Genomic DNA, 72089 nt, shown 5'->3' with positions numbered 1-72089 from the left:
TACTTTGTATGATATGTATTTCTGGTTTTAGTTTAAAGCGTTTAAACGTCGGTGACAAGACCACGTGGGTTTTGTTATTCGGCACTTTCAGTTTCTCCTCTCCTCTGAAGACTTGTTCAGACCCTCCTGAGCACTCCCCAGCATGCCCACCCTGCGCTCAGACACAGAACCAACAAAACCTCTTCCCAGGACGGGGGGAGGGGGCTGTGCTCCCTCAGACCGGCTTCCGTCAGCCTCCCGCTGGACCTGGGCTCGCCCAGGATTTAGGGCGAGAGGACCAAATGGTTCCCAGCTGGAAAAACAACCGTGTCTGCTGGGCTGGCCCAGCACGTACGGGAAGGAGCTCAGGGCTCCGGTCCATCCAGCCTTTGTTTTCTTTTGCGTCTTAATTAAAATTCCTTTTGTTTCTGTTACTGAAACGCACATACACACACACATACTGTAAACATGCAAACAGTTCGGATGAGTATGAAATAAGGTAGAAAGTATAAAACAAAGTGAAAAATCCTTTTTTCCTCTTTCCTCTTGTTAAATCCTTCTCCTAAAGGTACTCTCTCCAGAAATGTATTTTCTCCTGAAACTATTCACACCCACCAAAGGATATACACATCAGTACACGCAGCTAGAGTCTGTTTCTGGTTTTCTCATGTTTTATACGTGTACATGTTTAGATGTAAATGCTTTTCATTGTGGAAAGGGGCCATCCTTTCCCACGGCCCCGCACATGGTTCTTCTCCCTGGGATCTCTCCCGAACAGCTTCTTTTCATGTATGGATACATCCCAGTTTTAACAGCGACAAAGAGCTCCATTTGCCACATGCACTGTGATCCGTGAGCCACTCCAACTGGCTCCTGAGGAGTGAGCCGCACCCCAGGGCTCGCCTGTTGGCTCAGCCCAGGTTCCTCCCACTGTAGCTACGCCTGTAGCAAATATAACTAACACATCAAGTACAGGTGATATTTGCACATGCAATAATACATGTTATATAACACCATATACACTATTACATATGCATATATAAAGTCACATTTAATTATCATAATTCTGGGTGATTGTACTCCTTACTTTGTAAATAAGGAACAGAATTTTTAACCTCTGACACGAAGACAGGGCAGCTGAGGTGAAGGGGAGTGGGGAGTTTTATACAAGGTCAAGGGGAGTGGCCGGCGCCCCACCCCCAGTTCTCCTTTCCTTTGACACTTTGGTGCGAGGCACACCCCTCTGCTTTCAGCCCTGGCGCCCTTCCTGGTCTCGTTCCCAGACCAGTCCCTGTTCCCAAAGGCCAGCAGGGAGCAAACGTAAGTAAGTGTCGTGGGGGGGCCACGAGTCAAGCCTGACTGGCTTCTCAATGGACTGTGAACCCCACACCCTCAGGGGCCCCGTGTGTCTGCATGACTTCCGGCGGCGGTGGCGGCCTCTCCTCTGCCCTCACACCCGGAGGGAGGGGAAAAATAAACCTGGCCCGGGGTTTGTCCCCTCGATTCCTGAGTGGTCCTAAGAGCCCTGTGGCACAGTCACTGGTGACTCAGGGCCCCGGTCACAACTTCCTGAGCTCTGAAACAGGCGGAGGAGAAGAGCGCACCGTGAGTCTGCGGCGGGCGGCCTCCGATGCCAACCCATCCGAGCCGCGCGCTGGCCTGCGGTGGCCTCACGGTCACGTGTGGGAGGCTGGCAGCGGTCACTGAGACCACGTGACAGAACCCGGCCGCGGGGCCTGTGTCCCAGACTCCCTGACCGCGGCCGGGGAAAGCCCCTGCTCTCTGAGCCTCAGCTTCTTCAAGGGATGGATGGAACAGACACCAGCGTGTTGTCGCTGGGTCCCTGGCAAGTAGGGGAGGGGTGGGGGCTGGCACAGACCCCGATGCCCAGGCCACACCCCAGGTCACACGCGTCGGCATCGGGGGGTGGGACCCAGAAATCGGCATTTACAAAACAAGCAAACAGCAACCCAGGGACCCCGATGTGGAGCCGAGTCTGAGAACCCGACCTCTCGTGCGGGGCCTGCCCGTACACAGTCACCACTCAGCGACGGCCAGTCACTACCCACTCTTACCTCCGACGCAGAGAAGAGGCAGGTCTCCAAACCCTCCTGGGGAAACTCGAGCACCTTCAATGAGCCCGACAGTCAAGAGGGGCCACGGCTGCAACCTCCGTGATGCCCCCTGAAAACGAGGGCCCCGGGAGGCCAGGGTCTGATTGTTCTAGAAACGGTCACTCTGCAAAGTGAGGCCTGGCATTCCTGAAGTTCCTGCCCTCTCCCCTGGCCTCAGCCCCGATGCAGCGCCGCTCTGAGCCCACCTCTCCGCCTCGGAGAGGGTGCGGGGGGGGGGGGGGGGGGGGGGGAGGAGCCCCTCACAGAGAGCCTGCCGGGCGGAAGCAGGCTGCCCCTGAGGGCCGACTCCACCCCTGCTAGTTGGTCTCACCTCCAAAAGTTAATTTCAGTTGGTCGCTTCAAGTGTATGATCTCACCTATAAGTGGAACCTAATGAACAAAACAAACGAAGGAGCGAAATAGAACCAGAGGCATGGGAACAGGAATGGACTGACAGGGACCTGAGGTGGGGGAGGGGAGAAGGGGTGGAGAAGGGGAAGGGCCGAGTTAAAGAACAAGTATGAATGACCCATGGACGGACATGGGCAACAGGGTGGGGACTGACTGTGGGAGTTGGGGGGGGCGGGTAGGCAGAACAGGGAAGAGCAACAAGGGAAAATCGGGACAACTGTAATAGAACAATGAAAATAAAATTAAAAATAGCCTTCGTATTCAGATACTAAGAATACTCACAAATACAGGGGAGCTTATAAGGACTCGTGACCAACTTTCCCCTTTGGGGAGAGTGATTAAGCCACTATGTCCTTGAGGGCCCTCGTCACACGAGGGCTTCCAACACTGCGACCCTCTGGGGGACAATCACTTCAGACCGACCCAGGAATCTGGACTTGAACATGCTCCCAAGGCAACACCCACACATGTGGAAGCCCCTTTTGTAAGCCTCTCTGAGTCTGATGCATCTGGTTCATCTAAGGGCAGGGAGCAAAGACCAGGGGAGGAAGCGGAGCTGTGTCCTCTGCATTGCTACGGCCCCCTCTCCATCGTGGTCAGGACGCCCCGCATGTCCCTCGGCGGAGCCCGCACGGCCTGCCCGCAGGCACAGCAGCCACGTACCTGCACGGAGCCCAGGAGGACCTGAGCTTGCTGCAGAGGAGCTTGCGAGGGGAGGGGCTGTTGACAGAGAGCCCAGCCTGCAGCGGGGGCCTCGTGTCCTGGGCTGTCCCGAATCACTGGTAATTCCTGCAAGCTGTGTGAAATACATCCTTGCACGAGGGCCCAGGCTCTGGTCCCTCTCCTGTGAAAGTTCTTTTCCCCACTGTGTCGCACAGAACCGGAGTTTCCCGGGGTGTCTGCAAGGGAGGGAAACGTTCCGTTGTCAGGACAGCGTGTTCACTAGAAGATGACATATTTATCGTCTGTGCAGTCAGGTGCACATGAGCCTCTTAAAGACGCTGAGAAGTTCTGCAATGGAAAAATGCTTCCCTGTGTGTATGCCAGGACTTCCCAAAATTATTTGACTAAGGAATAGTCTCTCTTCCTTCTTCTTCTCCTGTCCCCTTTCCAATCTAACTTATCAGCAGGCCCCAGAAACACTGTTCTCCAGAGGAAACCATAGGAAACACTTTCTTGGGAGAAACAGCTCTTCATTCAATTGACAAGTGAGCCAACAAGCTCATAGCGATGCCCCTTTCAATACCGCCCACCCCCCCCCTCCAGGTGTCGGCGTTCTCTGCCTCTGGACGGGCCCCACCCACTCAGACAGCATAGCCTGACCAGGACAGGGTTTCCCCAGGGCTGGTGTCAACTGCCTCCACAGGAGCACCATTAGTCAGGGGAGACGCCCCAGAGTCAGCACGCAGTGTCGGCCCCACCTGCTTCTTCCCACACGGTGGGTGCCGTGAAGGCTAATGGGGTTAATGTGGTGAGTGGGAGCCACGGTGAGAAAGGCCGGTGCTTCCCGCATGCTATTCTGCAGACCTGGAAAACTGAGAGTATTTGATGGAGGGAACCAGCGACCGACGAGATGCCGGTTACCCGTTTATGTCAGCAGTAATTCATTGGTTCGTGTTCAGGCATGAAGGCCAGTTCCGGGTGCCCGGGGGACTCTGTGACTTGAGGAAAACTAGGCAGGGCTGGAATATCTCTGTGGTACCAGGTCTCTCAGAAAGCTTCTTCCCCAACTTACTAATGAGGAGCCCCGGGCCCAGGGAGGAGAGATGACATGTCCAAGGTCACATCACTTATAAGTGATGGACTTGATGCACCTGGCTTCTGGACTGGATCCTGCTGTGATTGGCAGCTGCCGAAACCACACGGGCCAGCCACTGCTCCGACCGCGGCCACTGAAGCCTGGGTGGGGAGTCACGTACGTCGTATAAAAATGAAACAACATAACTCTTTGCGTGTTGTCTGTGTGTCTGTCTGTTTTTGCAGGGACTCAAAAATATTTGCAAATGTTGTTGCAGTGACTGGGACATGAGAGGAACCCAGGCAGGCATCCCTCTTGTCCTAAGGGAGAAGCATCTAGGTATAACGATAAAAAACAAAACTAAATAGACAAATGACAACAAAACACTGCCTTTGAATCCAGAGAGACATGCCTTCCATCGCCAGCCCCGTCTCCCCATTTTGGCTGAGTGGCTTTGATCCGTCATGCCCTGTGCCTTACTTTTCTCAGCTGAAAAATGGACACAAGCTTCAGGGCTGTGGTAAAGATTAGAGATAATGTTATAAGCCAAGTTCTCAAAATGTAGCAGGTGCCCATTCACTGGTCTTTATTAACCATTATTATATCACTTGTCACTTAGTGTTAGCAAGCGTTGGACACTGTGAAGGGCCGGCCTCCCAGAGAGCGAGCCGAGGAATTTCTTTTCAAAATGAGAAAGCACGGGAAAGGAGGACGCACCATCCAGTGTGGGGTGTGCGTGCACGTGCGTTGGGGGACGGGTGCCTGTATTGTGTTTCATTTGCGAAGGAAAGGAGTTGCGAGTAGTACCCACATGTAACTCTGGATCACAATGGGCCCAGTGATGTGTGGGGCTTGGGCGGGAAATCCTTCCGGGTGCTGTTTGTCACATTCTTCCAGGTGATGTTCACCTGAACAGCCTCAAGTGAAAGATTCCACTGGGAGAGGAGAAAAAGAAAAAAAATCTTCGAATAAAAAGACTGAACATAACTTGCAGCTCTTGCCAGATACCAGAAGCAGAGCTTGAACAAAACTGGGTGGCCTTCAGCTGAACGTGGTTTTCACAGGTGCGCACAGCACACACTCGCGCTCGGCACGAAACTCGTCTGAGGCGGTCCCCAAAGTTGTCCGTGAGGCCCGTCTGCTTCAGCCCTCCCAGCAGCTCAACAAGGCGCTATTAACACGCCCGTTCCACAGACCAGGAAAACTGAGGTTTACGGAGGCCCAGTGACCTGCTCGGTCAGGGTTCTAGCCCCCCAGCAGTTTGGTTGTCAAGCTTGGGCTCAGAACTCCTGGTCCCCACGCTGTAGGGGACGCCAGCAAACTTTATAACCCACAAAGGAGGAGGTGGTGACATTGGAGAGAAGGCGGCCCTTGGGTCAGTCCTGGCCACGTTCCACCAGCTGTGTGACTGGCTCCCGGGCGGCCGGCGGCCCCTGGCTGGGGATCAAAGGTGCGGCTGTGTGTGAAAAGCGCGAGGTACGCAGCCAGATCCAGGCTGGGGGATGTGTCCTTGTTGTCCTTTCTCTCTCCCCGGCCGGCCCAAGCGCCCGGTCCTGGAGCACGGCTTTACTTTCTTTGGCTGGAGGGCAGCGTTTGCGAGAAGTCAACAGTCCGGAGACGTGGGAGACGGCCAGGCAGAGGAAGACAAACAAAACGGATACGGGCAGAGATGCAGAGGTATTCAGAGCGAGAGCTCCGATTCTCGCTCCCCGCCCGAGCCTGCCAGACACCGGCTTTGCGAATGAAGAAAAAAAATCTGATTTGTATTGAAAGGGGCCAAAAATAACCTTGCTTTCTCCTGCAAAAGAAAACAGAAAACTCTGCGGTTTCTTCCCATTTGGCCGCTCTTTTTCCCTGGCTGCCACGGGCAGGGTGAACCGGAGAGCTCGGGACTGGAAAGATACAATAGGCCAAAACAGCCAGGCGGGGCCAGGGAGGGCAGGGATGCGGCGGAGAGGGGGCCCCGTCTGACAGGAAGCCCAGGGTCCCACCAGGGACAGGCGTGGCTTGAGAAGGACTCAGGAATCCATCGCTGGGAAAGAGGCATCATTTGCACATGCCAATTTCAAGCTATTTCTGATCAGGAATAGGCCCATTTTTTAGTTTTACAAAGAAAACCTTACATGTCCCTACTTTCCATCCCCACTGCCTCTCCACTCTTTTCCTTCCTTCCTCCTTTCCTTTCCTTTCCTTTTCCTTTCCTTTCCTTTCCTTTCCTTTCCTTTCCTTCCTCCCTCCCTTCCTTCCTCCCTCCCTTCCTTCCTCCCTCCCTCCCTTCCTTCCTCCCTCCCTCCCTTCCTCCCTCCCTCCCTCCCTCCTTCCTTCCTCCCTTCTCTCCTTCCTTCCTCCCTTCTCTCCTTCCTTCCTCCCTTCTCTCCTTCCTTCCTTCCTTCCTTCCGCCCGCCTCCTCCTTGCTTCCAGGTTATTCCTATCATCCCAGCCTCTTCTAAAATACAACTCTGATGTCCCTCCATGTATAAAAGCTTCTGGTAACACACCCTCAACCGCAGCAAACTGTCTGTAACAGAACCCAAGTTTTGTTTTTATCTCTGTCTCCCTCTCACCTCTGCCAGCTCTCTGAGTAGATCCCCTCTCCCCCAGCCCCTTGCTTCCTCTGTGTCAGCAAACCTCACTCACCCCGCCCTTCCGCGTCCCCGCCTCCCGTCCCTCTCGAGCAGCGGAGCTCCCAGTCCTCCTCCTCCGCGAGGGCCTCCTCAGCCCCATGCGGGTCCCTGTCTCTGAAGTAAGGACTCTTTTTACAAATACTCTTTCCGTGAGTTGTCCATGGGCCCCGAAAACCAAGTACAGTTGCCCCCAAACTCACGGATGAGGAACCGGGGGCCCAGAGAGCAGAGATAACCTGCCCAAGGTCACGGTGCTCCCAAGCGATAGCCTTTGTGCAGCCCCGGCTTCTGGACCGGATGCCGCTGTGACTGGCAGCTGCCACAAGCACCCGTGAGGCTCCCTCCCACTGCCCCCAACCTCCAAACGGCGGTGTGCCGTGGCTTCTGAAACCATCAAGCAGCAATTCCAGGTGCTGCTGCCGCCCCGCCGCCGCTGGAGAGGGAGCTGATGTTTTTGCCCTGAACTTTTTTGGCCTCTAAGTTTCTCCACAATGCAGAGGGATCTATTTTTAGCTCAGAAATCAAGCAGAGTGTAATTATTCCTGTCATTTTTTTTCTCCAAATGCACACCCCATTGCCATGCACAGAGGAGAACCCTGATCAGGCCAAAGAGAACCCTGATCGACCTGAGGCAGAGACAGAGGCCCTGCGTGAGCGGGTTCGGGGCTCCCAGGAGCGGGGGCGGACCCCCTGCCGGAATGCTGTGCCCGTGGACTCTGGGTTCAGTGGCTGTGGGAACAAAGACCTGGGGTGGGAGTCCTGCAGCCTGACGTGAGCGTGGCCAGGACTGAGTCTCCCGTGGGTCCCCGTCTGGCCTGAACTCACCGGGGGGAGCCCCTGCTCTAGACTGTCCCCCACCCCCAGCCTCGTTAATGAGGCAGCACTGGCCCCTAGACTGGATGTCCACCCAGAGGCCTGGCAGAGGGTGTCAGCCTCCTTTCAGAGATGGAGGTGGGGGGCCGACTGGGTCCCTCCCAGCAGCCCTGAGGAGGGTCTGTGAATTCCTGAGACGAAGAACTAACTCCTCCAGGAGACGTACTGGGGTGGCCAGCAGCATCAGCGCCACCCAGGAACTGGTCAGAGAGGCACATTCTCAGTGGCTGAATCACACGTGAGTAGGGGATTATAACCTCTGTCTCGGCAAACCTCCCAGGTGATGCGGATGCGTGTCCGCGAACCACGGTGGGCGGGGGCCTGATGCACGCGGCTGCAGTCCCTCCCCACGAGAAGCCCACTGTGCAGGGCTTGCCGGAACAGCGGTCCAAGCAGGCAGGGCCCCCGAAGCCTGCCCAAGCCTGTTTTCACAAGGCTCACCTAACCACTGAAGTCTGCAGGTGTCAGCTTCCTCGGCCCAGGCCGGCTGCCTCTCCCACCGGGGCTGTGACACAGAAGACCCAGCAGGCCATTGTCACCTGGGTACCAAGCGCCTTGTACGGGCCCGGCATCATGGTAACCCCCAGGGAAGTGGAGGAAAATGAGAAAGGCAATCATGCTCACCTTTGTGGAACCGAGAGCCTGGCCAGAATAATAGGTATTATTTAAAAATAATAGATACTAAACGTGTGATATGTGAGTTGTCTCCCTAACGGAGAAGAGGATGCCATGTGAGTGCATAGCGGGAGGACCCAACTCAACTCCATTCACCACAATAAAGCTCACTGTTATACGGAAAAGAGGAAGAACAAGAGAGAGGGAGGGGCGGGGGGGCGGTGAAGGGAAGGGAGGAGGGAGGGAGGGAGAGGGGTAAGGAAGGGAGAGAGGAAAGTAAGAGGGAAGGAAACAAGAGAAAACACTGACTGAACGTTGGTGGCTAGAAGAATCTGCATGCATAGCTCTTACACTTGCCTTCGATGAATGTGTCAGAAAGAGGCTGGAAGCAGAACCAGCTGCACATGCAGCCTTCCCCCTGCCCAGTGGATTCCTCTTTGATGAAAAAGCCATCCTTCTCCTACTGCCCAGGCAGTTTTCCTACAATGCAGCAGGATTTCCTATGATTCACTGAAGTGTTCATAATCACCCCCTTGCTAGCAGAGCCCAGAACCCCGCGGAGTGGTGACAGAAATGGCAGCGTCCCAAAGAACAGGGTGGCTGTCTGGCGTCCCCGTTTCCACCTGACTGGCGTGAGATCCCAGGCCCTCCCCACGCCGCATGTGGGGACTGGGGCTTGCTGACGAACGCCCACGCCCTCCTCCCCAGCTGCCCCAGGCTGGTCAGTGTCTGGCACCTTGTGTCTCCGGGGACTTGACACCTCTCTGAGACCCAGCCAGTGAATCCAAGGAAGTCTTTACCGGTTGGTGTCCATCCGGGCTGCATGTGAGAATCGTCCAGGAGCTTTTAAAATATATCCCCCCTGGGATAATTTGCTCGAGATCTATTTCTGGTCAATGAACTATGAGGCAGATGACTGAAGCCTTTCTTATTCTTATTAAGGGATGCACAGAGGGCGGGAAAAGCCCTTCTTCTGCCCCAAGGCTTTGCTGTCTGCTTGGAGCACAGCCGTTTGGGGACAAGCTGACCCACTGGGAAGTGGGGAGTGGAAAAGGGGCAGAACCTTGGATCACGGAGAAGGGCAGCAAGCCCCTAACGCTGAACCCCCTTCTGTAGGCAGCAGTCCTGCGACTTCGGGCACACCCGCTGGGCCTCGTTTCCTTCGTTGATAAAATGAGGATAAAAACACCCACCACCCAGTGTTGCTGTAAAGATTCGCAAATTATGCATTAATCCATCTGACTTGCTTAGCAGAGTGCTTGAAACTACGAAGATGGCAGATGATTATAACAACTATATTCCTGTTAAAATTAATCGTGTTGCTGAGGGCAGTTGTTTGTCCTGGAGGAAGAGGACACAGGTGCCACCTTCCACATCCACACCTTGGGTAACCTCCTTTACGTCCTCTGAGACGACATTGGGGTTTTGTTTGTTTGTGGGTTTGTCCTTTAAAGTGTTAATAATTATCATTACAAATAGGCTTCTTTTTCTCTGATGGCTCTAATTGATTTGTTTCTGGGGTAACTGGGTCTTAACTCACATACACCCTTGTTGGGCCCGCCTTTCTCTGCCTCCTCCTTTCTCACTGCACGCGCGGACAGCACCAGGACCGAGTGCCACCACCGCCGGCTGTCCAGGCTGAGCGGGATGGCTCTGGGTGCTGGGACTGCTGTCGCCACAGCATATCGGCAGGCTCATCCTCTTCGAGGGCCACTTTAGTTGGACACAACAACGCTCGTTGATAAACAGCCTGACGCTGAGGCGTGGCCTCCCAGGAGGTGATCTCAGGACCGACTTCACATCGTGGGTGGTTTGGGCCCCCTCTGGCCCCCTCTCTGGGGTGGGCCCAGCCGGTGAGGGTTCTGGTGGTCCCTCTCTTCCATGTGCTCTGTAACTTCTCAGGATAAATGGCAGACTCCCCCATGCAGCCTGGAAGTTGAGAGCTCACACACACACAATGTTGGTGTTCGGACAGGAGACTGGAAGGCCAGACCTCCGGGTCTGAACTTGCCCGTGTACGCTCGGTGACCTCACTCGAGGCACGTGCCCTCCCAGATCATCCATTTCTGCGCTTTTGAAATGAGGCCGTTGGACTTTGTAGCTTCGAGATTTGAAACCACCAGAGACATCTCTCTCCCGTGAAGGCACGTATCAATTAATTTATTTTCACACAAAGAGGCTTCTCTCAGGGTGAAGGTTCTTCATGTTGGAAAAAAATAAGTTTTCTTCAAGTGTGTTGCGCATTTTTATTAATACTCCACTGTCTTCACATCTGGATGAAAGGACCCCTAATCTCGCACAGGAAAGTTTGCATCAATCTTTTATTTCTGCCGGAGAGCTCAAGGTTATGATGTTCTCTCGTCTTCGAAGGAAAACAGCCCGGATGAAGGGGCACTTGTGAATCCAGCTCAGCCTGGCTCTCAAGGAGTGGGGGTGGGGTGGCGTAGGGTGGGGGTGGAGGGGGCAGCACTTTTTTTGTTGTTCATAATTCATTATATGAAGGGCCTTTTCATAAGTGCTTCACAAAGCACACTGGCATGGAGACATCTTATAATTTAGTTCAACCTACAAAATTGTTGATCAGGGGGATGCCAGGCTGGGCTTGAGGAAACGGGTACATCCAATAGTGTTTTGTCCCCGGAGATACTATGTATGTGACTGTGGTGAGACCCCATGGGCTCCATCCTGAGCACCAGGAGCTGTGGCTGCAGAGTAGCCAAGTCTCTCTGAACCCGAGATCCTTTTCAATTGCAGCCTGTCTTACGGTTCTTTAAAAAATCAAAACCCTTCATCTCTTGCTTTGGTTCCCCTTGCTGACTTTCTCAGCAGGCCCCCCATCTCTCATTTCATACTCTTTCGATAATGTTCTCTCCATGTTGCACTGCTGCCGGAAATCCTCCCTGGACCTGCTCCTCTTCTGTGTCCCCATGGTAGGCTGAACTTGACCTGCTGGACGCTGTTGGAATCACCTACTGACTTGTCTGCCTCCCTGACTGGCGTGGGTGCTCCAAGCAGAGAAGGGCTCCTCTCCCTGGCTCTTCACTGCATGCCCACCACCTCACGCAAGGCCCAGCATGCTTTGTATGTGCTGAATAAATATCTCTTTAATGAATAAGTGAATTTCTGCACTCACATCTTCACTTTCGCTGGAGTTCCATTGTAAGATGTCTGGCCTTTCTCCTCTTCGTATGGACTTAATTCAAGTCCAAACTTTTTATGAGGCACCCTCGGGCACCTCCCCTGGCCCACCTCCACAGACTTCTAGTCCACCTCCCAGTAACCCACCCCTTCTCTGCAATCCTCACCGTGCACACTGCAGTGTAGGCTTTAAGAGTTTGGATCTGGGAGTGAAATTTTCTGCGTTTAGATTCAGGAATCCTCACACACTGTCTCCGAGATCTTGGGGGAAATGACTGAACTCTGACTTCTTGCTTCCTCGTCTACACAGTGGAAACGTTAGTACCCATTCTTCAGTATCACTGTGGGGACTGAGTGAATATTATGAGAGCCCTTTGCCCACGTGGTGCCTGACCCGATCTAAGTGCTCACTGAAATGAAATAACCCAGGCTTCAAGGGTAATTTGGAGATTCCAGAATGTTCCAGCCCTGCTTCTGTGAGGAGTTTGGGTTCCCTGAACTCTTCCTCGAAAACCTGACGCCCAGACCACCACCCTGGAGGCCTCTGTACGGGGACTCCACACACACGTGACCCTCGAAGCCTGTGCTGGCCCTGCCATGTAACAGTGTGTAAGTGCCTTCCTCACAGCTAAGACAGACTTCTCCCAAACCAGGCATCACGACATTTTTTTCTCTGTGTCCCAGCCCTTTCCACGATGTTTGGGCCAAAGCCAGTGCCTCATAAATGTTTGTTGAATGAATAAATGAGAAGCAATGGGCACACAGCCACCCAGGACTGATACCCACAGCTCCTTGTGTGAACTCTGAGCATCACGTACTCCCCCTATTTAAGATGCTGTCTTTTACTCTAGCACCAGTCCACACAACTGGCTTTTTTTCTGAGGGGTCTGCCTCCGGTCTCCAACCACGTACTAAACCCAATCCCACAAATTTGATGCTCTATTGGTGCCCCAACATGGAGTACACGGCCCCATCACCCATGATTTGGCAGATAGTTCTAGAAAACTAGTGTGCTGAGCTCCGTGCTGGAAGGTGCGGGTATAGGTGTGCACGGAGAAGGTGTGGGCCTGGTCCACCCAGAGCTCACACCTCACTGTGAGCCATCCCTGCCACGTGATCTCGGAGGACTGCACGCTCGCCCTCCCCTCTCCTCCCTGGGGCACGCTTCGAGCCAAGCCGGCAGTAACCACATCTCAAGAGCAGCTGCCCCCTGAAGATGCACTGTTGTGAGACTTCGAGTACTGGCGCTGGCCTGAGGCCGGACTTGAGTCTATCTCTGCCTCCTTAGACACCGACAGCCTCCGTGAGTTAGTTTCCTTCAACCTGACCAGCTCAGTCCCGTCTGTTCGCCCTCCTCTCAGCCGCTGGCCGTCCACACCCTCTCGTCACGCCTGGACCCTGCGTCTCCGGCCGCCTCTCCGACAGTAAATCAGTGTGGCATTCCAGGGGGCCCTCCCAAGCCCCGGACTCACGTGGAACTTGGTCGCATATTAGGCTAAGGGAACTTTCTGGATTTAAACATCCATCAATCCCCCTTTACTACTCTAAAATAATTTCCTCCTAAATTCACGGCAATGTGATGACTATATCCCTCAACTAAAAAAAAATTAATATGGTCCAACTGGTTATAAATTTTGTAATCATTTCCTCCATATTTACAGACATTCATAAAAAATTGAGCTATCTCATGAGCTATATGGATGGGTCACTGTATAATTGCCTACAAAGAGAGAGGAAAAAAAGCATTAAGGATATAGAAGTGAAAGAATAATATTTAATTCATAAAGTGGAGATGAAAGGTGGGTGAATATAAAGTGGTTCTTCCTTCGAAAAATGGCTAATCATTTTTTAATATCAACACACCTTATTATAAAGACAACATGGCTTATTCAAATACAATCAGTAAAGCACCACGGCCTTTAATCAAAAGATTATGAAATTCTCAAATAGTCCCTAGGATAGAGCATTTTATGAATATGGTTTGAATATCCGTTAAATACAGATTTCTTAATAGTTGAGTCGTTATGTAATTAAATAATATTTATATAATGACAATTGCATGCTGCATAAGTGAAAGTTAGATTTAACGAGACATTTATTGGCACAAATGATTAATAATAAAACTCTCCCTGCTGAAGGTAATTTATACATATGCTATATGGCCAAGAAGAAAAGCTCCTTTTAATGCTTACCCTGGGTGCTATGCTGCCTACTTTTACCCGATTCAAATCAATTCCTTGTTAAAAAACATCAGCCCAAGACTTCAGGGCAATAGTTGTCAGCAATGAGACAAAGGACAAAGGCACCTTTTTAAACACGTTGTGGTTACAGCAGATTTGTGCCAAGGTTTAAATTTTATTTTGCTAGTAAATTGCTACTTTTCCCTCAATAACTTATGTAAATGTCTCAGGGACCAAAATAAACACAGTCTTGAATTTTTTTTGCGAGGGGTGCGCATTTGAAAAGTAGGTAATTTGGCGATGGTGGGGTCATCATGTCCGATGTGACAAGTGTGAGAATACACAGTAAACGCTGAGCCCTTGTTCAGTGCCAGTGCTGCGTCGGCACTCTAAAGGGCAATTTCCGCCCTGGCCCGTGTGGCTCAGCGCGTTGGGTGTCGTCCCACAAACCAAAAGTTTGCCGGTTCAATTCCCAGTCAGGGTACATGCCCAGATTGTCGGTTCAGCTCCTGGTTAGGGCGTATACAGAAAGCAAGTGATTGATATTTCCTTCCCTCTCTTTTCACTTTCTAAAAAATAAAATAAAATCAAATAAAATAAAACATGATTTCTGAAAACATGGGTTTTGGGGGACTTAACCAGAAGAACGTCCTGACAGGTGACTGACCATGATCCTCCGGGCAAGTGGTCAGAAAAGCGATTTGGGGTGGGACGGGGCTTGCGGGACGGGGCTTGCAGGACTCCAGGGGACGTGTGTCCAAGAGCCCGTTCATAACCCCTTGCACTGCCCTTGTTTACACTGCACATCACAAACACAGGTGTGAGTCCGGGTTGATTTGTTTTCAACCTGTGCCTCACCCACGGTAAGTCACTAACTCCTTTACGGCCTCAGTTTCCCCCTCAGCAAAATGGTGATGTTGAGGCGTCTCCTCCAAGTCTCACGCTGAAGAGAAACACACGTAACACCGGTGAGCAAGGGCCACTTCCGTCTCTCTTTGGCCAGACCCCAATCAGAGAGCACCCAGCTTTTTCCTTCACACCTGCCACGGCGGTTCGTGCAGAGAATGCGCCAGGTGATGTCGGAGTGAATGGGTCTGCTTATTGAACTCCACTTAAGTTCTCTCCAGTCCTTTCTGCCATTCCACGGTCAGATGGGAAGCCGAGGCATCATAGCACTTGGAGACAGTGCACACATGTTGGAAACAGTGTACCAAGAGCTTCCAGTGCTGTGAGCTTTGTCCCTCCAGAGGATTGCAGTATCCCTAGGGCACTGTCGCCAGCCACCCCAGCTTTTCCGACGTGGATGTACGAGGAGCAGCAGCATCCCTGAGTTTGCAGTTGTCAGAATTGCTGTTGTACATTGGAAAACCGACTTCTCAGTGAAAGCACAGCCTGGCCTGACCCTGAAATTCATTTGGATTCTCCAAGTCCAAGGCTAGAGCAGAAGGTATTAAGGGTGATTCAAGAGGATAAAGAAGGTCTGGCTAGAGCTAATAATGCAGTAAGAAAGACTTCTGTAGGCGTGACGTGGGGTGTAGGGTTGTTACTAGACACTATTTGTTCTCATTTTTCTACAATTTTAACCCATGTTGTAGATGGATAGAGGTCCTATGGATTTTTGTTTATTTTGTTTCATTTTGAATTTTTAGACGGTGGTATACGATGGTTATGCATGTGTTACATGCAGTTTAGAAAGCAGTGTTTTTCCTGCAATGGGCAAATCCATCCAAGAGGCTTGGGAAGGTGTACTATTGAATGTGGGCTCTCACACTGGATTTGGGGGGGTTCTGCCCTACCACCACCGCTTAGTAGTTGCATAACCTTGGGGGGAAATTCTTAATATCTCTTCAGCCTGGGTTTACTCACCTTTAAAATGGAGATGATTATAATAAAAATCTAATATGTTTGCTGACATGAGAGACTCAACTCTGTTATTAATAAAGGGGAAAATATTTTAGCTCTTATGACTCTAATTTAGAGCTTTTTTTGGGACACAAACATTGGGGATACATTCTCATTCTCACTTGGTGTACCCTGAAATCACGTCCCCAAGGTCTTTTGGAGGCGCGCGCACGCGCGCACACACACACACACACACAGTTTGTGTATCCTTCTCCTGAGAACTGAAGTCACTTCTTTGTCCAGGGAAAAGTCAATTCCTTAAACATCACTAATTTTTGGAAGGTATACCTCCTAAAGTGAAAAAACGTGGTTCGTACACATATTCTCCAGTAAGTGCTACCAGCAAAACACGTGCCAGTCAATCTCCAAGTCACTGGGTCCACCAGGGCCAGCTCCTTATTGTCGGTTGAAGAGGAGAAGAGGTGATCTCACCAAGAAGGGTGAGGGCCGACCGTGTGCTGTTAACCAGATAGGGAACGCTGTCTTTGGTTATCTTCTCACGGCTCTATCCTTCCAAACTACGCCCTGAAAAAACTGTGGAAGAGACCTCTAGGTCTTCACAACATCCTGCTACTTGTTCTGCCTGGGAACACAGCGGGACCGAGTTTCTCAGGCTCCCTGCCATTTCGGTGGGAGCTGGAACTGAGTTATGGCCAACGGTATGCGAGCCGACAGGGCAACCTGCCCCAGTAGGACCTCCATGCAACCTGAGAGGCCCTTGCCCAGCCTGCCGGGAGGGTGCAGAGCATGCAGGGGCACTCTGAGTACCTGGGGGCCTGGCAGGACCACCAGACTGAAAAGGTCTGTGTCTCAGAATCACAGGGTTGGAAGACCACCCATCAAATGCCCGATTCTACTTTTTGTGAACAAAAAAATACCCTTTTATGACATTAAACCACTGAGGTCCTAGAGTTGTTGGTTAAAGCATTCAGCCTCACCATCACAGGGAAGACAAACATGGATCTCACTCAATGATGACACTGGATGGACAGCTTGGTGTGTCCCTCCCAGTGTTTCACACTTGCAAATGAAAGGAGAGTGTGCTGACACGTGCAGGTACAGATCATGGGAGAGAGAAGCAGAGTCCAGAGCTCAGGAGCTCTGCTGGGGAGGCACCTGCTCCCTGAACAAGACTCCCGAACCCCTGGAAACTGACAACACCTTGATAGACAGGAACCTTCCCAGGCCAAGCCTCCTGCCGCCCTGATCACTGCCCCCAGAAATGGAGCACCTCCCCAAGAATATTTTTCAGATCAGCCTAATCTCTACAACGAGCTACATCTGAGTGCTCACATTTGCTGTGCATGCTGCTATCGATGCCTTTGCCGTTCAATTTCCATTGTTACTATTTACTGTAATATAATTAGTCTGGTTCTGAGCCTCAGAATTAGGGGGTGTAAGAACTTTCCCACCTGTTGTATCATATTCTGACTCCCTCAACGATGCCACAGACTCTTGGGGTGCGTGCCCTTCTCCGCTTGGATTCTGCACCCTGTGCGGCCAGTCTTCGGGGGCACTTCCCTGGGAAGCCTTCCCTGATGACCTTTTAGCCAGGTTCAGCCCCCTTTCCTATGACCTCACAGCATTCCCTGCTAATGAAGAGCACATTTCAATGCAAGTGGATTATATATGTCTCAATTTGCTTTTCTTAGACTTTGAGCCCCTCGGGGCAGGGATTAAGTCATAATATTTTATTTCTAACACCGGGGACACAACAGAGTGTATCCTTTTACTTGTTTAACAAAGACTCATTGAGCGTCTACTCTGCCAGGATGGAGACCTGTGAGCTGCTCGGGGCCCCAGCTCTCATGGAGGGAGATGGACACGTAGGAAAGACGGGCTATAATGAATGCATAATCCTAGGTGGCTAAAGCAGTCTAGAAGAAGTGAGCTGGTTTCTGTGATGATGTCTTCCCCCAAACAGACCCTTAGACAAGCATTTGGGTGCAAGTTGGTGAGTTGGGAAGTGACTGATGGAGTACAGTAGAGAGCGGGGAGGCAAGGAGTCGAGGAAAGCCACTAAAGGTTGCATTAAGGAGCAGGTGAATGGTGCGGCAACTGTGGCTCAGCCTTCCTGGGGGTTCCTAGAGACTGTGCGTAATGTGCGTGAGAATCGCCCCACTGTGGGGCTAGACAGCAATGCCAGGCAAAGGTCAGATGCTCAGAAATGCAAATGGATAGATGGACGGATGGATGGGTGGATGGGTCGTGCATGCTAAGGTCCAACTGAAAGAGGCAATGAGACAGAAAATAAGAACTGAGCGAACAATGGATGATTGATGGCTGCATAATGAAACCCACTGGCCTCTGCGGGGGGACGCCTGATTGTCACCCACACTGTATTTCTTTCTGCACTGGGAGCGGCGTGAGAATATGAATGTGCTAATTACACATGGAGGGAGAGGCAAACCCAGCCTGAGTTTTCTCAAGCGTGCAGGTGGACCTTTGAAGAAAATCTCAAATTTATTGAGAACCAATTCCCTTCAGTGTAACGAGGCTGTGTCCTGCAGGCTGCTCGTGCTCTGTAAATGGAACCTGTGGTTCTGACTCAACCTTCCCTGGAAGTCCCTCAGCCATCCCAGAAATGTGGACACAGCCCAGCCAGGCCTGTGGATGGAGGCACCCTGGAGGGTGAAGAAGGGAATGAAGGGAACCTCCCAGGGTTGCCTGGGCAGGGCCCAGCAGTGAGATGTTAACACAGATGAGAATGTTTCAATATTTATTTGTTTGACATCTTGGAATTGTCCATAGATACACATTAAACATGCATTCATTTTTATTCATTCACTCAGTAAATATGTATTGAGTATCTACAAAGGCCAGGTGCTGGCGATCCCCACGGGGAACAAGAGACACCATCTCTCCTTCCGAGAGAGTGCCCTAGAGGAGGCTGCAGATATCGGTACACGAATAAAATTAGAATGTATAGCAGGAAACAGCACAGAGCCTCACAGGATGACACACAGGGGCCCTTACGCTAACTGGAAAGAAAGAGAAAACCCCTCCTTGAAAGAAGGGTGGATGAATAGGAAGTAGCAAGTGAAACAGAAAAGTGTCTCGCCCAGGGTGGGGAGTGGGAAGGAGTTCATGCCAAGCCCCCCACGAGGCGGGGATTACAGCTCATTCACGGATGAGGCAAGACGCGGGGAGACACGAGCACAGATGGGCAGCCGGAACTTGGCAGGACGTAAAGCTGGAGAGGTGGGCGGGGACAGATGCGCCGTGTTTCCTGTCCGCGGCGTTTCCAATGTTTCAGAACGTATCCATGGGCGCAGTAGATTAGTTAGACTTTATAGATTAACATACGGAAGTCCAGGAAACACTTGTGTGAAAGAATGGTAAGGCATTTCAGGGAATTCCCTGCCCTCTGCACTCCTTTATTTCAGCGGCACGCGCCTATCATGCGCCCACATCTCGGGGGGACCTGGGTGGGCGCTGGGGCGAGAACAGGGCGGATGGTCAGGTGGAGGCTGGAGTGCGGAGGATGCAGGGCACAGGGCCTCCCGTGCCCCAGTCTGAGCTTTCAGGGGACGCTGAGGATTAGAGAGGCCACCTGTCTTCTTGTGCCCTTCAGTCCCCACGTGAGCCAGTACTAGACGCTGAGCTAGAACCGGTGCGAATCCCACCGCCGTTACCACCAGGGGACTTAGTTGTCCTAATCCACAGAGCCTCGCTAATCTCTGCAAAATGGAAATGCTGATTACCCCTCCCTGATGTAATCTGTGTGCGCGCGTGTGAGGAGAAGAGGCAGGCTGGCCCGATGGCTGGCGCTTAGTAAACGCTAATTACCGTGGATGTTGATGGTGGGTTTCTCCATGAGACCACAGACAGATACGCAGGGCTACAAGCGGTAGGCTCCAGCATGGTCCCATGGTGTGATGCACGAAAGGCTGTTCTCAAAGCCGTATCTGTTTGAGGACGAAAGAGCCTGCTCCAGAAGCCGGGAGACTCCGAGCCTTGCCCTGCAGGTATTCAAACAGCAGGTGCGAGAACACTCCATGGGGCTGGTATGGGCAGGCAGTTGGGCCACATCAGCATCTTCTAAGTGTTACTTTATTCTTCAGCCGGAACAATTTTGTCCTAAGAACTTGTCTTGCTGCAACCTGATATACAGGGTCCGGCACAAATAACACACCTTTTTTTATTACAAAATCTTTTATTCCAAAATCATAAGCATGTAATTCCATAACACAACAATATCACACTCAAGCACACCACATGACATTTTAGGTGCAATGTTCAAATGAAAACTATAAACTATTAGGCCCCTATTATTACCCTACCAACCACACTCAGCAGGCCTCACTTCTGCTGGACCCTGTGTCAAAAGGAAGACATTCTGGTCACAGTGCTCCTCAGCCTCGCCTTTCTGGCCACCGCAGCCTACCCGTTGGTTCACAGTAGCCCTTACAGAGATGCTAGAACACTGTGGGCTCCGCGCCCCCACATCCTGGGATCTTCAGATGCTCCAGTTCTATTCAAGCCTGCATCTGGACCAGAAGTGGCCTGGCAGGCAGTACCAGCTGTTGTGGGTGGGCACTGATTTCCCTGCAGCGGTTGCCCTGCACCCTGGACAGGGCTCCACCCCAGACAGGGCTCCACCCCTGTCAGACAGTCAGACCGACTTCCTCCTGCTGTGCCGCGGGCACAGGCCCCTCTTCCTTTCTTCTGAAACTGTGCACCCGAGACTTTGCTGCTCCGACTGTCCGAGGCAGCCCAGCCCAGCAGCACACCTGAATGTAGGTCTGGGAACATCTGTTGGTGTGCTGGGAATCTCGGGTCTGACTGGCTCTCTGGGTGCTTCTTTCCTGCCATAAACTCTACCAGACTCATCCCACAGTGATCCAGATGATGAAAACGGTCACCTTGTCTCTCTTCCCCCCCTCGTACAAGGGGCGCAATAGGCCCTGGCCGTGCAGGAACCCCAAGGGCCCTCAGAAGCCCGCTTCTGCCCTTGATGTCACCTCGCTAAACTCCAGCTCAGGTTTCCCAGAGGGAGGTGCTTGAGCAGCTTTTACCAGAACGACCGATGAGCAGACGGCACCCCAGGGTGACACCGCTATGGCAACCAGAGCCAGTGAGTTGAGGACGTGTTCTTCGGAAGGAGTTAGCCGTGGGGAGCATGAGGACGCGAAGGCTGCTACCATCATATATATATTTTCATGTCAGTCTAGAAAGGACCTTGAAAAATTTTAAATGTTTGGGGATCTCTTCTCTTCCACCTGAGGTAAAGTTTCAGCTCAGATGATCGACTACCTGTGCTCATTAACCACTTCGTTCTCCTGCTTCTTCATCTGTCAAATAGAAATAATATTTAAGCCCTGGCTGGCGTAGCTCAGTGGATTGAGCGCGGGCTGCGAACCAAAGTGTTGCAGGTTCAATTCCCAGTCAGGGTACATGCCTGGGTTGCAGGCCATGACCCCCAGTAACCGCACATTGATGTTTCTCTATCTCTTTCTCCCTCCCTTCCATCTCTAAAAATAAATAAATAAAAATTTAAAAAAAGAAATAATATTTAAGACCCCAGCACAAAGGACTAGTAGGAGAAATACATTTTTAAAATTCATCAAAGCATTTGATACGTGGTAGGTGCTACACAAACGTAAGTTTCTTTCACACCGTTGTACCTTGTGCTTGAACTTAGAGTGTGTGAAGATCTGTTTTGACTTTCATTCTGCCACGGGTTCATTTGTTCATTTGTTTGCTCATTCGTCAGATGTCATCTCTTCCTCCAATCAGTGTCCGAAGCTCCCAGCCGAGAACCAGGGGTAGAAAGGCAGGGTCCCCGCCCGGGGCCCCTAGTCCACCTTCTACTTGGGCCTCTGGTGATGTTGAAACGTCTCAGGTGTCAGGCGAGGTTCAGAGATTTAATTTCCTCTTGTAGCTTTATGACTTGCAGGCTGTTCCCCCCAAATTGTGCTCAATTTTAACTTCATTAACTTCCTGTTCTGTCACAACAGTTGGACAAGGATTTCTCCACGAGCAGTATTCAAAACAGCTTTTAATGAGCTATTTAATTAAAGGCTAATTGAGGTGAATTCATTAAAGATTTCTAAATTATGCTTATCAGGGTAGCTATCTTTTAAGATAAGTTTTAAATATTTGTTTTATATTGCATTGTTTGATCATAAAAGTATAGATAAAATTACTTTTTAAAATTACTAATTAGAATGTGGCTGCATTTCCCTTCCTTAATACTTGAGTGGGACAGTTAGCAAATCAATTTAATGTACGCCCAGTGTTGGGCTGAGGCAGTGAGAGGTTAGTAGTGATTATGGTTGAGGCTGTGTTTGGTCCATGGCAAATTCCTAAATCTCTTGAGATGCATATTTTTGGGGTGTCTTTGATTTCATTTTCCAGCTGTCGTGCAAATCCTAACGACTGGGATGCAGGGTTTTTACCAAGTCCTGGTGACTCTTGGGTTTTAGGTCGATGCTGTGGGGAACGGGACCGACCCTTCCTCGTGCCCAATGCCACTCGGGAAGTGAGTATGTGAAATGTGATATGGCCTCCCCAAATGTAACAGGGCAGCCCCAAACTCCAGGATCCCATTTGCTGGGGATAACATTTTAGCTCAACAAGTGTGCACTGAGTGTCTCTTCTGTTCCAGGTATAGTTCCAGACAACAAGAGTGCACATGAACTGGCGTCCATGGTTTCATGGGAGAGAGAGCAATGGGAGTCACCAGACCTGCACACTCCACTGTGACATGTTCATCCTTCAAGGCCAGGGAGAGGTCTCACGAGGGAAGGGTGGTGTGCTGGCCTGACTTGTGTAGTTGGGAACAGCCCCAGGAGGGGTGGGGCTCTACACCTTGACAGGCAAGTAGGTGTTGGCCCAGCAAACACGTGGAGAAGGTCATTCTTGGCAGAGCAAGTCCAATGAAGTGGGAGAATACGACGAGGCTGGGGATTCATGGGGGACTGAGAAAGTGCAGTGCGGAGATGGGGACGGGAGATAGGGCTAATGAGGGAATCAGGAGATGGACGGATCATGAAGGACAGGGTAAGAATTTAAAGTCTGAACTTGAACTTTCAAGTGTTGTAGGGCCATTGGAAACCTGTCCCCTCACCACGCATATACGTACACAGTCATTTCAAGAGAGGCAATGACCAACTCGGGCCTTCGAGAAGATGAACATGCAGCCTGGTGAAGACACTGAAATAATCAACTAGAGGAAATGGAGTTACCGAACAAGGAGTCGCGAATCTGTGAACGGAGATTTTCCTGCCGCAGCAAAGGAGGGATACAGCCACGTGAATATGGGGAGACCAACCTCATTTTTCTGCTTTATATCCAAACTAAAAGTCAGGATGATAGGCAGTGGAATGGAAGAGGGTGTTGCAGAGCGATGAGCTCCCTTTTCCAAGGAAGGAGCAAGAAGAGGCCGGGGTGCCTCTCATGACTTTTCTAAAGGGCATTCTTGTCCGTATGGCGTGGGGAATGGCTGGCGAACTTCGATGCCACAGAGGCCTCATCCAGAGCTGCAACTGAATGGCTCTGTGAGTCCCTGATTGCACTAATTAATCAATCACTTGGACCTCTCTCGCAAGGAGTGACTTCCTTGTCCTGTGTGCGTGCATGTGAGGAGAATGAAGAAAACCCACATTATAAATATTGTGGACAATGGTGCTTGGCTAATGTCACAAACCCAACTGAGTAAAACCACTTCCTTTACACAAGCTACTTTGTAGTCACAGTGCCAAGATGTGCTCAAAGGCAGGGGCTTGTCTAAAAAGTGAGTTAGAAATACCAAGTGACCCCAGTAGGAGTCCGCGAGGTGAGCGCAGGCCCTGCTCTTGCATTCTTCTCGCTGAAACAGCGCATGGGAGATGCCTGCAGTGTGGCAGGTGAGGAGGGAGAACGGTGTTTATTCCCTTCCACCCAGAGGAAGGGGGTCCCGCCCAAAAACATGCCCACCCTTTACGCAGGAAAGTTTCTTTCCCGCAGGGCACTGGCAGGGAAAGATGAGGGGCCGCCTTTCGTTGACGTTAGGGCAAAGCCAGGGTTTTCACGATGAGTAGGAAGCTGGGTTCATTCATCCACTGGATCTCATTAGCTCATTCATTCATTTATTCCTTCCTTCCTTCATCCTTTTACTCACTTACAAAGCGGCCATTTCCCAGTTCTATCCCGAAACATGCAGCCTCCTCTCCAACCTCATTTCCAACAGCCTCTCTGGCCATCTGTTTTTGCCACACCGTAATCCCCTTGCAGTGGCTTTGAAAGAAGTGTATCACCTTTCAACAGTTCTTTTAACATTAGACAGAAACATCCATCCCAAAGGGATTGGTCACCAAGTTTCGTGGTCTGAGTTGTGCTCCTCAGATTCGTACGCTGAAGTCTTCACCTCCATGACTCAGAATGTGACTCTCTGGAGATGGGCCTTCAAAGGGGTGAATAAGTTAAAATGAGGTCATTTACTTCAGCGGGCCCCAGTCCAATCCGACCGGTGTCCTCAGCACGAGAGGGGATGTGGACACAGGCAGACACACAGGAAAGACCACGTGAGGCACAGGGAGAAGCCAGCCGTGAGGACAGGCATCAGAGGAGGCCGACCCTGCTGACACCTTGACCTCACACTCCCAGCGTCCAGGATGGTGAAACATTTCTGTGGGGCGAGCCGTCCGGGCTGTGGTGCTTCGTTATGGCAGCCTCAGTGACTAAACCACCACGTTTACCGAACACGTCAAGTTCTGACTCCCCAGGGCCTCCTCCATGCCCGAGCACTTTTGTCTCACCCTTCGAACTCACGGGTCCTCCCACTCCTCCAGCATCAGCCAGAATGACCCCTTTCAGTAATGCCTTTCCTGACCCCGACCGGATGCAGCTCCCTCCTCTCACAGTCTCTCTCACAATGACCTGGGGGCCCCTTTCTGGAGCTCTCCACAGCTGCCTGCTGATTCGAGTCTCTACCAGGTCCTGCAAGCTCTGTGAGTCCCAAAGCCGTGCCTATTGGTTTGGTGTCACAGCCCAAGGATTTAGCACGGCGCCTGACTCATAGCGGGCCCTCCAATGACTTGTGGAATGGATGGATGGATGACAGGAATACTGACTGAGTAGCCCTCCTATGTCAGCCCCTAACCTGGCAAGGGGAAGATGGAGATGAGCAAGCCAGCCTAACATCAGACAGGTAAATATAATATAATACTGTTACCTTGGGGGAAGTGCCCTGGACTTCACAAACTATAACATCCTTGTTTATCCTCATATGCCAAGACTTCTTGCTGCTCATTTGTGAAGAGAACACTCTTAATTGAATAATTGCCAAGAAGCTGAAATTGAATGACTCTCACTAAGCTGCCTTTTCACTAAGAAACAATTCAACTTAAGATTGGCGGGCTTGCATCAGGGTGCCCCACACTCTCCTGGTGGCCACTTTGCAGATTCTGATTCCTGGAAGCATCACAATGGGAGGTGGCCAAAGGTAGGATGTGTATCAGGCTCTCACTGGAGCAGAGCTCAGCTCAGAGAAGGCCAGGGAGAATTTACTACCTCTGCAGGCGGACTGATTTGAAAGAATGGGCAGGCGATTTCCATTTGCATTTTGCTGGGCTAGGACTGGGGAAAGGAGGATGGTTCTAAATGAGAACAGCCCAATCAGCATCGCCGAAAACTTGCTCCAATTTATCCCCCTGCCCCCAGAAGTTACTACATTGCATAATGGGGGGAGCAAGGTAATCAGCACTTTGAGTTACATCGGTTTTGCCTGTTCCCTTGATAAAATGGCAAAATTTGCCTATGCAATCCTGGAGTTCCTTATCATGTCATTTTCTCTCCCCTTAAATCAAAGCCATTTTATCTCCTTCAGTCAAATGAAACTCCAGAAATGTCATCTTTTTTTGTTGCTTTCGATTATTCACATTCCTTTGCTGACAAACACCCAGGTAGTGCAATCCTTGGGTGTGTCAGCTCCGTCTCAGCCAACTGTTCACCAGGGCTGGACTTGAATTACCATCATGCACCACGAAGCGGAAACCAGCCCCCCACCCCCACCCCCACCCCAAGGGAGAGCCAGGGCACCACGAAAACACAACAGTGCTGGGGATACATATGGACACAAAGTCTCGCACAGGCAGGCCTTAATTGAAAAATAAAACAATTAGCTTTGAACACTTTTCAGATAACAGAGGGAGGCACATCTATAGGGTGACTGGGAAGAAACAGTCATCTGCTGTTTCTTTTTTAATAACATCGGGTTGTATTCACTGTTAAGCTTATTAAAGCGTGAAAGCAGGACACAGCAGGACACCGAGATGCCATTCCACTGATCGGTTCCGAATGGTGCGCGTTATCCGTCCTAAGAGTATCGGACCTTGCATGTTGGTTGATCTGCATGTGAGTGGACACTGACATGCACCTTGTGTTTCATGTCAGGAGGAGGTGCCCCCAGGTGCCCCAAGCTAGAGACCTGTGCCTCCAGCCAGCCTACTTCCACAGCGCCTCTCCAGCTTCGGTTTTCCCTCACACCCATGAATAGCAGCTTGAGGAATGGGGACCCTTACAACTCTGTGAACAGAAAGGTCTGTGCTCTGTCTTGGTGCTTATCTACTCCATACATCAGGGATCCCCCAGCCCCCCAGTGTGGCTCACGAAGCCCTCTGAGAAACAACCCCAGGCCTGTCTGTCTCCATTTCCAGCCACCCGCTCCTGTAACACACAACCACACCCATCTGCTTGTGCTGGGTCTGCAACTCCGTGCCTTTGCACACACAGTTCCCCCTACACTCAGCCGTTTGCTTCCTTGACTAGCACACTTTTTAGCATCCTTACAGGCACTACTGATAAAAACTGTAGGAGACCGGTGTCTGCATCAAAAAACCCTCCTTTGTACAGCCCTAATTTAGAGAATGTATCCCCTCCTCCAGTCCCTGCAGTTCTCTGTTAGTTTCTCTCCACTTCTCCATGGCGGGGGGGGGGGGGGGGGAGGTCTTTTCTCTTCACTAGGCTGCGGTAAGAGCAGAGCAGGGCTCTGCTCAGACACCTGGCATGCAGTAGGTGCTCAGCAGTATCTGCTGAGTGAAACCTAGACCAACAAGACAGACAGGTACTCCCTGTCGCCAGGAGGCGATGCTGGGGCAGAAACAAGGGATTTTGTGGGTAGTTTCATCATTATTCTCATCCAATGCATAAAGTCCCATAGAGGATAAAACCAAAGGTCAACATGAAAAAGTCCAGTTTATTACCACTGATTTAAAAAAATATATTGATAAATAGTAATCCACAGAAAGACATATGTCAAAATAAGTAAATACCAAGCCTTACTACCCATAAGCCAATTATTTTCTCTTTCTGATGGCTGTTCTCATGGACATATGTTCTTGTATAACTTGGTCGCGAGCCACATACAATCAGACGTCTTGCTGCTCTCAAAGCTTAAATCATTTACAGAGTTTTCATTTCACCTGGTTCTCCCAAGTGCTCAAGGCAGATGCCTTTTTTCTCTTTTCCACAGTCTGAGTAACGTCCCATTGCTACGTACCGTATTCTCCACACTCGCCTTCCCAAAGAAAGAGATCATATGTACAAAGGGAGGTTTTGAGGTCCAACTACCTGTTAACATCCCAGCTCCATCACTACCCAAATCTGTGATATTAGTAAAGTTACTTGACCTCTTGAAACCTCAGTTTTCTCTTCTGCAAATGGGCCTGATACTAGCATTTAATAAATATTATTGTTATTAAAATTTTCAAATAGAATTTAGAGACAGTCTGGGCATAATGCCCAGAACATACTAGTAGATCAATAAGTGTTAACTATCCTACTGTTACTGTTATTATTAGCAGAAGAAAATGGTAATTTAAAGCACAGCTTCATATCTATCATCTGTGAAATAGGGAAAACCCCTGCAGAATGTGTTCTTATTGGTCATTTTTGTTTGCAGGAGGATAAAAAGAGAAGGCATAGCTAAGGTGCCTATGTTTCTGAAAATAAATGAGCAACTGTTTGCTCTTTAAGTTAGAGGTCAGTGTGTGGAATAAAAAATTTACACTAATTATTAATGCCCTGGCTGGTGTGGCTCAGTGGATTGAGTACTGGTCTTTGAACCAAAGGGTCACCAGTTCCATTCCCAGTCAGGGCACAAGCCTGGGTTGCAGGCCAGGTTCCCAGTAGGGGGCGCATGAGAGGCAACCACACAGTGATGTTTCTCTCTTTCTCCCTTCCTTCCCTCCCTCTAAAAATAAATAAATAAAATCTTTTAAAAAAATTACACTAATTTTTATCCCTGCAGGATGCTGCCTAACTATGTGTCTGATGATGAAGGCAATGAAGTAGCTGTGACATCAAGTCAGACCACTCCTGCTTTCGTAGACTAGAAACGGCTCTGAACAGTTTTCTCTCCAATGGTGTGCCAGTCATGGCCTTTGGTTTTCTTGTCTGTGCATCAGGATGGCAGCCCGGAGGATCTGCACAGCTAGTTGCAGCTCTGAGTGTTCCTTCTTTCTCCCTAAATCTGCCATTGGTACATGGATGGATTTCCAATGGAGAGTCCTTTCTCTTTAGATGTTCTCCTATTTTCTATACCCCAGTGAATATACTCATTACAGGAACCTCTATTATAAAAGCACTTGATGTTCTACAGAGTCACCATGTTGAAGAAATGTGTAGTTATATATAAAAGAGTGAGTCACTTTGGAAAATAATGACTTCGCATCGTCCAATATAACCCACTAGGCAATATGGTACCTTAGAGTTTTCGTAAAGATGCCTAAAGTATCCCATTAGGGTTGGACTCGATAACCCCAGAGGACCCTTTTGTAACCTCAGAGTTCATGGAAATGCTCCTTCCTCCAGAAAGATGTTCACATGAGGAATTGCAACAATTAACTTTTAATTGCCCTGAGTCATCTCCATTTTTAAGCAAAAGGGGACAGAGGCCCTCACTGCTTCTCTCCCAAAGCTGAGAAGAGACGTGGGGACACAGACACTGCTGGCTTGTTTCTCTTGCAGAAACATAGGGTACGCCATGCCCATTGATCAATCCATACATTGGCCCCTCGGCCTGCCACTCTCTGGGATTTATGCACCAGCCACCTGCCGTGTAGACAACAGTGGGCCATTATGGAGGCTAAAGTTCAGCCCCTCTCAAAGCCAAAGTAAAGAAAGGCAACTGTGTTTGTTTTAAATACACAATCAATCATAACCCCGTGAAAAGCCACTTTTCTATGAATGCCTCCATATATCATCTAAAGCCCTCTTGATTCCACATAATTCTCTTTTGTCTGGTTTCTTGTCTTACACGTCACCATTTCGTTCCGGGGCTAATATAGCTGTGCCAAACACATCTTTCCTCTGTAGTCTGTCTTCGGGTCCAAGGTTAGCAAGACAAAACATTTCTGTATAGAATGCAGAGGGGGATGGCTTATAAATGCTCCAGCTACAAGGGGTTTGTGGAGCAGGGGGAAAAATCAAATGACTTTTGGGGAGCAAGCTCCCAGGGTGCTGACTTTGCCATTTAGATCTCTGTGACCATGGAGCAACCATGACCTTCCTGAATCACAGTTTCCTCACCTACAGGAACCTGGCTGTTGCGAGGGCCCGAGGAGTTGAATATATATATAGTGGTCTGAGAGCCCTATGCCCATAGGAAATTCTTTTGATATTTTTTCTCATTCTCTCTGAGTCACATCTATATCAATATTTTCCTTTAAGAGGCTCCATGGCTGACATTCAGAGTTAAGTGAACAACAGGGAGACGAAGGTAAAACTTACATCAATAACTTCAAGCAGGTAAAGTGGGTGATTAGCTTTGAGAGCAGGCTGCGGAGTAGAAAGAACAGTCTTCAAATACAGTAAATGAGGTGGCTCGCTTTTCCTTCTTGTGAGAGAACCCCGAGAACGGGTGAACCGTTATTTGAGGTGTATTTTAAGATCTAATTGCTCAGACTGTCCCTGGACAGAAAGGTGTGCCTTGTAGGTAGGGTAAGTAGGTTCTGAGCACCCCTCTTTTTTTGCTGATGGAATATAAACATGAGCCGTGCAGTGGGGGGACCCCAGCATAGATTAGAGAGACAGCTTGAGGGTATTAAAGAGCATGGCTAGCCCTCAAAATCTAAGTCTTTCCCATGAGAGAGAGCAATTTCTTGGCCAAAATGTTGACTACAATGAAAACCTTTCACTATGATCCATAATATCTAGACCCTTGTAGAGAGAGGAGAGGGCTCTGCCACTTTTTGAATTTATGCTGCGCACTAGCCATTAGATGTTCGCGTGATTTCAAGCTCATCACACCTAGTGCGGGATCAGGCAGTGGTCGGTAGTCAATCAGCAATGATCTGTCAGAAGAATGAAGAAATGAACGAATGACCCTCTCCAACGCATTAGTGTTGTGCGCATTTGAGACAAGGCAGTTTATAAATACGAAGTAGCCGTTTTGAGTGCTCTTAAATGACATGCCTACAAGTTTAGAACAATGTTGAGGAAGAGTTTTTATCAGTGAGATTCAGAAGTCAAATTTCATTTCTACTTAGTGGGGAGTTCGGAACTGCAGATCAGCAGTTCAGGGGATCCTGACGATTACCAAAAGTTAGAGTGTCGGCCAGCAGCGGGCAGGGCCACCGCCCTAATGAAAACGTATGGCTTTTCACTACTAGGCCAATGTGCATCATGCAATTGGAACTGAGTAAGGTATAATAGCTCCAAGATTTATATAAAACACTACAATAATTTTAATATTACTATCACCATAAACCTTCAAATTTTTTTGTTTACAAACAGACCTAAAAAAAAGGAAGCTTCCAGCAGATGTAATGTTAATATTCTTGTATACATGATTTTTTAAGGCACCCAGACTAGACGCTAAACTAAATAAAATCCGTAAGTTCATTTCCATTTCTGATAACCAGGAGGACATTTACTAACCTCCTGCTAGTCTCCATCTTGCAGAAAGACAGGGTCACCCAGATTGACCCTGTAGGCTGTGGCCTTCAAAAAGGCCACTATCCTTAGGCGTCTACGTCACTGATGACTTTGGGAATTATGATCGGACAAACTTCAGATCAGAACTCCTTGGACCTGTAGCCAGACAAGAAACAGATGCAGAGCCTGTGGAGTGCACCGTCCTCCCCGCTGCCCCAAGTTCGGCAAGCACGGATTGCACACGGGCCCCAGTGTCACGGGGGCCGCTGACGCAGAAGCCTACTGACTCACCCGGAACCACTTCCTTTTCTCCGGAGCAATGAATGTTGCATATGCCATGGGGTTAAAAAAAAAATAAAGCAGAAGGCAGCTGATGATGAAAAATAGACTTTCATTGTTTTTCTAGAGAAAGTGTGTACGGCAATGTGGGCACTGGATTAGAAAGTTGATAGTGAATTGGAGGAAGGAGGTATTTTTTGGTCATCTATCAATTTCCTGAGTTGAGCCAATGTGCAGTTTCTAATTGGTATGCTGAGTGCCTTTCAAAGGTCAGTGGTAAAGTCAAGGATAGAACCCCAGTGACTCTATGTCTTATTGAATTCCACCGGGCTGAATAATTCACCACAAAAAAAGAGTTTCAATTTTTCTTGGACGTCCCAAAAAGGCGCTTTGGACATTCCACTGCTGTCCGTAGTCATTGACGCAGGAATTCTTAGCCGGGAGTTAAAAGGATTAAGGTTTTTTGGTTTTTTTTTTCCTATGTGTTTTAAGTGTTGGGGTGGAGAGTTTAGTGCTTGCTTATATTGGCTTTCTCAGTTCTGTTTGTAACAAATATTCATGAGTGCACTTAATATGTCCCATGCTCCTCAATTGAACACTAGGAATATAGGAATAAAGAAGCAAGCCATGTTTCTCTTTCTGGAAAGAGCTTAGTCTACTTGGGAATGGAGACCATACACACTAGTCAACATGAATATACATAAAACGATAATTATGACTAGTTCTATGCGGTTTACCAAATAACTACCCAACGAATTGCCATTTCTCGATATTAAAAAAGAATGCTTCCGCTTGATCTCCACACTGTGTGAAGACACCAAGGGCTTGTGCTACAGTCTTGTGAAGAAGGTCGGAGAAGGAAGATGATGGTGCGCAGAAGAGCCGACGAAGTGGGAGCTAATTGTTGCTGCGGAAACGACGGTGGAGCCGGCACGGAGCTGGGCCCTAAAGCACTGGGCAGGCGCATGCTGTCAGGAAGTGAGTGGCAGCAGACAACCGCAGACAGAGGGGGTGCTGGGGGCAGGGGCGCGGTGTTAGGGCAAGAGCAGAAGCTTTAGGAAAGGGAGAGATTTGGGACGATGGCATTAAGAGGTGTGGGAGAATGACGACGGACAGGAGATGGAATTGGTGAGTCAGAGCCACTTACAGAAAAACTTAGGAGTGTGAACTTTACAGTTCGGGCAGCGAGGAACCCCGGGTTCCATAAGCAGTGAAGCACCCTACTGTCTGGGAAGAGAGGAGACTGGGTGACTCCGGCTTCTAGATTCAGAGCTGGAGTGGACCGTAAAGGAGATTAAAAGCTGCTACCAACCATCCTCACGACTCAGGCCTGGTCATCTCTACAGCTGCATTCCTCATCGTTGTCTCCCTGCAGTCCGAGCAAAAACGGTACCGGCTTCTTTCATTGCACTCTTTTTGGCATCCGGACTCGTGCAAATCCTGGAGCGTGTGGTTATCATACTCCCTGCCCTCTGTATCTGGCTCTTCACGCAGCCTTCCAAGTTCAGTGTAGATACTACTCTTTCTTTCTCCCAAAGGTCTTCTTTTATTCAACACGTTTGAGTTAGGACTCCTGCGCTGGGACGCCCCAGCTCCTCGGCTCCCCCTCCGTGAGGGAATGTGTCCCACTGTCCTTGCTTGCTGATTTATCTGCAGTCTCTCCCCGCCCCTTTCCTCATCATGTCCACATGTACATGGGCTGTGAGCTCATGGGGACAGGGGTTCTGTGAATAAATACATGTAGCACTCCAGTTGGCTTATCTTCCAAGAGTCATGGAGTTTGGTTTAAAAAGACTTAAGTTAATTTTCAAATTTCATGTGCGCATTTACTAAGGTACCAACGCGTTAGGACGCACAGTGAAAACATGTGTAAGGCAGATGCGTTCAGATATGTGGCCTGCCCTTTAAAAACCTCATCGGCTTTCTGATCCCAAAATGGTAACAGCTGTAGGACCGGGTGCAGCCCAGCCCGTGTCCACCCTGGCAGGCTCTCGCATTCCTGCCATTACGTTGGGATTTATGAGGGACCTTTACAAAGGAGGGAGATCAGGAAGAGATTTGACAGAGGTGCAAAAATAGCACTGGAACGGGGTGAATAGAAACCTTGCCCATGAGCTGCTGCTGAAACATAAGACGGAGGAAAGGACGGGGCCGCCAAGGGCACAGGTGCTGGAGGAATGCGGCTGGCACCCCCGTACCTGGGGCGGCCTGGAAAGTCGTTAGTGTGGAGCTGCCCCGGCTTGGTTTCAGCCGCTGTGGGCTTAAAGTCCAAGACAGATTAATTGGAGACTAGGGATACTTTGGGGGCAAAAGTGAATTTTTTTAGTTGAGAAGTCTGTCCAAAAAAAGGTGTCCAGGAGGGGAGGACATGGAAGTGCCCAAACCCGAAGGGGACGAGGCGGGGACTGAGGCTGGGGTGCGGAGCCAAGGCTCTGGAGCCAGGCTGCGGCTGGGTGGTGTCATCTGGGCTGATTTCACGGAAAACCCATTCTCTCTGGCCCCGTCTTTCCTTGGTAGTACGTGCTAGTTGAAACTAAACAGCTCCAATTGTTCTGGTTTCTTGGCCTGCCTTACATCACTACTACCACCACCACTAACACACACACACACACACACACACACACACCCCCCTTCTCTTCTACCCGCACTGCCTGCCTGGGTCACTGTGAGGTCAAGGCTGATCACCAATCAAGGCTGATCGTGACGAAGCAGGAAACTCTTCCAAGCCACATTCTCCTGTAATCACGAGCAGGTCCCCAGCAAGAGCAATCAGTGGTCACAGAGTGATCACCGGAAGGCTGCCAGGGGGTGTGAGGGTGGCCCAGAGCAGCCAGGAGCACAGAAGTCCCACCCACCTGGGTTCCCCTCGGCGCCTGACTGCCCTCGTCTGCTGTGCTTTCCACATGGAATATACCAGAAGCAGACAGAGTCACTGCATAGAACATGACCCCCAAACCGGCAAAACATAGATTCTTCATGGCCCGAGCCCTGAGAATATCCTGAAAATAAGCCTCCTGTCTAAAAGAAACCCTTAGTACCTAAAAAGCCTAGATATAATATAACTGGAAACTGTGACCTGCTCTACCCATCTTTACTTAGCATTCAATTCCATCACATTTTGTGGTGAACACTTGATTACATATAAAGATCTCCTAGGCCATAGCTCAGTATTAGACGAGGCATTCATATTTCTCCGTCCCTCAAATGTGCTGCTGAGTGCTCCTGGGGGCATTCTCCTACTCTTTTCCCTGAGGCCGCTGAAGAAGGGACCTAGGAAGGAGAAGGTGAATCCTCCCACGAGATTTTGGAGCTGTATAACTTTATGAAGATAAAGTCATTTTTGTTCCAAAATTAGCTTAGTGACTCGGATGCCTAGTGTAAGTGCACGCATCGGGCAGTTTTGCCCAGCAGAGACTTGTCCTGATACATACGCCTGGTATATACATTCTCTTGGCCTACGGGCACCAACTCCTTCTTCTAGTCTTAATGGCCTCTCTTTTATTTCCTCTCGTGGGTTTGGCGATGGAGCTCCTGATCCAGGATCAGTCAAGTGTCAGAGTTAGTGACACAGAAGTGGGAGGTGGGGCTGTAGAATGCAATTCCCAAGTGCTCCCCTGAGAAGCGGGAGACCGGAGATGGAGCGCAAAGCCAACATCGTATGGTGGAGCCAAGAGAAGTTCCGGGAGAGCGTCCAGTTTGGCAGCGGGTGCACCTGGAGGCGAGTCCAGGAGGGGGCGAAGAGGGCCGTCCTGGACATCAGCCCCTCGTCTCGTCAGATACATATGGAGCACGTGTCTGAAGCAGGTCCTGTGCTGGGCGGAGAGGTGGCGGTCCAGCTGGCATTCACAGACAGACAGGATGAAGTTGGGGTTTAGCTACGGTCATGCCTTGGTTTTGCCCCACACCGGCCATGTGCCATTAGGTAAATCACTTACTCTCTCTGGATCTGTTTTCTGGTTTGTAAAGCGGGAGAGAAATGTTGCGAGCAGGAACTACGAGAGCTGCGTGCGCAGTGCCGACAGATGCTGTGCTCGCAGTGTGGGGTGGCTCACCGGCATGTCTACTGGCCCCCAGGGAGCGATGTTCAGGGTGGCATTGCCTTAGGTCCGGGCCACACACTTACGGGTGGGCTGATGGTCTGGACTCACCCCTGCTTTGGTGGTGCGTTGGCATCCACTGCGGTCAGTGAAGACCTTCCTGTTCCCCACTCGCTGTAACAAGAGGAGAGTCCACTCCAGCTGACCAAGGTGTACTTGGGGTGCCAAGGCATCCACAAACCTCTTCTCTGCTTCCATCTCAAAACTGGGAACATTTACTGGAAAAGCATATAACTGAGTCATGTTCAGTAGCTGCTGTTAATTTAGTAGCAGTGACAGCTAAGTCTCTCTTCCTCCTGATGGCAAATGTGCCCCCACCCTCGGGAGTGCGAGGAGCGATGGCACCTACAGGGGCTGTGGGCTGGAACCGTATAAAGCCAACCTTCTGGGTCTGTAGACAGCAGATCAGGAAAATGAACCCTCCTTGAGGAATTTCTTAAGAAAACATGAAGATACCCATCTTGACTTGCCTGCTGGTTTCTCCAGGGCCCATTATTCCACTCCCCTTGATGAAAACATGAAGGCAGTTACATGCACTGAGATGCTTACGGGGTTACAGTTGTTTACTGACCTGAGGTTATTTACCTCAGTCATTTTCCGCTGCTTTTACATGGGGAAGAATGAGCGACAGACTAATAATATGCAGAAGAGGATGGGGCAGGACGCTGCGATGCCCTGTGGTTGGATGCTGGCACCGTTCTTCCTCCACAGCTTTCTGTCCCTTTGGCATTTTGTCACCTTAATGATCTGACAACAGGAAGCAGGAAAGCGACATCTGCTTCTGATCCGGGCAGACCTGTTCTGACCTGTCTGCCTTGCTGTTGAACTTCCGCTTGTATTATTTTGTGTTCCCCATGGGTCTTCACCTGTGTGTGGTCTTTATCACAGATGATTGTCTTGAAGCCCCAAGTTGTAGAAGTAATGATTCAACTCAAGGCCATGCCCTATGCCTTAAAAATCTATTCCTGTCAGTTACACTAGCTGCTATTGTTTTGACGACCTACTATGTGTTTAGAAGACATGACAACGTGCACTTTGAAGACGTCACAGAAACACTGCAGAAGCAGATGACACTATGGCTGCTTTCTCATGAAAACGAGGAGGCCTCGACATCGCTCAACACCGAATCTGTAGTGCACAGATCCAAGCCAGGCAAACCTGGAAAGCCTTTTAATCCAACGCAGGTGCATCTCATCTTCATGTTTTTCAGTTTCCATATGCAAATTGTACTCGGGGAGTACAGTGGGGTTTCTCCTCGGCTTCTGACTGCTCTGAGTCAACACCGTGATCGTGCTGATGGTATTAGAAGTCTGAGCGAGCTGGGGCCCCGGCTGGGTGAGTGATGGGGCCAACCTTCCATCTTGCCGTTAATAAACTGAGCTGTTCACGTTTCTCTGTGGCATTGCTTGACATTTAGGCTGAGGGGGTGTATGTAGTTCTAATAAACAGCTCAGGATGTGATGTGTGTGTGTGTTTGGCTGCCACACAATTAAAAGCTAAACCAAAGAAAAGGCTAAGGCTTTCATTAAAAGCCATCCACTCTTATTTATTTAGTGTTTTGGGGACCTGGAGAGAGTACAAATCAGAGCGGCCTCCGGGGGACAGCTTTTTACGCACTCGCTGTGACACCAGCCTGTATGGGACTGCAGACAGCCTGATTGTTAGGTGAAAAAAATGAACCAAACAATGTGGTCATTTAAAGAAATCAGACATATGATTATTTTTTCCCTCACTGCAAAGGTACCTGAGAGATCCACCAGCCCTTCTCTGATTAATATTGCTCGCGGTGGTTGCACACTCCTCAACTTGGCATTGCATTTATCAAAATTTGCTAGAGCAGACAGGCATTGCTATGCAAGAAGAATAAGTGTGATGGGCCCCTGCTCTTTGCAGGGACTCTCAGCGTCCCAGGAAGGCAAGACTGGGCAGCCAGAACAGGCTCATGGCCTAGACTCTGGTTCTTGCTTTCCCAAACCACAATGGTTCCATAAATAGCTCTTCAGATGAAGGCTTCCCCCTTAGTCTTCCTCAGGAGGTGACCTGCCTGGTGCATGGTCTCTAGGGACCCTAGTCTCCTCTCCTTTGCCTCCTGACTGCTGCCAAAGGCCAGAAAGGCTTCCGAACAGCCATCGCCACCATTTGTTCCCTAATGCTGATGGAAGGCTGCTGTTGATTCGTTTGGAGAGGGAAGTAAGGAGAAAAAGACACATTCCTAAGTTCTACCCCCAGATTTAGCATGTAAAAGTTTTTTAAATGGATAAATAAATAAAAAGAAAAATCCGCAAGTGAATTCTTCTAAATGTCACACTGACCTTGCCTCTTGACACTCAACCTTTGTCCAGGTAAGACCCTGAGCTCAGTGGTCATTCCCTGGAAGCGTAAAGGTAATAGAGGTCTTTATAGCACTCTTCCTACGAACCTGAAATACATCATTCCAGTGCTCACACAATTGCCATCGCTGAACTGGACGGCAGCCAACCCCTCTGACTTTAATTGAAAGTTGCGCTAAAAGCTCAAAGAATGAATTCAACTCCTGCATTTGCAGTAAAAACTTGGCAGATAACACTGACCTTCATATTACCCTGTGCCCCTTGCATAATGACCCAGAAAAGAAGTTTCACTCCAAAATCAAGTTTCTCTTTGAGTCAGTTGTAGAACTGGAAGGACTTCTCAAGTCATATGCAATGAACCCTGTTTCCTTCTTTATCTTGGATGCCAGGGAGCTCATAGCCCCACTGTATACTTAACCACAGAAGTATTTTAACCCTTGTGATTGTTATACCTATTTTTATCCTTGATTGCATTATTTTCCTTTGAAAACTCCTACTTCGGCAATATTATTTTAATAAACCCTTTGAAACATTCTTGAGGGGAAAACCACTAAAATCTGAGGATTGAGAGAGTGCAGTATGACGTATGGGAAGAGATGCACAAGTTTTGGAGGTACCCTGCTAGGGGCAGATGAGGGAAATTCGATGGTTCCATCCTTCCTCTCTCTGTTTGCTGCAGTATGTCCCGTGCCTAAAACTCCTTGTGCTCTTCAAAAAAACAGTCCCGCTGTTGGCCAAGTCCTGTGCCAACACACCTGGGCCACATCACAGACCTTCTTAGACTGTGACTATTATTTACCAGCACGAGCCACGTTTCTACCATTTGCAGGTTCACAGACATAAAACTTTAAAATTATAGAGGTCTATCGATTTCACTTATTACTTTTTACATTCAAATCCATTAATATGAAACATTTCCAAGCCATTTTAGATCAGAAGTAATTCGGCCCACTAGGACTGGAGTGTGAAGTCCGATTTCGGTTGGGTTAGAGATGCTGAGAGGGTGCCACAGGCGGCCGCTCCTACTTCGAGAGCCTGGCTAGGCTCAAAAGCACCAAGTTTGCCTTGCAGGAAACTCAAGTGCTTGCTTAGGCCGGGGTTGGGCATGACGGCCAAGCTTTCCTGACCCTTTCCCAAGTAACCTTGCAATACAAAAATAAGTAAGTGAACGAAATAAAACAAGAGGACAAAAATGAAAAGCAAACTCTGGAAGTGAAATCTATGATTTTCAAAAGGGAGCCCTTGGGCAGAATTTGTCACAGGCCTTTTCGTATGCCCCAATATTTGTATCTACTCATTCTGTTTGTAGGAATCAATTCCATTAACTTATCCAAGATATTCCAAAAAAAAAAGGAAAAAAAACTATGCACAAACATTTCATTGCTGGTGATAGTTTTAACATGAGTTTTAGAAAACTCTCCATAGCCAAGTGAAAGAGGAGCCATTGCAAAACCTAACCCATGCCCGCGGGCTGGTGCTCAAGGACAACAGTTTTATTTATTGGCATAGTGGTGTCATGAGTGAACAATTCTCATTCAGCTTGATTGCCATTAATCCTATATTAATATCGTTTGAGCGTGGAAGGAACTTTTAAAGAATTTTTATCCAGAAGCAAAAGTAGAGATGTGTCCACACCTCAGAAATTTAGATTCTCTACTTAATCATATTAAATCTGAGGAAATTATTTCATTGTTTCTCAGTGACTTCAGTTCGGCAGGATATGGAAAGGGGAATGCACATGCCGTATGCACTTATTATACGGAGGCTTCTTACCTTACATCCACGTGGGCATGAAGTCTTCGCAACGCACTTCAGAGTAGGGTTCTCAGTGGTCACTGGCCTGAGGGTGAAAGCAGGGTCACAGTAACTTTCTAAAAATGATACATTTTTTTGTGTGTGTGCACCCACCCCTGGTGTTCCAAGCCCTCCCTAAATCTTTTCTGGGATTCCTAAACCAGGGGTGCCTACCTATGAGGACTCGGCCCAGTGACCCATCCTGCTCGTACAGCGCCCCCCAGCGTCCTGGCTTCTGTGACCTGGGATGCTGGGGCCCCCTGAAACACCCCTCAGGAGGGGCGCTGAGGGTGCTGGTGGGTACCGGGGTGGCACTGCCCATGTCTGCTGCGGCCACATGTTCTGAATCTGCTCAAATGTCTCATGGAAACTCGGGGAGGCAGTGCTGTAGACTGAAGTAAACCTTACTTTTTTGGAAGAATAACCTATATGCAGCAAAGCGCATGAATCATAAATTTAGAGCCCAAAGAAGTTTCACAAAATGAAAACACCTGTGTAACCACCGCTTGGCTCAAGAAACAGAACATTCCAGCACCCTTTCGGACTTCTTCCCAGTCGCTCCCCTCACAAGGTACCAACTATTCTCATATTTAGCCCTGTCAACTAGTTTGGCTTATTTCTGAACGGCGAATACATGAAATCACGTAGCACGTTCGTAGCACATTAATCATTCTGCCGCCGATGGACATTTGGATATTTCCAATGTGGGCCCACTATGAATCAAGTTGATATAAACACTCTTTCACTCGTCCCAGTCTTTGGGTTTTCCTTGCAGTAAAAGCTTTCTCTAGCAGACGCGCCGCTTAGTGAAACGGCTTGCCGCCTTCTCCCAGCCCCGCCCCCGCCGCCCACCAGAAACCTGTAAGTCGCCCCCGGGACTGCAGCCAGCGGCGCCTTCTAGAGCAGTGAGGCTCACAGGGAGGGCGGACCTCCCCCTAGGCACGTCCTTGGAAAGAGTCTCGGGGGACGGCACGCTCCCCCTTGGGGTGAGACATACGCAATGGATCGAAAACCCCAGGGAGTCCTGCTGGCAGTCTCTGTGAACGAAAGGCACGGAGCACATGATACTTGTCTTTCTCCTTCACGGGCCAAATGGTGGGGTCACCCCACGACTTGGGACCTGGGGCGTATCAGGCCTTGGGATGAACTTAGATGCAGATCCCTTGCTGAGAGACCTCAGACAAATCCCCACTCCTTCTTTGCCTCAGTTTCCCCACGTGGGAAATGAGTGGCCGCCCCAGCCGTTAGGACCCTTGAGCTCTGATTCCCTCCCCTCTCCACTGGGGTTACCTTGCAGATGGGGGTGCGTTTACCTTGGAAGGCAGCACGTCCTTGGCACGGGACTCGAACAGGTGCTCCAGCCGGGCGGTGTCCATGGAGACAGGCTCCAGGGAGGCCCACAGGGTGGAGCAGGGCCCGAAGCGGCTCCCGGAGCCTCCGTGGCCCCCAGCCAGCTCTCATCCTGCCAGAAGAGTTTTACCGTCTTCTTCTTGGTGGGGAGGGCCAGGCTGTCGGGCACTGACCAGGGCAGAAGGGCAGCTGGGGGACGAGAGGTCAGGAAGAGGCCTTTGATAGATGAAGGCAGTGGGATGGTGGAGGCGGGGCTCTGGAGGCGGGGCCTGTGGGGCTGGAGGCGGGGTCTGTCAGGAGACAGGGCTACCCCTGGCCCATCCATCCCATCTCCCCAGCTACTGAGGCCGGCTCTTACCCAGGCTCTGTGGTGTGCACAGGGCAGCCCGCGCCTTCTAGAGATCTCGTGGCTCCTCTTGCCTTCCTCAGAAGAGGTCTTTCTCCGCTCCCACGGCTCGCCCAGGGCAGCTTCCTCCATGTCTCCACCCTCCAACCAGTGCTGAAAATGGCTTCTGGTGAGAAAAATGTTGAACACAAAGTAAGTTAGTCATTTATAACTGCTGACATGCGCTCCCCTCATCCTTGGTGAGATCGGCACAGCAATGGGATCTCGTTTCTGCATAAAACGGTTCCGATATCAATTGTGTGATTAAACATTTGCTGTGTACAGGTGCTGGGTTATCGGGCAAGTCCTTCCGGAGCACCCAGGCCACTTCACACATCTTTTTGTCACACGTGTATCGGCACTCCCAGCAGCTTCAGGAAGCCAGCGCCATTGTGTCCATTATCCAGGCAAGGAGCCTGAGGCTTGAAGAGGCTCAGTGACCTTCCCAAGGTCACTCAGCCAGGAAGTGCTGAAGCTGATAGTTCAACTTGGATTTATGTGACTTCAGAGACCCTAGTTTTATCTTCCTTGTTCCTTTGCTTTCTACCGAGGGATGCCTACAGAATGTTTTTTCAGTCATGAGGTGTAATGACGCCCCACCCCAGGATCGTGGCCTGTGAGAAGGGCGTGAATGCTGCCCGCACAAGTCTGTGGGGCTCATTTCCTGTGGTTCTGAACTCTCCTCCTTGCACCTCATCTCCTCCTTGCACCTCCTTGTACCCACCAGGGCCTGAGTGCTTCTTCAAGTGACGGTCGAAGGAGGCAGAGTCCGTATTAACGGGATCAGCGCACCTTCTCCACCAAGTCACAGCAAAACGGGTCTGGCCCCAGCTGACCCCGCAGCGTATAACGTCAGGCTGCTCACCATCAGGCAACGGCGATTTCCAACTCGCTCTCAAGTCGACTGTCCACACCCTCCCTCCCCGCTGGCCCCGTGTCTGAAGGAGCCTCGTTACCATCTCAGAAACAGCACGCCCAGGTTGCAACTCTTTCTCCCTCCCGCGGATACAGGAGGTAGGACGCGAGTCTTCCTTCTGTGGGATTGATGACTGCAATTTGTCTTTCTGGGGCTTCCACAGCTGCTCAGGCCAGCCCTCCCGGTGCTCCCGAGTCAGCAGATTACTTCTGGGCTGGCCACGCTTCAGCGCCTTCCCCTTAAATACTGTATTGATTTCCAGGCCCTTTCCCTTCCACGTGGCCGGGCACCCTCAGTTGGCTGGGGTAGGAAAATGGGGAGGAAGGGTGTAATGAGAGCCACTCAGCGGGTCTGCACACACAGCCTCAAGCTATCTGGTGCTACTGATTGATTCTGTTTATTTAACCGACGTAATAAGACACAGATGCCTCTGGTGCACTAGAGGCCTTGGTAGAGAGACCTATGGACGAATCCGTGGGTATAAGGAGTCGGCTGACAGGAAACAGGGGAGGAGGTTGCATTGAGAAGGATGAAGGTGTCCACTGAGCGGCATTCAGCTCCTGCTCACACAGTTCTGCTGCCTCCCTCGAACCCGAGCCCCCATCCTGTCTCCTGCAGAGCAGGTCAGCTCCGTGAATTCTTCCTCATACCCTCCCACCCCCAGTTAACTCTCCGTGCGACAGTTAGGCACCCTTTTTCCTAAATTACCATTAAATGCAGTACAATATAAAATCTACCATTAATTTAAAGTGTACACTCTTATGGCATTCTGAATATTTAGTTTTGTGCAACCATCACTTCTATCTTAAATGTGGGACTCAGTGTGGACCGTGGGTCCTCGTGAAGCACCAGAAATGTGAGTGTAGAAGCACACCACGTGGGCACTGGCCCTGCGTGGCCACTCGGGCAGGGAAAGGAAGCCGCGCAGGGGCAGGGGAGGGGACTAGGCTTTACCCACCAGGGTCTGAGTGCAGACTTTCACATCACATCTCCTGGTAGTGAACACTTATCGTGTTGTTTTCTAAACCTCTGGCTATGATTTTGAGCTAAGTGGGCTTATCCTTCATTACGGCTGTGCCAGCTGTTCCAGGAAAGTGACCTCTGTCACCCAGCAGCACTCTGGGCAATGACTGTATCAGGGTGGGTATGATATGAAGTACCATTATGAGAAGTCCCCAACACAAACAGGTGTTTGTTTATTTCTGCAGAACATACGTATGCATGTTTGTACATATTTATTAGCAAGTGTGCGGTGACTGCCTGCTGCCACTCAGATCGCCTGAAATAAAATCACTTTGAGAACATAACAGCTTAGGTCACCAACACCACACCTACAACTGTATCAGAACGTCCGGTCTGTGAGGTCACGGGGCCCATGCTCTGTTTCCTCACCAGTCCCTGGTGGTTCCCACGCAGGGCGGAGTCTGAGCATCACAGGCTTCCAGACGCACTATTCCAGGGAAGGCCGAGCAGCCTCTCATCTGTAGCATCACTTCCAGGGCACCTACTGTCCTCACCTGGGGCAGGGGCAGGGGCAGGGGGCAGTTAGGGCTCCTCTCCCTGCCTGCTCTCTGAGCCCCATGCACGGCTCAGCCACGCCCCCTCCACTGTGGGCTGAGACTGCACTTGCCCACGCGCCCTCTTTGCTGTGGAGCAGTTGTATGCTCCCTTGGGGAGTTTCCTGTGACCCGGTCCATGTCCCTGCCCTGCACCCCTCCGTGTGCCCAGCACCCCAGACAGAGCTTGGCATTGCAACACACACTCTAGACATATTTTCAGACTAATGAATGAACCCATCAATCAACACTTGCTCAATAATCAAACAAGGGAATTTGAGTGTAGTGGAAGAAACAAAGGCCACACACGGAGTGGAGAGAAGACAACGCAGCAGAGGTGGTTTAAGAAGGCGGTACGGAGTGTGGGACTGAGCAAGGAAACAGGGAGGGCCAGGATGACAAATTTTGGCCCCTGGAGTTGAACACATTGTCCCATCACTGGAAGGAACAGGGTTTCCCCTGGCAGGAGTAGAAGGCTGCTCTTAGACTCTGCCCCAAGCACACAGTCCATTGTAGTGGCGAGAGCAACGGCTCAGGATGAGCACAGCCTGACTCTGAACCCTGGTGGCCTCGCTAGCTAGCTGTGACGGTCTGAACGCGTTTCAGCATCCGAGCCCATCGTCTGTAAGGTGGAGGCAGTGACGGAACCCCTCTCACGGGGCCGTATGAGAACTGAGTGAGAGGAGGCCCCGCACCAGCCTTGATGGCGCTGCTGCTGCCATCATGGCGAGTCTATTCTGAGCCCTGTGAGAATTCCAACCCCCTGGATGCCTCCCACATTTTCAACTTTTACTTTAGTAGCAAGAGCATCTCGCTCCCCTTTTTTTTCACTGGCTGCCACAAGAGATTTGCTGATAGTCATCCATTTGTATTTATGCCTAAGGCTCACTGCTTTAATTTGGTCTTTACCTCATTTTCAAGTTCGTGTAATTATGTTCTCAGCTCCGGGTTCCACCCCCCAACCCCCTTGTGAACAGCGCACGGGGTGAGGAAATGAGCCGCGTGCTCCTCTTCCTGGAGCGCCAGTCAAACAGCAAGGGAGTATCTGCAGCCCAGCTCCCAACAGCAGCTCTGCTCCCCTGTCTTCCCCCAGCCGTGTGTCTGTCTGGGGAGGGTTTGCTTTCACTCCGAATCTGAAAGAGCCCAGTTGCAATGCTTACCAGATGGTGCCTGGGTGTTCCGTCCCGGTTTGTGTGCAGTAGGAGTGAAGCCAGAGCAGGGATCAAGACGCCGTAGAGACAGACCAGCCCCACAGCCTGCTGGTCACGCAATGACTTAGTAGCCAAACCAGGGTCTCTGGGTTCACGACCCCTGTTGCTGTGAGAAGCCTGGGGATTTCTAGTCTAGTTCACGTGGAAGACCCTGGAAGAGCAAAAAGAGGTCGAAAGAGGTCTATTCAAATTACAGCTCTGCCACTTGACTGTTGTATTTTCTGACCCTTGGTATTTGTGTCTATAAAGAGAAAGCAAGAGTTCCTACTTGGTAAGATTGTGGCGATAATTAAATGACTTACAAGATGTAAATAAAATTATAATCATCATGTACTTATCCTAGTGCTAATAGTTAATAAATACTACTATTACGGTTAATATTACTACTATTGTTAGCACCCATAGAGGCTCCCAAGTCTATAATGCGTTATGAATTGCATGGCACCTGGATTTGAATCCCAGATCTTCTCAGTGAATGAGGGGTCTCAGACTGGTTGTATGGCCTTTCTTTTAGATTCTTCTGCTCCCAGATGAAAACATGACCTCTTGCTTTGTTCTTGGAATTACAACAAGGCTCAAAAAAAATGATAGTCATTGAGAGCAAGTTGTTGAAAGCTCTGTACCTCCTGCCTCTCACTCATTCTTTAAGACCGAGTGCTATTTAGTAAACCTTGATATCCACCCTGCAGCTGTAACTGCCCAGACTTAGCCTGCTCTGACACTGACATTGGACAAGGTCGTTTTACTGTGGCAGCAAAAGAGGAAAAGCTGAGTCTGTTGTGCATGACCAGCCCACAGACTACTATCTGCAGGTGTATTTCCATTATGAAGCAAAGGAGAGGGAGGAAAATATTCACATCACTCCCCTACACACACATGCACACACACACAAGGGCTGTTCCCCAAGGAGAGTTGACAAAGGTGACTAATTATCAATGTTGGTGTCACTGCTTCTGCTGGCAGAGGGCTGGCCCGGCCCTCTGCATCTCTTGCGGGGTGCACTCTGGCTGGACTCCGTCCCGGCTCACGGCTCTCCGTTATTGGTAACGCCGAGAACTGACTGGAGCAGGTGGCCCGCCATCTGATTACCCCATTTTTAAGGAAGTGTCTCCCACAATCACATCAGGCGCCATTTTCTCCCACAGGGCCCCTTCCGTTTGGTTTTTAATGAAATAACTGGGCAGAGAAATTACTTCTGCGAACACTCCTCTCTCTTTCTCCGGCATGGGGAAATGAATGGTTTGGGGTCTGAAGGCATAATTTACTGACTTCATTTAAATTGTACCGGAGGTGATGCTATTCACACAGCCGGCTTTGTGCAGTGCCCACTCGCCCGCTCCTCGCCACATCACAGAAGGGGAACCGAGTCCCAGGTTCCTTGTTAGGGACAGTATGTCTCTTCTAACCTTGTGGGCTTCAGCATGTGTGAATGGAGTGAAAGCAGGAGTGGTCAGTTAGATTGTATTGGAAAAAATCGATGAACCTGGACTCGGAACATTGGAGTTCAAATATTGAATACAACTATAGGGCTGAGGATTAATCACTTAGACCCTCTGAGTTCATTCATTCTCCTTCACTCGCTGAAGCAATATTTATTAGACCAGACACCCTTCCAGGTACTGGGGAGACGGTAGTGAAGAGGAATAGCATGGCCCGTGCTCTCTGGATCCTCCGTTAAAGTGGGGCAAGACCAACAACACACATGTCAACATATATGTAATCACAGCTGAAACACATGCTTCTGAAGAGATAACCCAGATGGTGAGAATGACACAGAGCATGACTTTAGATGAAGTGGCCACAGCTGTGCTCTCAGAAGAGGAGGCATTTGGGCTGTGAGCTAAAGGATGCTCAGAAGCGGACCAAGGGAGAAGCTGCTCAAACCAGCATCCTGGCAGGGGGAGCAGCAGATGCAAAGGCCCGGGAGTGATGAAGCCACCGAGACAGAAAGAGGCCAGGATGCTGAGCTCTGGGGAGAAGAAATGGGATGTGTTCTGGACAGGTATGCAGAAGCCAGAGTATCTAGGTGTTCATGGGTAGACCATGCTAAAGAGACAGAAGTTTCTAGGTCAGTGATTCTCAAGCTGGGCTGCACACTGGAACCATCTGGAGGTGTTTTAAAATCACCACATCCTTCTCTCAGGGATTCTGATTTAACTGGTCTGGGGTAGGGGCTGGGTACCAGGATTTTAAATTCCCCAGGTGTTCTAATGTACAACCACAGTTGAGAACCCCTGCTGTGTAGACTGATGGAAGTTAACTGAAGGGTTTGCAGCAAGAGTGTGATCATGAGCATGATTACATTAGGTACTTATTTTTTCCCTCTAGTAAAACAGAGACGACAAGACCAACTCTGCACCTGTATTATGAGGGCTGAATGAAATGACACGTGAAAAGTAATTGTTACATAGTAGATGCTCATCCAAAGGTGATTCTTACATTGTTTACAGTTTTCAAAACACCTGGTATTTCATCTGTCTGCAGGTTATTATTTTTTTAATTGGGAGCAACATGTATCTCTAACAGATCAATAGTTGGCTTGGACACTCAAGTTATTTTCCTGCTTGAAGTCAAGTTGATTGGTCTGAATGTATCTTCCCATATCTCTCAGGGCCATAGGAGGCATCCACATTGAATATTTGTCCATCGGTTTGTCATGAAGCCTGTGAATGCTCCGACTGAAGGTGGGAAAGCTGTCTTTTTGGTCTCTGGCGGGTTGAGGGGTGTCACAGGGACTCCATGAGAATACGGTGGGCGACATGGCCTACACAAAGAAGGTGGGCTGTCCTACAAAGCCAACCAGCCTGGATTTACATTCAGGACATCATATTCCTTTTTACCCTTAGAGTCCTCAAATGTACAGTGCTGATAAGAAGGGCGTATTCAACACTTCCAACAAGAACACTGAGATAACCAACCCCAGAGGCTTTGCGCACTTGAAATCAGTGGTTCTCAGACTTAGGCATACCTATGAATTGCACGGAGGGCTTGTTAAACCAGATTCCTGGGCGCCACCCAGAGTTTCTGGCTAGATACTCGGAGTGGAGCGCGAGAAGTTGTATTTTTAACAGGCTCTCGGGTGATGCTGCTGGTCCTCTGTCCACACTTTGAGAATCACAGCTTTAAAAATGTGGATAATTATAAAGAACATTTGTTAACTCAAAGGAGGCCACTGGTCATGAGAAAGCTGATGGCTTTTTAATTTTCTATCTCTTCCTCTGTTCCCAGGCATTTGATTATTATGGACTTTTTCTCAAATGAAGTTGTCCCGGCAAGCTCCAACCCCAGTGACCACGATTTCCAAGCAACCTAGACTTTATCTAGTAACTGGGAAGAAGACCCGATGAGAGGACAACACCAGCCATCCTGTGCCTGCTGCTGGCCCTGCTCCGGCCTCAGGAAGCCCCACAAAAACCTTTCGGAGGTATCTCCACTTGACCTCTCTCTCCCAGGAGTCAGTAGGATAAAGAGCAAGGTCCTGCACGTCCTAATGCTGGGTTGACTCCCAGGCTGACATTGGGCAGGCTCTGTGTCCTTAGGGAGCTACTGCCCTTCTGAACCTCGATTCCGTCACTTATACAATGGGAACAATGGAAGCTGTGGACCTAAGGATGTGACCTGGAGGAGCAGGAGCACAAGTGTAGGTCTCACACTTAGAGAATGTTCAAAAAATCTTCATCAGCCCTTTTCCCATGTTTTCTCCCTTCCTCCCTTTCCATCCCTGATTCTTGGTAAAGGTATCTGTAAGATGAAAACTATGAACTGTCTCTCCCAGAAACAAACAAAAATATATGGAGAATTCTATTATGGGACAGAATTAAGGCTGTTTTCCCATTCTCGGTCATTCATCCATAAATTTTGGATTAGCAACTGCTGCCTCCCTGGGGTGCCTGGCCCTCTCACCTTCCGCCCTTTTCCTCCTCCATCCTAACTTCCTCCAGCACTAATCTTCATTTGGGTCTTCTGAGATGGTGCGATGCTCTGCTCCATCCACCCCTGCCCAGCTCACCATTAGGTCTTTGCTCACGCTGCTCTTCTGCCTAAAATACACTCTCCCTGTCTCTCCTTGTAATGAATGAATACCAGACGTCCTTCATAGTTCTCTCTGAGAAGGTATGTCACATCAGAGACACGTGTAGAAGTTTGTTGGGGGGAGCCCAGGGAAGGCTGCAGAAATGGGTTTCCCAGAGGAAGGGACATTTGATGAGGGCCTTGAGGAATAGAATTTTGCTAGGTGGACCTAGAGGGGGAGAGAATCTCTCATTTAGATGAAGAATCGCTTGTAAAGGAACAAAGCTGAGCAAGTGCCTGCCTGCACGGGGGGTGTGAAGACATTAAGTGGTGGCAGGAAATGATCACACCTGAGACAGGCTGGTGGGAGATGAAGCCGGCCATGCATAATGGGGTGAGACTGTCAGGGGCCCTAAATCACCCTGCCCTGGTCTAAAGCCCATAGGTCAAGGGTTAAAAACTCAAATGCCTTCATGGGTAGGGCAGAAAAGGTCAGGAAACATAACAAGACTAAAGTAAAACAGAAGGATGTGGTAAGAACCAAATCGGGCTAATAAATGCAGTTTAAGGATGACAACGTTTTAGATGTAAATCTGGCCCATGGAGAATGGCATGCCATAGGTCAGGTCCACAGAAGTAGATTTTGAGATGGGGATTCGTTTGCACGTGGCTTATTAAGGAGCTGCTTCCAGGAGAAGCCGGTGCAGGATGGAGAAGCAGGTGTGGGATGGAGAAGCAGGGCAGGCGGGGAGGAATGCAAACAGGGTGTGACTGCAGGAAAAGGCCCATGGGGGAAGCATCACACTGCTCCGTCTGGGGAGCTCTGGACCAGACAGGATGCCTCCCAGTTGTCCTGACCTGAGGTCATGGGACTTGTCTCCAAGCTTTCCTACGCCCACACTCATAGTCATTGGTTTGGGCTGTCCCACGTGATGGAAACCCGCAGGCCCTGTGAGCTCCCCATGCCAGTAGTAAATGAAGAGGCTCCAGTCATCATCTTTAGGGGCAGAAGTACATGGAAGCCAAGAGGAGGTCAGGCAGAAACTGCAAAACGATATGCAAAATGTAAGGGGTGTCTCATCAGAACCCCCCACGGCAACTCTGCTTGTAAACTCTCCTTCAGAGAATGGGAACTGCTGAAGATTGTGAACAGGCATGCCAAGCCAAGCTCAACCCCACTGCCGAGCTTTGATTCTGGATGTGGACAGAATGGCCTAGAAACAAACACGAACGGGGGCAGAGAGACCTAGAGGAAAGCCGTTGTAGCACGTCCAGGGTAGAAATGACGGGGGGCAGAGCTAAGGCAGGCCGGAGTCAGTGGTACTTTTTCAGTAAAAGCTAAGGGGGTCTGAAAGAAGGGCATACCGTAGTCCCTCCTCTCTACTAGAACAGCTGTTTTTGAGATGTAGAAAGAGAAGACACAAAAAGGGAATCAATAAAGAAGAGACAGACAAGTAAAAATGCCAAGTTAAAGGGCCTCGTCGAAGGCCTCACTACGGTTGCAGGAGGGAAGAAAGGCACCTCTTTGATGGGTGAAACAGATATTAACTCCTGGCTCCACCCAGGGCCCCTGCCTGGCTCACAGTCCTGAGCTCTGGTTTCAGTCTTGACTGTGAAAAAAATGTGGCCCTAACTCTGCCAGGCAACGAAGAAGTTTCCCTCCAGGTGTCTGGTCATCCTTGCAAATGGGACACCGATCAGCACAGGCGAAGTGCCCAGGTGCCCACTGGCGTAACAGAGCCTCTGTCCTTCTGACATGAGCAGGTCCGGGCACTGTGAGGCCAGATGAGGGTGCCAGGGCCGTACCGAAGCCGTCACGCTTTTGGTTGTGTTGTGACTCTTTAACAACATAATTTCTTATCAGAACTTAGTTCTCTCAGGTCCAGGCCTCTTTTCTTACATTGAAACTAATATTTATTAAACATGGCCTGGATCCTAATCACTCCCCGAGACCACTCCATGAATTTGTTATTCTCTGTTTTTCCCTTGCTTCCTGACAAAGTTCATTAGCTCAGGCCACTCTGTTCTTTCAGACACAGAAAGATTGGGTTCTACCCCCAACCCATGGCTCTAGAACAGTCCGACAGCCTCGTCACAATTTTCATGTGAGCTACGTTCTCATCACTGGCTTTGACTTTGACCACCGATAGTGTACTGTTCTGAGCATTACTGTACACTGTCATCACTTACCTTGATCTTCACAAAACAAAACCTAAATTAAAGGAAAAAATACGTTCCTGTAGAAGATTTTGGTGGGAAGAGTATACAAAATCAACCAAAGCCCGGAGGTGTAAGTGACTAGGAGAGCTCCCTGTCCCTGAAGCCCCTCAGACAGCCACCAGAAGAGACGCTCCCTGGCTGCAGCATCCCAGCAGTGCCAGCCAAGGCTTTCCCCATGTCACCGGCTGCCCTTCCCCAGCCCCTCCTGCACATCGTGCTGTGGTGTCCTTCCTGCGGTTGGACGTGCATTTCTAACCGCTGGCCTTCTGAGCACAAGGAAGCACTATGTTTCCTTCGCCATGCCCCTTGTGCTGGGTGGGCCGTGAGCAAGTTCCTACTGATGTGTTTGAAAAGCAAGTATCCTCTGACACTCCAGACGTGAGCATTTAATTTCCAGCGCAAGTCCCTCCTCACTCTCCTCCTGGACAGCGGCTGTTCCTTCGGCCTGACTACAAACAAAGCTCCCTTGTTCATTCACAATGGGCACATAGAATGAACAAGAAATAAACTCTGGTTTCCAGCCCCTGAGAATCTGAGGTTATTAATTACACACCGTCACCTAGCCTCTCCTGGTAGACTGTCTCATCGGTCCTGCCCTGCCACGCTGCCCCTTGCCCACTTCAGGCAGCACTGGAATCAAACGGTATTTGTTGGGTTTTGTCTAGTTTATTTTGCTCAGCATACAATTTTAAAGATTCATCCACCTTGTTGAGTGTATCAGTAGCTTGCTCTTTCTCATGGCCAAAGACTATTCCACTATTCTCACTGTTGCATCTAGCATGTTTTGTTTCTGTGTGGGAAGGGCAAAGCATTCAACATTTACTATGAAGTATTATGTTGAGTGCAGTGTGTTTAATGTCCTTTATTCGTGTAAGAAAACTTTCCTTTACTCCTAGTTTTCTGAGAGTCTTTTTCTCTTAACAGGAATAGGTATTGCCTGGAACAGAAAGTTGTTCTGAATTTATTAAAATGTTCATATTTTTCTCTTCTTTTATTCCATCAAAGTGGTGAAGTTAATTGACTAAATACAAGACAACTGACCTATGCATCGTAATTGCTTCATTTCCATTCTGAATTATAGAATATTTCAGCATAGAGAAAAGCATAAAAAACAACAATCAGATAGAACTATGCCTGGTGACCACACTTCGATATTCTGCCTTGTTTCCTTTTTTTTTTTTTTTTTAGAGATAAAATAGTAGAGATACAGCTCAAGGCCCACTCACTCTCATGCTGTCCTCCTTCCCCAGCTCCACAGCTGAAGAGAAATCTTCCCATAAATGTTTTTACATTTTAACTTCCTACTTGTCCCTCCAAATGTATTTAAAATTGTGTCTCGTGTTTTAACATGCAGATTCGTGACATCTGTCTTTGACATTTTGTGCTTCTGGAAATTATTTTTGTGTGTCCAGTGTGAGGCAAGTACCCAGATGTATTTGAATTTGTATACGGATGACAGGCTGAATGTCTCCCCTCCCCAACTTAATACCACCAATTAAGCTGCCAACCCATTGCCCACTCATTATCAAGTCAGATGTGAAATGAGCAAGCACCCATTTACATGTGGCCGTGTTCTGGACTCTCTAAACACAGAATGATATTGGTACATGGAAAGGCTAACCTATTTGTCCACTGCTGCACCAATGTTGCTCTCAGTTAATTATTACAGATTCATATTAAATTTTGTTGTTAATCCTCACCTTTTTGTTTCTCTGTCCTTTACCTACCTATATTAAGTTTATGCTAAGCTTATCAGTTCTCAAAAGAAACCTTTAAAATTTTGATAACATTTGATGGCATAATAAAGAATATATTTTAGTACAAGATTCATGTCAGATTAATTTAAGGAAACATGTATATTGAAAACAGCAAACCTTCCCTTTTGTTACCATGGTATGTTTCACCTTTAATTAGGTCTTATTTTATGTCCTTTTGTAAGCTTTACAGATTTCTCATAGTATTATATATGTTTGTTGCTATTATGAATCTTTAAAAAATCCATTTTCTAATTTGTTTCTACTAATTACAGGACACCATTGGTTTTTTAAAAAGTGTTTTGTATATTTGGACATTGATCTAGTACCTAATGATACTAATGAACACTCTCATTAGTTGTAATAATCATCTGTAGATCTATGTTCTTATATTTTCTTTATTGAATTTATCGGAGTGACACTGGTTAATAGAATCACACAGGTTCAGGTGTGCAGTCCCACAGCACGCCGGCTGCCTATTGCGCTGTGGGTTCACCACCCAGTCCCGTCTCCTTCCGTCCCCACTCAGTCTCTTCCACCACCCCACCCCTTTCCTCTGGGGCTCAACATACTCTTGGCTGTGTCTATGAGTTTTGCTTTTTGTTTTTAAATTTTCAAAACAGGCTAAATCATTTGTGAACCTTTTTTCCTTTTCTCTCCCTTCCCTTCCCTTCCCTTCCCTTCCCTTCCCTTCCCTTCCCTTCCCTTCCCTTCCCTTCCCTTCCCTTCCCTTCCCTTCCCTTCCCTTCCCTTCCCTTCCCTTCCCTTCCCTTCCCTTCCCTTCCCTTCCCTTCCCTTCCCTTCCCTTCCCTTCCCTTCCCTTCCCTTCCCTTCCCTTCCCTTCCCTTCCCTTCCCTTCCCTTCCCTTCCCTTCCCTTCCCTTCCCTTCCCTTCCCTTCCCTTCCCTTCCCTTCCCTTCCCTTCCCTTCCCTTCCCTCCCTGGCTAAGATCGGCACAACAGGGTTAAGGAGAAAATGTAACAATGGGAATTTACACCTTGATCCTGAGTGTAATGCAAAAGTTTCCAAATCTTCACCATTTACCTTCTGTCAGGTTAAAAAAGTTCCCTTCCTTTGTTAGTTTCCTAAAAGGTTTTTTTTTTTTAAATCATGAATAGGTGCTAAACTTTAATTTTTCTCTGTTTCTTGAAGGAATTATATGATTTTCTCTTTCAATCATTTAATATAGAGAATTACATTAGACTTTCTAATATTTAACCATTGTTTCATTTTTCAGTAAGTCCAATGTGGTCACAACAATTTTAGATTCCTTTTGCTAACATGTTACATAAGATTTTTACATCTATGTAATTGAGTAAGACTGAGCTATAATTTCCCATTTAATTGAATTGTTGGAAACAGAAATGTTTTCATCTTTAATGTTATTAAAATATGTAATAAAAGGTATGTTCTACAACTAGGTACCCTGAGACTAAACTGCTCCTTTATTTTTAAAAATTTGGCAGCCAACAAATGGAATCAGGTTGGAATTTAAAAACCAACACTGTCACTTTTATCGTTTCCACTCTTGCTCCAGAGGAGCTGGTCTGCCAGGAGGTTTCCGAGGCTTCAGGCAAGGTTAGACACGGATTCTGAGGCACCTTCACCCACTGGGGTCCACCTGGCCCCCACAACATGGCAGCGGGCCAGTGGCCAAGTGGGACGATGGGGACCCCAGCAGGGCCAGAGTCACCATCTAGACTGGAGTTTTACCGCCTTGCTTAGATTGTCTGCCTTAAGCCCTGAGGCCACTGGCTCATCCTCAAACAGCCTCGCTTCAGCTGTGCTCTCGGGGATTAAGGGAGAGTCTAACGCCCACTCCCAGGCTGGGCAGGAGGCGGGGAGCAGTGAGCAACAGGTGCCCCGTGGGACGGGAGCAGCTGTCCAGAGAGGGGGCAGGCAGACGGCAAGACCAGAGGCGGGAACGTGTCAGCGGACCGAGCAGAAAACACTGGCGTGTCCATGAGGCCTCTCTCGGAGAATCTACTTCAAAGAGCCTCCAGCAAAAACAGGGAATTTATTGTCTTATACAGTTGAAAATTCCATGGACAACGGGCAGGGTGAACCGCATGTAATCGTAATATGTAATTTGTAATATGTAATATGGAATTTGCAATATTACATGGAATGTGTAATTTGCAAGACCCAGTGAAAAATTACAAAGTGGGGCCCCAGTGGAGGAGGAGGATCAAGTCCCCCCCTCCCACGGGCCCACTGCCCCACTCCACCGTGCGAGAGTGACGCTCCCCATGCCCCCTCACCAGGGCATTGCAATTCCCTCTGCAGAACACACTGGAGGTCCCTGCCTCCAATGGCTGTTGTGAGGATTAAACAGGATTTTATATACGAAATTCTCAGCACACTGCCTACTCCGTACGAACTGAATTCATACACGGTACTGTGTATAAACTCACTCCCACTCTCCATTTCTAAAACTGTCTTGACCACTACTTTTCTAGATGAACATTGCCTTTTGCTCCCAGCGTTGACTGACCGGAGCGCCTCCCCTGATGGCCGAGGGACGAACTCGCGAGAGGCCGGAGGGAGACCTGCTCAGGCGGGACACCGTGCAGCTAACGAGGCCGTCCTTATTGTCGATGGGGGATGAGTCCAAATGGTTCCGGGACAATTCTGGCTTGTGTGGGAGGAAAGAACTCGGATGACTCTGGCTCATCTGTGTGTGATGCTGTCTTCTTCCCCTTCCAACTCTTCAAAACCACTCAGCTGGCCCCGGGACCATGAGAACAGACGTGGGGCCCACCGTGTGCTAGGAGGCTGCCGCCCAGTGCTGGGGAACACGCAGGGCATTTCTCTCCTCTTTCTATCCAACGTTTATTCATAACACCGCTACCTCCCCCACCCCTCCGAACGTGTGTAACCCTGTGGGTTATGTATACTTAGCGTCCTTTTCTAGGTAAGAAGTTGCTGCTTACGTATCATAGAATTGTATACTCAAAACCTATATAATTTTTTTAAACCAATGTTACCCCAATAAAGTCAATACAAAGTAAAAAAGAAATAAAATTTAAAAAAGGAGAAATTGCTGCTGACAGGGACTCTTGCCCAAGGTTCATGAGTCAGAAAGATCTCAGGAATCTGCGTCCGGGGCTACCGACAGCTGGGTGTCCGTTTTCTGTACCTCCTCTGTGCACGGCGACACTGTCATTGTTACTATTATTATCATCACTGTTATCCCAGGGGCCACTGACCGCGGAGTGTCTGCTTTCTCCACGTCAATTGCACTTGGTGTTGTTGTTACTACTATTATTGTCACCGTTATAATATTTTGTCACCGTTGTTTTCGGAGGTGGTGATGACTCACACTGGTACAATGCACCCGCAGCATTTTTTCTCCATGATGTTGACAGACATTTGTTCTCGAAATTAAATGTTGCCGCACCAACTGGCTCAATTGACAGGGAAAATATGCTGTCTTGTCAAAGTAGATAGTATGAAAAAATCCACACAGCAAACAGGGATGAGAAATGTAGTTTTCAGCTTATCGAGCTCTTATATAAAACGCTTATAATAATGTCCCTTCTTACATATAAAGGCATTAAAAACCAAAGCATATTAGTGTAACGTTAATTCTGCTCATAGGTAGAGGATTGGTCCTAACAGCCTTGCAGTGACATTTCAGTCTTTGATGATTCTTTTTTTTTGTTTTTGGAGAAATGTGCTTATGGTATCCCCGAGCTGGTTCTTACCCATGCCACCACTGGGCTCTGACACCAGAACCACCCACCCGCCCAGATCCCATTTAGCTGCCAGGACAAAGGAACCCTGGCCTCTCCAGGACGTAAGCATTTTCTCTACTGCTTGACCCAAGTATCCCAGCCCCGACTCACTTCCCAGCGACCCCTGCGTCCTTGCTTCATTGCCTTGCTGCACGGCTCACTGGCCCTCCTTAGAACCAACGTCTGTATTTGGGTCCTCCGATGTGACATTTACTGTTGCTCTTGACAGTAAAGATACCAATTATTAGACCTCCCTGGCCATTCTTGGTTTTAAAAAATTAACCCAGTTCTGGATTTTGGAACACCACCCTTTCTAATATCATGTGTAGCTCTGTGGCAGAGGTCTAGGTCACGTTTAGGTCTGACTCCCTGGTCTAGCCTCGATCCCCAAACTCCCAAAGGAGAATCCGATAGCTGCCTCTGTTTAGAAACTGCTTGTGAACAGCCCTGGGGCACGTGCAGATATACTTAACAGCGTCTTCGTGCCAGTTCACCCGAAGTCACAGCAGGTGGTCTGGTCGCGGTGAAGCACGTGAACATTAATGCACATGTGTGCGCTGCCCCAGACGATCCTGGAAAACCCAAAGAGGAACTGACCTCTCCGGAATGCACTTTTCACTTCTTTCCTCTGTTGTGCAGGTGTTTGTCATTCGTAGAGATTTTTGTAGTTGTCAGTATCCACCCTTCTCTGTTGTTCAGCAGTTTGAAAGGATGCTGGCTTGCTGTATGTTAAAGAGGACATCCGCATTCTTTCCGTTTCTCACTCACCGTCTGTCATATCTCTAGGTCTCCCAGGTCTGTGTGTGTGGAAATGTAGCTTGTCACATCAACAGGTAGGAACCAGGTAAATCACAGGTGCAACAGTCTGATGGCTAGAGATGAAGTTGTCTTCATTTAATTTGAAAAACTTGGTGAGTGTGCCTTTTCTGGGTAGAGCTATTTCAACACGAGTTTTTGACATTGGCTCTTCAGCGATAATCTCAAAATAAGGGGGTTCTCAAATGGTCAACATCAACAGGGTAATGGTAAAACTTGTTGTTTTCCCATTATGTCCCAGGAAGAGGGTTTGAACCATTACTGGAGATATCAATAAAGAAGCTGATCCTGCAGACCAGCTAATGTGGAGCTCTTTGCCAGCTATGTAGGCAAATTGTGAATAAGTGGTAAAATTAAAAAGGTACCCAGTAATCAAAGACACAGGAGCTCAGGCATTAGAGAGCTTCTTGGAGAGAGTGGTAAGTGAATGATAATACCAAATGGTCAGCAAGTGCCAGGAAAATAATGGCTGAGAAGTGGCCATTAGTTGTGGTGATCAAAGGGTCATTTGCCATCTTTGCAAAAGGAATTTCAAGGTTATGGTAGGAACAGATAAACAATTGCAAGTGATTGCAGAATGATTACATACCATCTGTACTCACAGCTTTGCTGAACTCTTCATAGGACATTCCAGGACAAGAAATAATTTCATTAGCAGGGCTACTTTGGATGCCAGGGCCAGTGGTGTACATGGGCACATTCATAAACCTAAACAGAAACATCCTACAGAGATAGAAGAGACATCAAGGTCATCCATGCCACCACAGCTATGCAATTAAGAATATTCTTTTAAATCTGAAAGCTCAAACGTTCAGTTCTTACATAGTACACATAATTTGTCACTGAACAGGAGTTCAGCCCTTTTATCAGGGGTATATTATTCAAGGGCTTAACACGTCAAGGCACTTTGGATGGATGTCATCGCAAACAGTGAGCCTCGAAGGGAAGCAGGGATGGAGAGTGCCAAGCGCTGATACTGTTCAGGCACTGGCATCCCAGCCCTGCTTTCTCTGCATCTGCCCTGTTTCCTACCCACGTATTGCCTCGCTTCTCTCCGTGCTGCTAGGTCCCTGGAGAAAGCCTGCAGGGCTCCGTGCACCCAGCTGGTGACCTTGGGCAAGCCTCCCAGCATCTCTGGGCCTCAGCGTGCCTCCTCCTGTGAAACGGAATCACAAATGTCCTTACCTCACGGGGTGTTGTAAGCTATTAAATAAAATAATCTGTGCAGAGTGCATGTCTGTTGGGGTGCCTGACACATACTCAGCACCCAGGGGCAGTCTCGTGAATGACACCTAAGTCTACAGTGAACCTGCAGCTCAATGACAAATGTTGATGGTCAGATAGGAACTTTGAACATTATGCTGTTTTGTGATTCTCAGAATTCATTCCACTAATTTAGAAAGGTGAGACCACCTAAAATTTGAGTTAATTTATCCTTTTATTTCCAGATTCATCCAGTCATTTCCAAGTAACTATCTATGCCTTGGGGATAGGGACTAGCTGAACTTCGTGGGGCCCGGTTTCCCTTCAGACCGCCCAAGGAGAGCTCACCGACAAGTTATGTCGGCCCATAAATGACTTCTCCACGGTTCAGTTTCTTCCACAAAATAAGGATAACAATAGTAGCTTCTTCCTAGTATTATCGTGAGGACTAAATGTTTAATCCATGTGAAGTAATTGGCAAGGTGCCTAGTTGTAGTGGGTATTTATTGCACCAACTAAAGTCTATTTATTATTGATATAATTGCTATTATTGTTTTAAGTGACTAAGAGAGAATGTGACAAGAACTAGTGACTATATACGCATAAGGTAGCAAGTGAATAAATAGGCACAAACAATAGATTCAGGCTCAGATATTTCAGGAAAATTTCTCAGGTGATGGTACCTTTGGATTGGAATTTTAACAACGAGAAGAAATGGTCCCAGTAGAAAAGGATATTCCAGTGCTAGTAATAGTAAGAGCAAAGGTGTGAAGGGGGATAGACAGATTGAGAAGACGGAGAGACATTAGATGATGCAATTCTATCATTTTATTAACGTGTGGTGCCTAGAACAGTGTCCAGCACATAACTGTTGGATGGGTGGATGGATGCCTGGATACATGGATGCACGGGTGGGCGGGTGGCTGAATGGGTAGGTTAGTTTGACTGCAGCTCCACTCTCCTTTCCAGTGATGATTACTGAGTGTTAGGGGCATGTTGGAGATGACTGTTTTGTACATCAGACTGGGTTAAAAATCCCCTCCCCAGATTTCCTGCACTCTGCTCAGAAAGAGAAAATCTAATCAATAAACAAACTTGATCCCACAACCCTGGAACAGCAGCTGGGTGAAGACTGCCTTTGAATTTGTGGTGACGCCATAAACCTCGAGATTCCCGTAATGAATCTGGCTGTCGGATTTTAGGGGTTTCCAGAAGGCATCGCAGAAGAGAAGTCTTCCTTGCACGAAGTCCCACCTAAGTGTGTTTTCTACCTTCTAGGAGTCAGCCAAGCGCTGACAATACACAACGGACACCCCTCCCTGTCCTCCGGAGTTGGGTCCAGCCTTAAACTGCCACCTCCATTTACAACGGCCATTACAGAAAGAGCCCTCGTTTGGATGCATTTTGGAGCATAAGCCCTTTGAAATGCCCTGCACAGTGGACAAGTGGACAAGTGCTAAATGCTGCCACTGGGTGCATTTTTTCTCCTTGTTTCCCTCCCTCCCCTTTTGATTTTTTTTTAAATGGCCTTTTGGATGTTTGGTGCCAAGTTTAAAAAAAGAAATCAATAAGCCAAAACATTACAGCAGCAAGTTTAATATAGCTCACCTTCCTGGAACAGGCCTCAGAGAAAGCGAGAAGCATCACGTTGACACGGTGCTGAGCTCAGAGCTCAAAAGACATTTGGGATGGAAGGGACTTGCTCAGCAGGATTTAATACTTCAGATGCAAATGAATCAGCCCCCGCAGGACCTGCGGGCAGGAGGCTTACGGAGGTGTTAGTGGGGAGACGATGCTCCCATGAGCTCTGATGGCTGTTCCGGGAGCGCGAAGGCAGCGCAGGGTGCAAGAGGACCGCAGCTCCACACTCCCCGGAGGTCTGTTGGAAGGTGAGAGGCAGAACCCCTGGGTGGGGTCTTGTGGATACCTGTCTTGCCATAGAAACAGTTTCTACCAGGCATCAGTTCACTTCATGGGCAGCACACCATAATCTGAGTTCCAGTCTTTTTCCTTCTTTCAAAGAAATAGATTTGGAGGGCCAACTACATTGGGCATTCTGAAGAACAATGACTCCATTCATCCATTCACTGGTTAAACAAATATTCACTGAAGGCCAATGTTGTGACTGATTTTCGTCTTTGTGCTGAAGATACAGTGCTGGGCAAAAACCATTTCGGGCCCTAAGGCTTCTGATCTGTTGGGGAAGAAGGACCATCATCAGGTCATCGCTCAAACCAACGTGAAATTACACCTGTGACAGATGCCACAAAGGGGAAGGGTATGGCCAGCACGTGTTGAGTGCTTACCCCCTCAGGCCCGTGGCACGCAATATCTCATTTACGTCTCACAGCAGCACTTCCGTTTCTTGTGTTCATCCAAAGGGCAGGTCCATGAAATGCGGCGCTCATGGCCGCCCACTTCAGAAGAAAGGGAACTTGGAGCACGAGCCGAGATGGTTGGGTATTACAGGCAGCACGGACCCCACGCATTCTCATCCCTGTGCTCCGCACGGCGGCGCTGCCTCTCCGCTTGAATGGATGATTTGCCTGTGGCTGCGCGCACGGATCTGGGACACCACCGCCCGCTTCTCCGCTGGCCCGGCCCTCCTGCCCGTTAGACGCTAATGGAGATGGTGCTCAGAGTCCGGTGGAAGACGCGGACGAACATCAAGCAAGGGAACTCGTATTCCTTGTTATTCTGACTGTCCGGGTCTCTGTTGAATAAAAATGAAACACACGTGACTACAGTACCACAATGTTTGTATAAAACCCAATCACTTTAGCCCATGACTGATTATTCATTTTCCCTAAAAAGGTATGTCGATATCTTATTTACTTTGCAAAAAAGATGTTTACATAGTTTGAAAGAGCATACACTTTGTAAATAAGAGGCTCCATTGCTACACTGATTAGTGGGTCCAGGACTCTGCAATTGGCATTTAATAAGTCATATTATAACTCATCTTCTGAAATGTTAATTAAGTGGTAAAACATTTGCTGAAAGTTAAAAGTTACCAAGAATTTAATTATAACCTTGCAGATGCCATTTCCATTTAATTATATACCCTTCTTACATTCTTGATAAACCACAAAATGCACCCCGTTAATGATCAATTGGTATTAAATTAGCTGGAGTTAGTTTTTATTAAATCTAAATTAGATTTTTATTTGTGATTCAATAAAATAGTGCACCCAGCCCTTGCCACTATGATTTGGGATATTTCTGTAGAGCGTGATTACCAGATGTCTAATTGGGCAATTAATAGATACAGTTTCCGAATTAACATAATTGGGGGACCTAGAAAGAAAACAAAATGATTATTCAGCCAGCAGACCATCTTTTTTGCACGCTGCCATTCAGTCAGGATGTCAACCAACCCTTCTTTCTTTGGGAAAACTGTGCTTTGTGCGTGGGGCTGGCTTTCCACCAAAATGGTCACTGTGACCCTGCAGTGAGCAGCTTCAAAGGGTTCCGAGGCGGAGACAGCCACCGCGAGGCCACCCAGGAGGGCGCCTGCACCAGAGGTTTCTGCAGGGGGCGCTGTGCCTTGGGCAGGTACAGGCAGCCTATGTGGCGTTCACAGAGCGGCGGAGATAACTGGCTAGATAATGGGGTGTTGACACAGCTGACAGGAGTCCAAATGCACGAGCCCATCTCTGTCCAAAAACAATTTGCCAGATGAGTTTAGTCTGATGTTCCAAAGCCTTTCCATTTTGCCATTTAATACACTACAGAAGGGATCAAGACTTAACCTCTCCATTCCTGCCGTCTACTTAAATCCCTTTATAATTGCTTTCTCAACATGTTCAGTGCACAGCCTCAAAGTGTGTCCTCTGCCATCTGTGTTCTCTTACGAGATAGTCCTGCCACCCACCCCCCCAGATCCAATCTGTAACGAGACAGGGGCGGGGGGTGGTCCTGGCACATCTATTCACCCAGGCACCAAGGCCTCAGTCTCTGATCTTTGTACAACAGTCTTCTTAAAATCCAGACGTTATGCCAACAAACAAAATTTGGTGAGAATTACTGAACAGAAAACGTGTAAGCTCTTCACAGATGTTACGAAAAGGGAGAGAATTCACACTAATGTATGACGTAAAGTTTATAAAAGGTGGTGGAGGCACACCATCACTCGTTAGGACTTGCAATCCTCACAGGGACGCCCCGCCATCCACTTCTTCCAAGGCCAAGGTGAACTCTGGTCAGGAGGCACTGTTATAGGTCAGGGCTGCCTTTACTGTGGGTACCATTTTCTTACCTGTTCCAGACTGTATGTTGGCCCACCCATTCTTCCCTCATTCAACGGATCTGTGTTCTCAGTCGCTTCTCTCTTCGGGAACTCATTTATGCATTTAGCAAAGAGATATAAACAGCCTTCTTTGCACAGCTCTGCACCAAGACCTTGGAATTCAACGGCAGACAAGACTGCTAACTATCACAACATGATAAATAAGGAGGAAGGCGGAATGAGTCAACACTGGGACGAAATAGGAAGTGTCAATTAACACGGGTGAGTGAGGAACACGGTAAAAGGTGGAAAAGTTAGAGAACTTTGAATTTTAGCAACAGTATGACATGATGTGATAAGGCTTTAAGATCATCGATCGGGCTGATTGATGGAGGATGCGTCGGAAGACAGTGAGAGAGGGAAGAGCCAATGGGGGCTGCTGAAGTTCTCCCAACAGTGGAGTGGGCGGCCTGGCGTGAGGCGTGGGCAAGGAAGAGGAGAGAAGGGAGTGACTGAAGATGCCATTTAAGAAAGAACCAAAGGATGGATATGGAGCTCAGGCTAGAGAACACTCAAGAAGGCTCCTGGGTTTCTGGATGGAGTTTCTGTGTTCATTCCATGTGTATTCCTTGAGCATTTACGCCAAACATTGGATATGACAGCGGTGGACCAGACAGCAAAGGTCTTCGCCCTCACAGTGTTAACATCCCTTCGGAGGAGAGCTGATTGGCTAACTGCAGAGAATTCCTTTTCTCTCCAATCACTCGGAATCTGGTTCGTGGAGCATAAAACTTTCATCAGTGGCAATTCTGATGCAATTTGCTTTGGCAATGATTGTGACTTGTTCTCATCTAATATGAATCTAGTTTTCTCCAAAACGACTTCGCTTGTCTCCTGCTGGCACGACGGAGATCTCTGAGACATCCTCGGTGCTGTTACATTGTGAGTGATTACCAGGCCTGGGGTCACCCTTGTGGGTGTGACTGGGGTGTCTTCCACTTTCACTCTAGGCTGCTGACAACACAAGTTAAGACTCTGCATTTGGGGCCGCCTCGGTGATTTATCACATTGTGACTTCATAATCAATTCCACATTTTTGTTTTAAATAAAGCTTCCTCCTAATTAGTTCAATAATATGGATGGCCTATATAAAATCTGGAAAAAATATAAAACCAGGACAATCACTTATGACTTCAAGTTTAATAAAGTGGTTTTATAATTCTGGTACTTTCCTTATATGCATATTTCAATGAAGTTTTGATGATAAAAAATCTTACTTTCGATTTACCAACAACAAAAATTTGTGTTGAAATATTTTTCATAAATACAACTTCAATTCTTTGGACATGTAAGGTATTTTCAGTGTATCACGATCATAAGTATGACTTCATTAAAGCAATTTTTTAATGAATTTCTCGTGTTATTCAGGATTGATTTTTTTATTTGATTTTTATTTGAAGCCTGGAAGTAGAATTAGTGGGTCAAAAGGTGGGAATGTTTTAAAGACCCATGATACACATATTAAAATATTCCTAGAAGGATTGTGCTAATTAACCCTCCCTAGAGAAATGTAGAAAAGTTAAGCCAAAGTCTTTCAATCATCATTTTCTCTTCCCTTCTGTCTTTTAAATTTTTAATGTGTTAATTGGATGGATAAAAAACTGTCTCTCATTTTTGCAATTGCCTTCTTTTTTATTTTTATTAGAGAGGTTCAAAATCCTTCTGCTGCCACACAGATGCCTGTTAGCCATTTCCAATTCTTCCGATGTGCGTTGTTCTGTTGACGTCTTTCATTCCTCTGGTGGGGTCTTCGTTTTGGTTTTTCCTCCCTTCTTTATTTAAACGAAATGTTTACATATGTGCCACCACTAGATTCCCTTCCTCTTTACTGGCTTTTCCTTCCTCACCTCATCCCGTGAGAAGGGGGGTGTCTTTACACGTCCCGGCACACAGACTGGCATAAAATAATCAATAAGAGGAAGAGAAAGAGTTTTTTTTTTAAGTTAATAATGTCGCCCTTTAAAAAGCCCTAAAAGTCAGAAATCTATGCCACAGAGAACTTCAGGGAAACGCACGCAGCAAGCGCCACCTCTGTTATGGGTGGCGAATCAATGTCCACACGCCTCTGGAAGGATCCAGGTGGACACGGCGCTGCTCTGGAGCACAAGCTCTCCAGCACTGGCCACGAGAAGGCACGACGGAGTTGAGGCCACAGCTCAGAATGGAACCGAGAAACAGAGAGAGGAGGAGGGAGTGCGGCCTCTGGAAGTGCACGACCCCCAAACAGACGAAAACCAATGAGAGAGCAAGCAAACGCCGAGAATGAAAAGCATGCACACGTAGCTAGGAGCTCTTTGCACTGTCTTCTAAACACTGAGCTTTTTCATGATGTATTAAACACTATTGATAATTAGTGCATTGTCCAGGAATGGATGACACTAGAGTATCTTTGTAACCATGGTGCCCGTAGCAGTTCCTCTGTGTCCAAAATCAAGCAAAGAGCAGCAACTGCTCATTGCTACTTTCTTCTGCATGGCAGACTGCTGACTTCTCGTATGCTCACATGCCAACGAGCAGAGAGGGGAAGCAAGCTCTCTCAGGACACTCATAACCCCATTCATGAGGGCTCTACCCTCCTGAACTCATCTAACCTTAATCAACTCCCAAAAGCACCAGCTCCTAATACCGTTACACTGGGGCGGGGTGCGGAGGGAGGAGAGGGTTCCAACATGGGAATGTTGGAGGAACACAAACATTCAGTCCATAACACTACCACAGGAGATAAACCCCATTAAAAAGAAAAGAAGTGCATTCTACGTTTAGGGTGGAAATTGGTGTAAGTTCAACTTCTGGTCCTGAGTAAGACTTCTGATCTCCCAAGATTGTGTGCACTACAGTATCAAATAGGATGTATAAGAAAGAGAAAGTGTAGACTTAAGTGCTCCCAGTGGAACTCTGGTCTGTGTGGCCTTGAAGCATGCCCCCCTCCAGTCTTGCTTAGAACGGGAGAGTTAACCTGCTTATGGAAGGTGCCGGGGGCAGTAGGAGCTTTGGAAACATGAAGCAGCTCTCACTCACTGCACAGGCTCCTATTCTCCTTTGGACTCCCCCGGACCCCAGGCCAGTCTGCTCCTGCATTACTGCATACACGCTGCGCCCTCCCTAATTTCCTGGAGCAGAGATAGCGTTGCGGACATGCATTACTCTAACTCAATGGCTAAATTTCACACACCTTGAGATCTAGATTTATTTAGGCTTCAGCCTATCCAATATCTCAAATCCACCTCAAAATTGCCAGGCCCAAAATCACACTCATTTTCTTCCCTATTCCACCAGCAAAGACATGGTCCACTTTTGGAACCCCATTGGGACTCCCTATGACAGTTAATGAATGGCACTAGGAGTTACCGTTAGCTTCCATGGGCCACCTGCCCCCTAAGTCACTGTGGAGTTCTTCCGCTTCTGCAGCAACCTCCTGGTGTGAGCAGCCGCCACCACCTGCTGCCGTTAGTGGCCACAGAACTGAGGTCTCTTTTCAATCCATTTTTCAGGAAAAAAAAAAAGCCAGCATGACCTGCTTCCATGAAACCAATCAACACCTCTTCACCACGGTTGGCCATGCTTGATCTGGCTGGGCTCCGATCTTCATCAAGCACCTCTCCCCCAGTACCTTCAGCCACCCAGGTCTCAGTGTGTAGCCCACAGAATGTCCTCTGTTCCCCGCTGAGAGAAGGTTTTGCACGGCCCTCCCCTCTGCCTAATGTCCTCCTTCACTACTTGTCCTCTGCCAGCCATTGTTACCTAAAGGGCACATTCATCCTTCTGGTGTCGAGTCAGATACCCAGTTCCTACTGAAGTCTTTCCCCAGCCCCCTGAGCTGGATCAGATTTCATGGCCCTGACTGCAGTCTGCAACTGTTCTCATGCAGATGGAAAAATCCGTGTGTCTGCTTAGAATTATATCTTCAACACAGAGCAGCAGCACAGCATAATGTAGGCCCTGGATCATGGGTTACTGTGCATTGTTTGCCCAGTGAATGCATGCAACCTACAGCTCCAAGTAAGGTTGCCCTGCCTCAGCTTCACATATGTGACTGCATATATATTATCACACCTTGTATATTTACGACACCTTGTGATCGGCTTCTCTTTCCCCAGGTTTCTCTTTCTCACCTTCCCTGCACCATCATCAGAATGCTCTCTCACATGGGTGAAACCTAAGATGCCAGCTCGCTGTTCTGTATGTATGTATGCATGAATTTAATGAGGATAGATTCCTTGTATTTATATATAGAATGAGCATTGTTTCTCATTACACACTGAGAGTATTCTAATGTCCCTTAGCTTTAGTGATAGCACTTGAAGCTTATTTCCTACCCGATTCCCCTCCACTCTCCTCCACACTCACACAGTTACGGCCAGTCTGAGGTGGTCACCATTGCTGGGATCCGATGCTGTAACTTTCGATCCTGCCTTTCTCCCTGTGGCCCGAATTGCCCTCCTTCCCAGCTCTGCATGCCAAGCTCACCCATAGCCCAAGCCCACGCACCGGCTTCTCTCGCAGCCTGTTTTCACCCTTCCCAGCTGGTTATCCTCTCTCTGTCCCCCAAACGCTCACACAGAACTGTAAGATGCACATGGGCTGTCTGTGCGTGTCTCCTTTCAACCAGTTAACACACTGAGCTTCTGGAGCTCCTGTCGTATATCAGGCAGTGTGGACACCAGGATGAATACACACAATTCTGCCCTCTGGGAGCTGACACTTCATTGAGCAACAGACAAGCAAGTAGCAATTGAATGCCATCTTTGAAGTATTAATGTCACCCCCAAAACGTCTACAAACTCCAGAGGAAAAACATCACGCCCTTCACATCCATTCCATTCACATGTATTTTAATGGGGAAGTGCTGTCCAGACAATACTCAGTCCTCTGGGGCTTGTGGTAGAAATGGGGCTCTTTCTATGCCTACATGCAGAAGGATGTAGGAAAGACCACTGCATTTCACGAAGTCCTGCCTATTAAAAGTATTCCTCCGTCAGGAACGGAGCCAGACCCAGTCCCTGCAGGCCCATCCCGTGTCTTTCATTAAGAGCCAAATGACTGCACTCTTTGCTGGGAATAATGGGCAGCGATGCTGATTGCCATTACAGCACCTGACAGCCAGGGCCATTCCGAGAGGCGCTTGGAGAATCCAGTCTGAATGCTGTGTTGTCTTAATCAAATACTGCTTTATCGATTGCTCACGGTTTTAAAAAAATGATATGTTTGCATAACTGCCCCTCAGGAGAGGTGTCAGCTGCGGCGGCTTTATTATGCCTCTGTCTAACTCAGCCGTGACGACCCAGATCCTGCTGGAGCAATTTTTAGAGGAATGGTAACATCCCCGAAATGTAATCAACAAATTTCATCACATATATGCATTTTTTTGATATGAAATATTTTTTCAAAAGCAAAAGTGAGAAAAGCTGCTTGCAGCAAATGTGGGTGAAAAGAAAATGTCTCTATTCCTTGTGTTTTTCAAAAATCTATGCCTCCCTCCTTCTGGGAGGGTCTTCTACCCTCCTGTTCCACCTACTTGCAATGCCCTCTCCCCACTCTGCTCCCCGGGCAGGCACACGGCGTCCTCAGCCTGTGTCCCCCACCCCCTCCATGATGAGACTGCTCTTCTGGAGCTCATCGCAGCCTGTACCCACTTGCTTGTGGACTCAAGGAAGGCAAAGGTCAGGCCCCATCCTCCTCTGTGTCCCTGTGACACGCTGTGGGTATCTGTCCAATGAAGGACGAGTTCATTCCAACTAGCTAGAAAACTAATAACTGAGTGGTAAAAAGAAACAAGAAATCAGCATTCCCCATAAGAGATAACAATTTTATAGTAAACCTTGGAAATAACATATTTAAAGCCATTAATAAAATACAAATCATAGGCAAAAAATGATAACTAAAAACCAAATGTATCCCTGTTAAACAAACATGGTCTTTTTTTTAAAGATTTTATTTATTTATTTTTAGACAGGGGGTAGGGAGAGAGAGAGAGGGAGAGAAACATCAATGTGTGGTTGCCTCTTGTGCACCCCCACAGTGGGGACCTGGCCAGCAACCCAGGCATGTGCCCTGACCGGGAATTGAACCAGCAACCCTTTGGTTCATAGGCCCAGAGTTCAATCCACTGAGCCACACTGGCCAGGGCTAAACATGGTCTTAAAATGATCATACCCAATGCTGTAGGACGCATGGTAAAACTGGGATAGATCACCCATAGCAGCAGCACAATGATATGCATCAAGTTTTGTTTACGCTAGGAAAACGACAGGAAATGAACTAGGAAATCACGGCATAGCGATGCACTAGAACACGCCACAACAATTAAAGCAATAGCTGTGGAGATTATCCTGACACGAAACAAGAACTGCAGAGAAAACAGCCCGATTTTCGATGTCACACTATGGGTGAATCTTTAATGTTCCATTTTTATTTTTATTAGTGTGCTCTGCTGTCTTAGTAGCATAAAAATTGATCATTCTTTTTAGGGCTATGTTCTAAAGTTTCGTATTAAAATACAACATGATCTCTAGCGATTTCATTTTTGCATGGGACTATGACAACACATTTTTTAAAAATTTTGATAATATCCCTTTCATATTCCTATACAAATACTATATATATATGTGTGTATATATATACATATATATATACATACACAGTTGTGTGTGTGTATATATATATATCATATATATACACATGTATACATATACACACATACCTGTGTGACTGTGGCTAGCTTGTTGTGTTTTGTTACAGGTAGGTTCCAGGTAAAGATGGCAGATTGAAGCTATATATATATTTTTCTCTCCTTCCCAAAACCCCATTAAAACAACAACATGGGGTTTCTTTAAAAGGCATAAATAACAAACCCAGGGAATGAAAGAGGGGAAACAGTTGCAGAATTTGGAAGCTAGGACATAGACGGGTGACTAGTCCCGACCTTACCAGCCCTGAGAAGAATGAAGGGATCAGACTAGTGAGAGGGAACACCGAGAAGCCACCCAGTTAGGACCACAGAACCCCAAATGGGTCAGGACCAGATCACACCTGTGAAAGTGAAGGTGAGGCTGGCACTTTTGAGGAGTGGGACAGGGTGCAGCCAGGGGGCCCCCAAAAGGGATTTGTAATGGGGTCCAGAACTCAGGGTGTCCAGGAAATATTAAAATATATATATATATAGGATGTCCTCACCCCCACAAGTCTGAATTGGGGGATGGGACACATGGAGCAGGGCCTTTGAGAGCTGTTTTGCATAGCAACAGCTTTGCAGATAACCTCTAGAATGGTCATTTAACATATCTGTAATTTTTGACTGGTTTCATGGATATGTTAAATAGCTGTGGAAATGCTCTGAGCCAGAGAGAATGGGAGTGACTTCCACCCAGGATGCAACTGGGAGGCAAGCTCCCTCTGGTTACAGCGCCTGCATGAGAGCTTGGAGTAAGGAGGGGACCGCGCAGCTTTGGGGCTCCCTTTGCCATGCAGCTTAGGAAGCTGGGAAGCAAGATGTGGCAGTGATGAAGAACCCTCTCTTAGCAGTTTGGAAGAATAGGACAGATGCTATGGGAAGGAAAGGGGTAAAAGGACTCTTGCTGGTGGGCCATGAGAAGGTGCCACGTGGTTTCGGATTAATTGGAGATGGAGGCAACGACACAGTGATAGTGCCGGGAACCAAGGGAGGCCTGCCAGCTGAGACGGATTACTGGGAAGAACCAGGGGCTACCAGAGCCACGGACTTCTATTTCTTTTCCTGTGATACGGTACCCTGGACTGGACAAAGGGAGGAAAGAAGGACTGTGTGTGTTTGTGGGTGTTTTAAGGGACTTTGGGATTTAAATGAAGACATTAAGTCATTACTTTATATCTATACAGCCTTTGAGTAAATGATTCCTTTTTTTTTCACCAATCTCTGACATCGAGAGACGTCATTCCCTGGCAGCGGTCAAGGCGAACCTGGTACAGGGAGGCCTCAGGAGAAGGGGGGTCCATTCGGTAATAGTGTATTGTCCGCACCCCCATGGGTCCATTCTGTAACATGACCACGAGCAAATGTGTGCCTCAGAAACAGTTTGATGCCTAAATTGCCTCCAGACAACTTTCTCTCTCTCATCCCAGCATAAAAAACCTTATAAAAATAGATGTTTATATTTGCCTTTTAGAACCAGCACCCCTATCCCTGGAGTGAGGGCATTGAAAGCGAGACGGGGCCAGAAGGTAGAAAAAGCAGTTGGCCAACCTGCGAAAACTAGGTTAAGAGATTGTCTGGAGAGGGAAGTCCCGAGGAGGGATTTTTCTGGAAATAGAAATCCCAGGCCTAAGTAAGCACTGGGATGTAGAGGAGGGCCAGACAGGAGGAATAAGTCAAAGACGATTCCCAGAGTGCTGGTGGACTTCTGTGGGGTCTCTCCCCACCTCCCTCACTATTGTGATTGTCCCAGTATTTTGTGATAGATCCCCAAAGTTCAAGTCTTTTTGGAAAGAAAGGGAAGGAAACCTGCCTCAGCAGTCACATCTCCCTTCTTCCTCCAGGCTAAGCCCCATAGCTGGAGTCTCAAGGAGACTGGAGAGGAGTCAACTGCCATTTGCGGAAGGTGCGTACAAACCAGGCGACAGTGACTTGGGATTTCATGTACTGAACATGCAACTACAGAATGATGCCCCTTTCGGTATACATTAATCAGTCCCACTATGCCCTCCTCTGTAGAAATGGTTCCATTTGCCTTTGGTCTTCGCGTCATGTGGGGAGTAACAGCTCACCCTCGCATCAGCCCTGTCCCCAGTACACTTCTTCGTCCAAATCGCTGATAGTTGTTACTGGATAACATTGCTGCCAGACCAGGGGGTGGGCAGAGGGAAAGAGCGAGTGAATTCTTGCCTTGCGTTATCTGGGCGACACTTCCATGGAGCGGCATTTCATGGTATTCAGCAGGAGAACGAAGCACAATTGAACGCCATGCAACTTAAAGAAACACCATTTTCTTCTTTTTTAAAAATATGTCTTTCTGTAATTTAAGAAGGAATCAAGAAATAAAGACACTGACCTCGACAATAGCTGAGCATGGCGCCTAGGTTCCGTTTCTCCATTTCGAAGTTAATATGTCTCATTCCTGTGGCCAGATCCTGCTGCGAGCCACATGCAACTGAGCCTTAAAAAAGAAAAAAGATGAAATCCCTTTCCACCGCGGCCGGGGGACAACTGCGGAATAGCTGCACGGCTGATGCAGCCACATCTCTTTCAGGGGAGCAGCTGGTCGCTCAACGGCTTCCTTTTCTTCTTAAAAAAAAAAAAACCAGTGCCTCTTGCTCTGAAGTTTCAGCAGGGAGCTGCTGCTTCATCGCCGAGTCGTGTCACATATTTTATGGTGCTAAACTTTGCCGTAGGAGTTGAGAAACAAGAATGAGAGGAAATGGATGCACTGCGTGAATCGGTGCCAGTGAAAAGAAGGCAACGGGTGGGCATGAACGAAGCATCTACTGGGAGGGAAGGGTGTAGGGTGTGCACCGGCGCTGGGAACTGGAACATCAGAACTTTTCCCAGATGCCTGGAAGAACAGTAACGCGCAGCAGAGGGCCTGTTGACCGTGCGGTGATCTGATCGTGGGTTCTCGGTACAGTTTCGGGGGGGATGGATTGTGGGAGAGAATGAACTGCGATGACAAGGCTGAGACTCTGAAGGAAGACCAGAAATGGTGTGACGGGTACTCGGGACACGAGAACGAAGATCGGCT

The 72089-nt window shown here is 48.5% G+C and overlaps 1 protein-coding gene across 1 annotated transcript; it reads right to left on the bottom strand.

Moving 5' to 3' along the window:
* Positions 1-32596: 32596 nt before the first annotated feature.
* On the bottom strand, positions 32597-40867 carry LOC118497829 (FH1/FH2 domain-containing protein 1-like). The gene is made up of 2 exons (XM_036013563.1): positions 40247-40867; positions 32597-32636 (listed from the first exon to the last, which is right to left on the bottom strand). Exons 1-2 carry the CDS (start codon positions 40759-40761, stop codon positions 32597-32599), a joined length of 555 nt encoding a protein of 184 aa, XP_035869456.1. The 5' UTR covers positions 40762-40867.
* Between the last annotated feature and the right edge of the window lie 31222 nt (positions 40868-72089).

The sequence above is a fragment of the Phyllostomus discolor genome, chromosome 12 (assembly GCF_004126475.2).
Source record: "Phyllostomus discolor isolate MPI-MPIP mPhyDis1 chromosome 12, mPhyDis1.pri.v3, whole genome shotgun sequence".
Taxonomy (NCBI): Eukaryota; Metazoa; Chordata; class Mammalia; order Chiroptera; family Phyllostomidae; genus Phyllostomus; species Phyllostomus discolor.
This window is presented reverse-complemented; position numbering and strand designations above follow the sequence as displayed.

Excerpts from the sequence above, each read along its gene's own strand:
- LOC118497829 (XM_036013563.1), bottom strand. The coding sequence starts at position 40,761 with ATGGAGGAAGCTGCCCTGGGCGAGCCGTGGGAGCGGAGAAAGACCTCT. Across the intron at positions 32,637-40,246 it reads AGGACGTGCTGCCTTCCAAG|AAAGCCGATGAGGTTTTTAA; the intron begins GTAAACGCACCC and ends TTTTGGGATCAG.